The sequence below is a fragment of the Peromyscus eremicus genome, chromosome X (assembly GCF_949786415.1).
Source record: "Peromyscus eremicus chromosome X, PerEre_H2_v1, whole genome shotgun sequence".
NCBI lineage: Eukaryota > Metazoa > Chordata > Mammalia > Rodentia > Cricetidae > Peromyscus > Peromyscus eremicus.
In genome coordinates, this window is record NC_081439.1 from 113,495,757 (window position 1) to 113,567,845 (window position 72,089).

Here is a 72,089-nt window from a genome sequence, read left to right on the forward strand (position 1 = left end):
TCCTTTTCTCTTATACCACATCTCATACAGAGAAATTGCATGTCTGCTCACGGGGACATCTACAATATTTAACCCAGGCACTTTAAAGTTAAAAAATGAAGAAATGGCCGGGCGGTGGTGGTGCACGCCTTTAATCCCCGCACTCGGGAGGCAGAGGCAGGCGGATCTCTATGAGTTCGAGGCCAGCCTGGTCTCCAAAGCGAGTTCCAGGAAAGGCGCAAAGCTACACAGAGAAACCCTGTCTCGAAAAACAAACAAACAAAAAACAAAACAAGGGGCTGGAGAGATGGCTCAGAGGTTAAGAGCACTGCTTGTTCTTCCAAAGGTCCTGAGTTCAATTCCCAGCAACCACATGGTGGCTCACAACCATCTGTAATGAGATCTGGTGCCCTCTTCTGGCCTGCAGGGATATGTGCAGACAGAACACTGTATACATAATAAATAAATAAATTTAAAAAAAAAACAAAAAAAAAAAACAAAAAAAAATGAAGAAATGGCTGGGTAGTGGTGGTGCATGCCTTTAATCCCAGCACTCGGAGACAGAGGCAGGTGGATCTCTGTGAGTTCGAGGCCAGCCTGGTCTACAGAGGTAGTTCCAGGACAGCCAGGGCTACACAGAGAAACCCTGTCGTGAGAAAAATGAGAACTCTAGAAATGTTTGGTGTGAAACCACAACTAGATGGGAGGGGTGCAGCTTGGTGGGAGAACAAACAACCCCTGGCATCACAAAAATGCAAATACATGTTAGTTTTACCTCGAGTTTCAGTTTTATTTCAAGTTCTATTTAAATTAAACCTCAATAAAAGAGGTGACACTTCTGTCATGGGTGAAAGTTCACATTTCTTTATGTCCTCAATGTTGTCTCCCCCACTGCATCAGAATGTACCTTCCAAGTCCCCTTTCAATCTAACAAGTAGGAAGCAATTGGTGTGTCCGAACAAATGAGTGGTCCACCAGTGTCGATTACAGCCAGATGCACATAGGTACATAGACACATTTAGATTACAGTCAAAACATTATACCAATTCTCCTGAACGAAAAACGAAAGATTTCTTAACTGTGAGTTTCCTCCCTGTGAGCCTCAGCGGATGTAAGGCAGAAGCCCTGAGAAGTTTAAGGAGGCATGTATCTAGACCCACACTAGTAACATCCTGAGGAGATGGTACAAAACAAACACGCAAATAAAAACCACTGTATTTTTAGCAGGCTCCCAAGGTCTCATTTCCATGGCTTGAGAAGTGCTGGGCATGGAAGAGCAACAAGAGACCAGGACAGGATATGACTGTCTCGGGAAAATTCTGCCTGATGTCATAAAGTGAAAAGGCGGAAACCTTAGAAGAAGAAGCCAACGCAGCTGAGTGACAGACCTAGGGAACTGTTGTTTTGAGCTAAGGACGATGGAAGAAGATTCGGGGCTGGAGAGATGGCTCAGTGGTTATGAGCACGCGCTGCTCTTGCAGAGGCAAGTGTTCAGATCCCAGCCCCCAAAGGGGAGCTTACAACCACCTGTAAGTCCAGTTTCAGGGAGTCCAATAACCTTGTCTGGCATCTGTAGGCATCAAGCACACAGGTGCTGCACAATACATACAAATAGGCGAAAGACCCACACACATACAATAAAAATAAATGAATCTTTAAAAAAAATAACAAAAGATGGAAGTCTCAAGTCAAGTAGATGGCCCAAAGTGTACAATATCACCAATATGGAAAGAAAAAAGTCAAGAAATGGGGGAAAAGATGCATCATGGGCTTTGAGCATATTTTTAGTAAATGCATGACAACAGAATGCAGACTTTTATGGATGCTTGACCTGTCCTTGAAGATCCAGATCAAAGGAGTGCCTCTCGGGGATGTACTTCCTAGTTTTTCTGGGCAGAGTCCAAAAATCCTCGGGGTGTGTGATATGTTAGAGAAATTCACCTATTACACTGAAACCCAATGAGTGGACTAACTCCATCTTTTAGATTGAGAACCCCTTGAGGGCGGGATCTGTGTCTTTCTTTATTTTCATCTTTCATTCCCTCAGTTTTATTTAGAAATACCTAAAAATATTTTATATATTTGATTTTTATAACTTAGTGGGTTGGTGGAGTTTTTCTTTGATTTATTTTTTAAAATGTATTCATTTTTATTTAATGTATAGGAGTATTTAGCCTGCATGCTTATCTGTGCACCATGTGCATGCCTAGTACCTTTGGAGGTGAGAAGAGGGCACTGGATCCCCTGGAACTGGAGTTACAGGTGGTTGTGAGCCACCATGTTGGTGCTAGGAAGTGAACTCAGGTCCTCTGACAGAGCAGCAAGTGCTCTTAACCTCTGAGCCATCTCTCCAGTCACACGTTATTTATTTTTTGAGTCAGGGTCTTGCTGTGTAGCAAAAAGTTAGCGTGGAAATCTCAAGGTCCTCCCGCCTCGAAATCTGGAGAGCATAGGTTGCAGGTGAGCACCATCACACCCAGCCTCAGCTTGCTGTTTTAATTAGGAACTATGTCATGGTCCCTTTCAAAACTCTAGCATCTGCCATCCAACTTGCCGTTCAGAAGCGATCTGTGATGCCTGTTGAATAAATGAGGAGAGAGTAACGGGAGGCAAAGGGCAGTGAAAGTAGGTGAATCTCTTAAGAGAAAAGGCAAGCTAGAGTAAAGTCACTGGTGCTCCAGAGCAGAGCCAGTGAATCAGGGCTTCCAGAGCACGGGAGAGGTGGTGCAAAGCACAGCTCTGGTGGCTGGAATCAGGACAGACAGCTCTGTCAGTCTTTCTGGAAGTGTAAGAGGATGGCTATACCAGATCTTATAGCTCAGTCAGTCCTTTTAAAAGTAAGTCATGAAGCTGGGGCCTTTGCTGACTACGAAGAAGAAAAAAGAAGCAGTAACCAAGCCTGAAGAAGACCAGGAGAGTGTTGGCGAGAGTGCACTGGTGAATCAATATGAGATCAGGAGGGCCTATGCCATATCCCTGGGCACTAACGTGAACTAACAGGCTGCACCTGTCAGTCATGCTCATCAGGACTGGTTACCAGACCTGGTCCCGACAATAACTGAATCCACTGATAACTGCCTTTGGAACTCTGCATGCCCGTCTTGCTGTCTAAGATACTCACTGCTAACATCTTCTGTTGTAGCCATTTGTCTTTTCCTTCCTAGACTATAATCAGTGGGAAGGAAAAGCTGTGTCTTATTCATTATTGTGTTGTACCTTACCACAGTGCTTTGTACGCATCAAGTAGTGGATGTCTGCCTCAGGCATGCGCCTTTATCACACCGTACTGTATTGGTTTACTTGATGGTCTCAGTATTTTCACCCTGAACTCGATGGGCTTGCATTGGATTCATCTTCGTTTCCTCTCAGTTTGAAACTTAGTTTTGCAAGCTTTTATTGATTTAAACTTCGTTCAAATAAGTACATGAATGAAACAATGAATTAAAGGCAGTAAAATATGAGCTGGGGCGTCAAATAAAAAGACTACACATTGTTTAGCCACTGCATTTTCTCTTATATATTCATCTGTGTCATTGTGGCATCAATAAGCTTGTAAAACTTGGTGGAGGACCTATGATTTACATACAGTTTAAATGGAATACATATTGTGGATCTTCTTATGCAAAACTCTAGTCACTCCCTGGAGAGTAACTGGGGGCAAAGGGCAGTGGAAGTAGATGTATCTTTTAAGAGTGAAGGCAAGCTAGAGCAAAGCTACGGATGCCCTAGAGCAGAGGCAGTGAATCAGAGTTCCAGAGCACCGGAGGGATGTGATAAAAATCACAGCTCTAGTTGCCGAAATCAGGACAGACAGAAGGCTCGGAGCAGGAGCTAGAGAAAGGTTCCTTGAAGCTAAATGATTGATTTGTAGGACCTCCTTGGGTTCCATTTGAATGAATCAATTTTAGACCACTATGGTTACTGTTTTCTCGGGCGTTGAAATCTAAGGTTGACCTTGAAAGGGAAAAATTAAAAATTGATGAAACACTATGTAAAAAGCATTGGATCCAGAATGTAAATCCACTCCCATTGCAGGAAAAATAGCTACATGAAAGATTTCTTTAAAGGCTCCCTGGTTTGTTAGCGATATTTTCTTTTCTTTTTAAAAATGGTTTTCCCTCGAGGAGGCCAGCAGAAAATAACAAAAGTTGACCATCATAATAAGGTATACTATGTCCCCAGGCATTATTCTCTTGTGATTTGCATATGTTAACTCATTTCTCACAATCTTTTGAGAGGGATACCATTGTGGTCTCTATTTTAGAATTGACAAGTCTGAGGGACCAGAGGTGAGCAAGGTCATGAAGCTAGAAGTGAGGGAGCTGAGATTCAGTCCAGAATATGGCTCCAATATGCCTAAAAAGAGTGCTAGTTTAGGTATTTGGTTCATCTGTGTGGGTTATAAAGAAAATCACTCGTCTTTTTTGATTATGACAACCCCAGCATTTACAGAGAACCAGCTATAAATGCTTCAGCTGCATCCTTATTCTTCCTCACAATAAACTTGGGAGGTATTTCGTTCTCATTTCCAAGACCAAACAACGAGAAAAATTAAGGTTGAGCGATTGTAACGATTGGCCCGAGGATTGCCATGCAAACGGGCAAATTGCACTGGAAGCTCTGTCTTTGCTAGCAGTGAAATCAGGCAAAAGGAGGACCCCACAGGGATACCAGGAGAGTACAATGAAATAATGGATGTAAAAAGGCCTCGACGAACAAGTGCAAGGGCTAAGGCCTGTGCATTTGAGTCACTGGAAAACCGGTTCCCCAAGACCTGGTCTCAGCTTTCTGGCCCCAACCCAGCGCCTTCTCCTCCCAGTGCCCAGCTTTCTCTTCAAATCTCTTTCTCGGTCTCCTCTGATCCTGCCCCCAAAGCCTCAGCCGAGCGGCAGAACGGAGAATAGAAGGTACGCGCGCGAGCCGGAGGCGGGGCCGCCGCCCCGAGCTTTTTGAGGGGCTGGTCTGCGCGCTTGCGCCCTACTTCGGCGGCTTCAACCGCCCCGGCTCGGTGGCCAATCAGAGTGCCCGGCGCGCTCGAGACGTCTTAACGTCCTGTGGGTCGTGTGCGTACGGAGGGAGGTAACGTAAGGGCGCTCGGCGAGCCCGTCTCTCCTCGAATGAAAGGAAACAACCTCCGGCGACAGAGCCCCGCTCTTCGGCAGTGCCGGAGAACCGACGCCCGCCTTCCTCGTCTCCCCTCGTGGGCGCTGTTCTCCCGTCGCCCGCCCGTGGGCCACGCTGGTGAGTTCCCCGCGGGAGCTAAGGGCCCCCCATTCTCTGTCTGGCGGGAGAAGACGGGGAGGATGGCGGTGGCCAGGCCGCCGCCCCTGCCCGTTGTTACGGGGGGACTCGCGGTGGTCTCCTTCATTGTCAGGGACCCCCAGAGGCGCCGCGCATTGTTGGTGCTCGCCGCAGAGGCTGGCGACCTAGTGCCTCGGGTGCGCTGAGGGACACGCTAGGCGGCTGCCTGGACTTCGGGGGAGGGGGCTTCACATCAGAGGAGGGAAAAACTGGGATGGGGGGGTGTAAAAAAAACTCTATGCTGTTGCTTCGATCATTTTAGGGGTAAGGAGGGTGACTCCTAGTTTTGAAGTGTAAGAGAAAAAATGGTTAAGATGGCATGAGGGTGAGCCCTACGGAATGAGGGGGAGAAAAAGAAAAACTCCTGGGCAAGGGGAATCGGGTGAAAGTGATGGATAAAGAGATGCTTTGGAGTAAGATCCTTAGAGGACGAACTCCTAGGGGAGGGAGGAGTGGGAAGAAAGTGGTACGATGATATTTTCCTGAATTCCAGAAGCTTGGCCAAGGACAATCGGTGGGGGGACCCTCGACTTTCTGGCTGAAAAGAACCTGCCGAAGTGTTGGAAAGGAGGATAGTTTTTCGAGTTTATTCAGCGCCTTGGTTAGAGGGAGATCTAGGAGTCTAGTGTGTGATCGGGGAATAAATAACGGAGAGAGTCCGCTCTGTTTCGTATCTGGTCCTTTATTACATGAGCGAACAGCACGGCGTTCTCTTGCAATTTCTGTTCGTTTCGATATTCTGCGTGAAAGTGAAAAACAAATCTTTTGATCTTTGAAAAGCCTTTAATTTTCCTCTAGTTTCTACGTAATATCAGGTCTTATTCATACAGCTCAAATTTTTTCACTACCCTTTGGCTTGAAACAACTGGAAAATTCCTTTAGTTTCCTTTTGAATAACCGCAAAAAGCAGTGCGAAGCATGTAATGGTATCGTGCAACCAAATTCAGGTGCCCTTCCGGTACATCTCTTATTCATTTATATCTCTCCTCTGTAACTTTCCTGATAGAAAGGCTGTGTTATCTTTGGAGGATCACGCTTTCTATCTGTACATTTCAACTGGCTTGCATGCGGAAGGGTTTTCATCTTCCGGAACTGCAGTTTTTGTTTTGTTTTGTTTGTTTTTTTTCCTGTGGAAAACGTTCTTTTCAGATACCAGCCATTGAATGAGCTCTCCAGTTGGTTCTCGAATGCCCTCCTTGGTTGTTCAGGTGATTTTCTACCTCGGTGCTTCACTGTATCTTGAAAAATCAGAAATGCATTCATTGTTTCCGCTGTGTTTTTCAGACGTTTAAACAGTGTTTCCCATAAAGATGTTGTTGTCTCTGCTTTAGACATTATCTTTCTTTAAAGGGAAAGGTCTCATTGTCGGGGTAAAGTATTAAACTTCGAGCTTTGCCTGCTCTTGAAAATCTTTAAATTAAAATCAAAGTGCTAAATAGCTGTGGATGATTATGAACCCTATAGTAATGATGCCTGAATGTCCTTATTCTGCTTAACCCGGGACCACAAATGTGACAGCAATAGATAAAAATCTGTATTTTTATGATAGACAGTTTTGCTAGGCGTCATTGTTTCCATGATGGTCTCTGCCGCTGCATGTTTTATAAGGCAGATGTAAAAAATCAGCAAGCTATGCACACATGCATTATTTGAATTTTAGTGGAAAAATCCAATTAGTCATTACATAGCAGGGCAAAAATTTAATCGTTTGTTGCACATTCGTGTGTTTATGCTCACTTTACAAATAAAATATAAAGTAATTACCAGGAAATACATGAATATTTAAAAATGCAAAATTAAGTATTTTTTGTTCTCTTTTAGATTTTGGAATCTAATATCTAGAAAAGCAGGTTCTGAAAATTAAGATGAACAGTGTACCTGTTTATTAGTGAAAAGAGGCAATATTTAATAAGGATAGAATTTGGGGGGCTAACATTTCAGAATCAATTTTGGGAATAAAGAGTGATTTTTTTTTCCCTCTAGTAATTTTGCTTATCTTAAGTCAGTTTTTTTTTAAGCCAGTGCTAGGATTGTATAGAGACAGCACATTAAAGATGTCTATGAAGATTAGATTTATAATGTACCATCCTTTCAGCTGGCCTGGATGACCTGGAGAAATGCTGAATACATCATGGTGACTTCACAGTGCCTGTTATTCATTGCGTGATAGTGAAGGAAACTCATTTAGAACTCCAGTAGCATATCTGGGTGCTATTTATGAATCTTGGTGTTTTTGCATAGCTCTAAAAACTGGAGCAGCTATATTTTTCATAAAGCAACTGGACACATACTTGCCTGAGCAAATGCAAACACACTTCCCCTTTTGTTTCTTTTGTTTCTCTGTTGTCCTTTTTTTAATGCTAAAAGATTTGCTATTTTCAGTCAGTTTCATAGTTTCTAGCCAGTGTTCTGAAATCGGTATATTGAGAAGTACCCCGTGGCACTTGGGAGACTGAGGGATTTAAAATTATAGATAGCATTAAGAGTTCATTAAACCATCAAAGCAGAGACGGCAAGACCTTTGAAGTCTTGTTCAAAAGAGAATACTGGATATAAATTAATGAGAAGAAATGTTTTCTTTGTGGCTTCTCATTACATTACATCAAGATGATCCACATTGAATAGCTCTGAGTGGTTGTAGATCCTGCATCACCTTGCTGCTACTGCTGCTACTGGTGAACAGATGCTTCTCAGAGCTAACGACTGAGTTGTTAGTGAGCCAAGTCTCTAAACACAATGTCACGAAAATGTTCAAACCTATGTAAGTGGCAATTTAATAAGCGAATCTGGACAGAAGTTTGAGATTCTATTGATTGTGATGTATGTTATGCCAACCTGGGCCTGAGCTGCTTACTCCCATTAATTGGGTGAATTATACAAATCACAACACTGATTTGAAATTTGTTGAGTTGGTGGCATTGAATGATCTGTGTTGAGAACGATGATGCAAATCTGTAGACTTCTGTGTTACAGCTTTTCTTCCCTTTTTTGGTTTGACTGTACAACCTATAATTATAATTTGATCAAATGCAAGGCTCATTCAGAAGAATTTTCCTTCTACTGCACAGTATTGCTAACTTCTGTATAGGAGTTATTGCATGTAGAAGACCACTGTTGGTTTGGCTTTTAATAAGCAGACTTAGGATAATTCTCAGTCAAATAAAATGGTTTAGTAAATATTAGGGTCCTAATGGCTGCATTTTATGGTACAATTTTAGAAGCTTTATGATTTCATTACATGGAAAAGGAACAGGATAGCAATAATGTGAGGTCATAAACATGATTTTCTTAAATTTGAACTATTTCAAATTTTAAAAATAGTTGTTTCAAAGTTACACTTAATTTTATTTCTAATACTTAATCAGTATGTGAACTGGAAGAAATTAAGCAATTAAAGAATTCAGTTCTCTTAATAATCTATAGTTTTCTTTGTAGTTTTAAATTGTTTTTAGGTCTTTATCATTCTATTTCCTTGATGGCCATCTACTTATACTTGAAAAATATTTTTTACTATTAATTATTAGAGGATGCTTTAATTTTGTGATTTTGGTTTTCTGTATGCTTTTTGAGACAGGGTGTCACTTTGTAACCCAGAGGGGCCTCAGACTCACCTTGTGGCTCAGGCTGGACTCATGATCTTTTGCCTGAAACTCTTAAGTGCTGAGATTATAGCCATGCCCCACTGTATGTGGTAGCTATGTTATACATTCTTATCCACACAAAAGTCCTTTTATCCACATATCTCCTAATTTGAATTCATTTTGATTTCTCTCACTCTAGACTTGATTTCATTTTCTACTTCCCTCTCTTAATATGTATTATATCTGGAAGTTTTAGTATTTATCTATACTAATGTTTAAGTAACTCTATTAAAACCTAGGTCAGACATTAAACTACTTGCATGGAAATGTATAATTTTTAAATGAAATTAACCATTTTGTTGCCATTCTTCTTCTCTGTAGCATTTCTTGAGGCTTAAAGTGACATTCTATAAGCAGTTTAAAAATCATGTCAAGCTCAATTGAACAGAAAAAAGGGTCTACAAGACAGCGCAAATGTGGCTTTTGTAAGTCAAATAGAGACAAGGAGTGTGGACAGTTACTGATATCTGAAAACCAGAAGGTGGCAGCACACCATAAATGCATGGTGAGTATGCTGGCATCGATGGAGAGACCTCAAAACCATTCCTGAAAAGAGAATCTCAGTAACACATTAGTATTACTGAATATGAAGGCAAAAAAAATGCTGTTAAAATTTTAAGAAACGGTTTCACACTATGCAATGTCATTTTAATAGAAAATTCATTTTTAAGCTTAATGTCTTATTCATTGTCTTAATGTAGTTATGTATGAACCCTAATGATTTCAAATGTTATTTATAGCTTTTTTCGTCGGCCTTGGTGTCATCACATTCCGATAATGAGAGTCTTGGTGGATTTTCTATTGAAGATGTCCAAAAGGAAATTAAAAGGGGCACAAAGCTGGTAAGTTGGTATTTGTGCCTCTTGAACATAAAAATTATTTTAAACTCACAAAGAAGGAAATTACTTATTTTAAAGTGTATTACTTTGCAAATTTTATATAATTTTAAATTGTGGGTTCTTTTTTATTTTCTAACCAGTAAAATCCAAAGCTTGATTTGTTTACAACTCAAGAAAAAGGAGTGAATCAGTATCTGTACTATTGAAATACTTCTTCTCAAAAGGAAAATCTTAAAGGCTGTGATCACTTACAAAACAAATAATTTGCTTAATTTGCATGTATCATGTTTAGAATCTTCACTCAAATGTATTTTTCATAATTCTGGTATGTCTTCCCTTTTCATCATAAAATTGGTATGGGTCATCACAAACTAAGATGATAGTGCCTCCTCAGCAGGAAAATGATAACTCTTGCTAACAAAATATTGTTCTGTGGTTTGGCTCTATGACACGGCATTTATGACTTTGGATAACTTTTGGTGAATTTTCCAGGAGTTTTTCCGAAGCTGCTCTAGAGTTATGTTCCTGTAGTTATCTTCACCACCAATAACCAGATTGGCAAGATGTTATATTGCTCCTTGGGAAAAGTAGTGTCATCTCCATTGGTATTTACAACACATGACTTACCACGCAACATTTAATGGATAGATTTCTTTTCATTTGGTTATTTCTCTTGCTTGAGCTTTTTGTTGAAATTATATCCATTGTTGTAGTAAGATCTTAATTGTGAACATATGTTATCATTCCAGCCCTAAACTGTATGTAATAATAGAAAAGATCTTTTTTTAAAATGTGATTTTTTTCCTTTGGTGTTTTTACATTACTTCATAACTGTAGTGTACTGGGTTTTTTGTTGTTGTTGTTTTTGTTTTTTGAGACAGTGTTTCTCTGTGTAGTTTTGGTACCTGTCCTGGATCTCTGTAGACCAGGCTGGGCTCGAACTCACAGAGATCTACCTTCCTCTGCCTCCCGAGTGCTGGGATTAAAGGCATGCACCACCACCGCCTGGCTCAGATTTTTTTTTCTTTTGGTGTTTCGAGACAGGGTTTCTCTGAGTAGCTTTGCGCCTTTCCTGGAACTCACTCTGTAGACCACACTGGCCTCGAACTCACAGAGATCCGCCTGTCTCTGCCTCTGAGTGCTGGGATTAAAGGCGTGTGCCACCACCGCCCGGCCATGGCTCTGATTTTTTTTAAGAAACAGAACACCTGTGTTTTTATTTCCTGGTCCTTAAAACAAATTCAGATGCAACAAGAGAATGCTATTTACTTGAAAGTAGTGTTGTAAACCTTATTGCTTCGTTTTTTCCTTGTCATTATATGTAAAAACCCTTCCTGTTCTGGATGTGTTAGAGCTTGCACCACTTAACATGCCTCCTGTAGTCAGACCAGGTATGGTATTGGCCCCTGATAGTGAAATAGTATTACGAAACTCAATACCTTCTTTTTGCATGTTACATGAAGCAGAAGTACACATCTGTCAGTGCTGCTATAGTTAATCGAGATTCAGTGCATTTGAACCTGTTTGTAAATAAAATACCAGAATTTGATACAAGTTTTACTATTAGAATTTACTAATCTAATTTACTAATAGAATTACTATTACTATTTTGTTTTGAATGTTATAAAGTAGGGTGTTAATTTCCCCCCAGGTATAGTGTGCTATATATAACTCAACTTGCTCCTTGATCTAGTGAATGGAATAATATTGAGGGTTAAAAGCCCAGAAATAGTAATAGACTTGGGCTTGGATCTCAGCTCTGTCACTAACTGGGTGACCCTGAATATGTTATTTCCTTCCCTAGCCATGTATTCTTGTTCAAGGGATAATGAGCATACTTGCCCCGCACAGTTACTATTGGGATTGAAAGAGAATATACAGGACTAAGTATGGTGCTCAGCACATACTTAAGACTTGATAAACGGTAGCCACCTCTGTAGTTACTCCTTACAAATAAAAGTAAGATCCTGCTAATGTCATCGAAGACTTATGAAAGAAAGCATGCTAGGCAGAAAAGTCATGACATCAAATATGTTTTGGTGCTTGAGATTGAACCACGGCCTCAAAGATGCTAAACATATACTTTCCTTCAAAGCTACTCCTCCAGCCCTATGGCCTTTTTTTTCTGGATAATTACCACAGGCACATTAATGTTACCTTAGACAAGTCATTAACTTACTTGTCTTTTTGCCACCTATCAGTAGATACTGTTTTATCATCACATACTAAACATCAATGACAAAATTATTATAAAAGGTAGAAAGATTTCCCATAGGCCAGTGGGATGGGTCACTGATAGGAACACTTCTCAAGCTTGTACACTGTTGCCAAGCACAAACTCACTAAGAGCTAGGATTTGTTTGAAAAGTTACTTGACACCATGGGCATCTTGAATTGTGGAATAGTTACAAAAGAGGAGTGTACCATAGCTTAGACTGTTTTCTTCTTCATCCAAAATGTTAGAATTTAAATTACTTATACAGTGAATTGGAGAGCAGCATTTATGTTTCACTTTGGAATAACCTTTTAAAAATTAATTATTTTTGTTTTTATTTTGTGTGTATGAGTGTTTGCCTGCTTGTGTGTATGTATGTATGTGCACTGTATTCGTGCCTGGGGCCCATGGAGTCCAGAAGAGGCTGTCAGATTCCCCCAATATTGGAGCTGCCATGTAGGTACTGAGAATGTGGATCCTCTGAAAGAGCAACAAGTGCCCTTAACTACTAAGTCACCTTGATGGCCCCTTAAATTTTCCCCTAATACTTATTTTTAACTATGTGTATGTTTATATCTGTGTAGGGGTATGTGCATATGAATGCAGTTACCCATGGAGGCCAGAAGACGTTGGATTCCTTGGTGCAGGAATTATAGACTGTTATGATATGCATGCTGGGAGCAGAACTTGGGTCTTGTGCAAAAGCAGTGTATGCTCTTAACTGCTGAACTTTCTCTCTAGGCCCTGAAATAACTTTAGCTTTCAGTTTCCTTCTTTGCTTAAATTGTTTTCTTTTTAATGAGGTACTGCCAAGTAACTAAAATTCTTGATTTTAGTTTTCTTTACTTTTCCCGGTGTAGATTTGTCTAAACAATAAAAGGACCACAAGTCAAATAGGAAAGAATAAAAAATGAAGAGTTTTATATATCTAAACTACATATAAACCAAGTAACTGGTGTCCCTGGTCAGCTTTTTTTTTTTTTTTTTTTGGTTTTTCGAGACAGGGTTTCTCTGTGCAGCTTTGCGCCTTTCCTGGGACTCACTTGTTAGCCCAGGCTGGCCTCAAACTCACAGAGATCCACCTGGCTCTGCCTCCCGAGTGCTGGGATTAAAGGCGTGCGCCACCACCGCCCGGCCCTGGTCAGCTTTTTAATGCATTTGATCCTGTGAGCCTTTTTGCCCTGGCTTCAGTTCATGCGCATTTTGAGATGAAAAGGGTTGTGAATACCCACTGAAAACCATCAAAAGCAGGAGCCCAGGCTCCTGAGTGCATTCATGGCAGATTTCAGTCAGTACCTGATGTCGTTTCCAAAGGTGTTCATTTGCCCCACGGAAGAGGGGCAGACTCAAGACTTAAGGTGAACGGGTGCAGGTGGCTGGATGGGAGTCTTGCAAAGGTGGGAATGCTCTGGAGAGCAAGAGGTGCAGGGGTGTGATTCCTGGCAGCCGTAGGCAGTTAACTTTCACCACTTTCATATCAGCTTCGAGGATCAGAGGGAAAGCTATTTTGTATGAACATGTTCATCTCTTTTCCATTATCTTAAATATACAGTTAAGGCCCAGGATGTATGACGAGAAAAAGACAAAACTGTTTTTGTAGTTTAGTTATTTATTTTTCCACAATGACTTCCAGGTCTCATTGAAGACATACAAAGACACCACACCTGAACCCTGTGCCAGATATGTTTTTGTTGTTTTTGGGTCGGGGTCTCCTGTGTCCCAGGCAGACTTCAGACTACACTATGTAGTTGAGGATGAGCTTGATTCCTAATCCTCCTGACTCCTCTTCCCAGGTGTTGGGTTATTATAGGTATATGCTACACTCACCTGTAAAATTTATCCTTAATTGTCCAGCCATATAGAAAAAATATAATTTCCAAGTAAAGTTATTAGTTACCATTGCTTTTTTGAATTTCTCATGAGACATGTGAGCGTAGTATTTGAAGAATGTATTCTTTCTGAAGCTGCTTGGTAAGATCACTAAGATCTACACTGATAGTTACTTCTACTAATTAGTACCTGTGTCAGAGAGAGCACAGATAGCAAAAGAATCCAGGAGGTCATGTAGTTCACCTTCCTTACCCCTAGGCAAGATTACCTAAGTCACCCAAGATGCTGTGCTCCTCTGCTCTGTTCTGGTGTTAGGAAATTGTGATTCTACTCAGGTCACATGAAATAAAAACAGCAATATATTTGCGAATCTCATCCCTCTGTAATTCAAATGTATCTCTTAATTTCTCTTTCCATTAAAGAAGTATTTAGGTTTTTTCCCCTCCCTTTATTTAGAAAGAATCCTTCCTAGCCGGTGGTGGTGGTGGTGGTGGTGGTGGTGGTGGTGGTGGTGGTGGTGGTGGTGGTAGTAGTAGTAGTAGTGGTAGTGGTGCACACCTTTAATCCCAGCACTCGGGAGGCAGAGGCAGGTGGATCTCTGTGAGTTCAAGGCTAGCCTGGTCTACAGAGGGAGTTCCAGGACAGGCTCCAAAGCTACACAGAGAAACCCTGTCTCAAAAAACCAAAAAAAATAAATAAATAAAAAATAAAAAATAAAAGAATCCCCCCCTCCTATACATAATGACCATCCTCACATGATTCCCAAACTTGCCTATTTTCAAATGAGAATTTTCTGCCATATACCTTGTGAACTCCCCTGAACGTTTTATACTTTATCTAGTAGTAGAACTAGCTGACACTTACTCAGTGCTCAATATGTGTTAAGGACTAGGCAAAGTATTTTAAATACATGATCCTAATTAATCCTTAGAATCATGCTGCAAGAAAGGAAAGAAAGTATTCATCCTTGCTTTTTTATACAAAAGGAAACAGGCTCAGAGAAGTAAGTAACATGAGTGTCTAGGGTCATGTAGCTAGTATGTGGCAGACCTTAGATTTGAATCTAGGGCCAGCACTCGTAATCAGCAGGTTATCTAGCCGTTCTTTTAAGCTGCTTCACCTCAAATCACATTTTAATAAAGTGTGATAGTTTTGTAATAAAGATTGTTGATTTTATGGCACACTCAGACTCCTATTGCTTAATGTATTCCATCAGTAGCATTATCTTGCTTACTGTTAGGACAGAACCTTATACACATCTTGGGTTAAAATGGTCTATTTTTACATTGGAGATATTTTTTGTAGGCTCTGACCATAAGACAACTCATTCTCTAGTCTTTACTCAGTAGCAAGGGAGCACGTGGCACTGCAGAGGTAGGGTGTCTGTATTTAGGATCTAAATAGATGATAACTCCTAGTGTGTGTGTGCTTTCTTTTTGGGGAGGGCTGTTCCCTATTTAAAAGCTTAAGGCTTCTTTCTAGAGATAGTCAGGTGTAGGAATGAATGTAGGAAATGCTGTGAGCTTTACCGATTAGAGTTGAGTAAGAATGGTCATAGGGTTTTTTAAATATCAGACAAGAATTTCAACTCAAAACGAGGCAAGGCAAACAGGATTTTTCTGGAGACAAGTCATGCACAATAGGCACTGTGGAGAATGAAGTATAATGATTGCAATTTCCTTGCCTGTTCTATGTAGATGTCCTGCAGGCATTTGAAACTCAACCTTTCCAAACCAGTATTATAACCTTCCCCCCTGAAATCTGAGTCTCTCTCCGAATCCCTTGCCTTCAACCCTTCCTTCCACGTCTGTTAGGTGGATTCTGTTTCTGAGGAGACTTTGTCTTTTCTTTCCTACTGCTGCCCTCTATCAAGCTTTCATCTTCTCCTTTTCTAGTAACCATAGCACTGGTACTTGCTTAACTGCTTTTGACAGCTACTGCCAGGCATGTGACATGGTTCAGCTCTGGTAAAGGTGCTTGCCACCAAGTCTGACAACCTGAGTTTGATCCCCGGGAACCACAAGATAGAGGGGAGAAGCAATCATTCCTGCAAGATGTCCTCTGACACTGGCCTCTGTGTGTGTGTGTGTGCACTCACCAGACACACATTTAATTGTTAAAAACGCTCATGGTACTCTCCACACTACCCAGAGACCTGAGCATGACATTGAGCAGTCCTGTATTAATGTACCTTTCCCAGCCTCTTGACTCTCCTTTCTTGGGTTTTCAGACATCCCCTCTGTGCTTGCTTTCACTGCTACTTCACAAAAGTTCTTTTTATGTGGCCAGATCAAACTCCTGCTTGTCTCTGCAATATAGTACAGCCCGGCATGCTTTGCGGTCAGAACACATGGGCAAGCTTTTCTTCCATGGTGAACTGTGGGCTCCAACAGAGTTGAGACTATGTTCTCTTTGCCTAGCTGAGCATCACATGGGCATAACACATGGAAATATTTAGCATAGTGCTTTAAGTCTTCTTTGTGTTCTGTACTATTCCAATAAGTAAGTGGGCACTGATCAGTCCTTGCATCTCAAAAGAGGAAAGGGTTTGGATTGAAGAAAGTAGGAAGCCTTTAATAACAGGCTAGGTTTAGGGGGCTGGAGAGATGGCTCAGCGGTTAAGAGCACTGGCTGTTCTTCCAAAGGTCCAGAGTTCAATTCCCAGCAACCACACGGTGATCTGGCACCCTCTTCTGGCAGGCAGAACACTGTATACATAATAAGTAAATTTAAAAAAAAAAAAAAAAGAGCAAAAAAAGCCAGGGGCTGGAGAGATGGCTCAGCCGTTAAAGGCTAGGCTCACAACCAAAAACATAAAAAAAAAAAAAAAAAAAACAGGCTAGGTTTAAACTGGAAGTCCTGGCATAATATAAACTTCCTGATTTGGTTAATCAGTGTTGTTGTGTTGTTTGAGGCTTTGACAGATTGGAAGGGGAGTAGAAAAATTAGCCTGGTTATTTCTTCAGTGTGGTAGAGAACTATGTATATACCTCAAACATGATGATTTTCATCTCTTCAACTTTCACTCACCCAGTGTGGTGGTACTTCTGTTGTATTCTTGGGCATTATATTTGTCAGATAAACCTTAGATTTTATCTTTATATGTGTTTATCAAGTACTAAAGAACCTACTAAAAGCTAGATACTTTGGGTATAGACATGAAATAAATCACTCTTAGAAGTAAAGAATGGCACGGGAGAGCTGGGAAAGAAGACCACAGCTGATCTACCTGAGAAGTCAGAAGGCTGTGTGGAAAAAGACATTTGAGCCTGTATGGTGACCTGCATCTGTAAATCCAGCACTCAGGAAGCTGAGGCAGGAAGAGGATATGCGTTCCAGACAAGCTTGGACTACAGAGTAAAACCTTTTCCCACAAAATGGTGCTCTTTTGAAATGTGTTCCACCAGGAGAGCAATACCATGGAAGTCAAAGGTGGAAGGGAGCGTTTCAAGGAAGAAGTGTTCGAAATGATTAAATGAGTGCAGCATGCCAGTGCTGCTTAAGTAGTGTGTGTGGCTTGTTTAGTGTTCAGTAAGGGCTGAATGGGGGCAAGATGCCCCCACTTGGTTTTTGCATACAGAAGCAGAAGGTATTGGGTGACTGTTGATGCTACCTAAGCTCTTATAACAGCAATCCCTCACCAGCTTGAATAAATCGGAAAGGGGTGGTTTTCAGACAGGCACACTTTGGCTTTTATTTTATTTATGTTTTTATTTTTCGAGACAGGGTTTCTCTGGGTAGATTTGGTGCCTGTCTTGAATCAGGCTCTGTAGACCAGGCTGGCCTTGAACTCAGAGATCAGCCTGGCTCTGCCTCCCAAGTGCTGGGATTAAAGGCATGTGCCACCATCGCCTGGCACACTTTGGCTTTTATAAGATAGGATCTTACTATATAGTCCAGGCTGGCTTTGAACTTGCAGTTCTCTTGCCTCAACATCCTGAGTGCTAGGAGCACAGGTGTCTGCCACAAGACAAACTTTTTCTCTGAAAGACCAGATAATAAATTTGTGAAGCTTTTCCTCCAGCTATGTGGACTTAATTGTAATCAAAGACAATACTGAAAAAAAATGGTTATGACTGTACTCCAATTAAACTTCATTTACAAAATCCAGAAGTAGGCCATGTTGGGCTCACAGGACATCTGCCTATAGGGTATCTGAGGAGGAAAAGAGGTCAGTTTTCATCAAGGAGATTTTTCACTTCATCTCTGTAACTATATGTACATGCATTATGAATGTATTCATGCTAGTGGGAATTCTTTTAAAAAGCCAATTATAGCATGGAGGTTAATTTTAATGTCTGTAGATATTTTACCAGAAATTTATATTAAAGTGAACTTTGCATTTGGGGTGATTAAGTAAAATAAGCAGTGATGGAGAAAACTGTGTCTTTGGCTATTATGGAAATGCTTTTATTTAAATGCAGTCTTTTTCTTTGCCTTCATTTAGTATGTTTTATAATTGGGAACACTAGCTTTATGTCATAAAATTCTCATTTGTGTTTGCTAATGGAGGAGAACCAAAACCAATAATATAAAACCAGAGCTTGAGGAGGTGTGGCTCGGTGGTAGGTTGTTTGTGCAGCATATTCAAGGCCCTGGGTTCTATCCTCAGAACTGCAAAAACAACTGAGCAGTAATGTCAAATAATTTCTCTGTGTTTTAGGGGACTGTCTTGGTGCTTACTTGAGTGTGGCTATGTTTTTGGCATTCTTCACAGATTAAATATAGCAAGCAGCCTGGCAGTTCACAGGATTCTCAGCTGCAAAGACCCATAGCTGGGAAGAATCTAAATGAAAAGGTCTGCACTTACCAAATGTCTGAACTTTTCAGTTGAACAAAGGGAGAAAACAAACTTTAAATGCCCACATAAGAATCTGTTTTTCTTATCAGACATGATTCAGGTAATTGGATAGAGTTGGAATATGTGAGTACTCAGCGTAAGGTCAGAGGGTTAGGTTAGGCAAGAGCTTCACAGACTGAGTTTATTCTCCTCTGGTTTCCATTAGTCTGTCCTTGGGTCAAAACGGAACAAGAGGCACCTGGAATTTAAAGTCCAAATCTGTCTTGTAAGCAACTTGCCATTTTTCAAGGATTTGACAGTGTTCAGATTTTATTGATGGTTTTTAGCTTCTCTTTAGATCTTCTAAGCAAGTTTTATGTATGATCTTCAAAACCACTGGTTTTGAAACCAGGAGTATAGCTATAAGATCACATAGAAACAGTTTTGAGTTCACGCTGCACCCTCCCTGGCAGTGGCATTCTTTAAAAAAAAATTTTAACAAGTAATTTGGTCACTGTCAACTAACTAGGTAAGCCAGGGGATACTCTTGTCTGTGTTGGATATGTGAGGTGTTATTCTAAACTATGGTCCTGGAGATACACAACATTATTGAGGCATTTCTGACTATTTGCCCCAACTGTGCTTTTTGGTTTTTATGAGAGATGGTGGTTATTACAGCCACTGTAAGGTGAGCTTGTCTCTTGTGAAAGTATCCTAGCTAGGGTGTCCCTTTCTTTAGGTGCTTTTGACAATTTTTGTCCTTGCCTTACAGGCTCAGGAGCATGGCTTCTTTTCACATCTTGTTTTGCATTTTGTTATTCAAAGCAGTTTTCTGAAGCGAGTGTCTCCACCGCTGTTAACAGTATTGCTCTGTCTATGCCGGGGGTTCCTCTGCTACAGTTGAGCCCTATGGAGCTGTGCTCTAAGTGTTTCTGTGTAGCCGCTGGATTCTAGCTTTGCCACAGACACTTTCTTTTTGTGCCTGTCCATGAAGTTGGCAACCTCATTTTCATTTTCCTCCTCACAGCTACTGAGAAAACAGTATTTTTCCTTTTGATCCTTAAGACAAATTGTGGAGACCTCTTTCCTTCTCGGTCTTGTTCAGTTGACTGAAGCGCAGGTATGCTTGGCTGTCCAGTGAATCTTAGTCCTCTCAGTTCTTTGTGTGTCCTCTCGTGCATGGCTTGCTTCCTCTTTCATCTTCGGGTCAGCTCCTTGAGACTTGTTTCTGTGGTACAGCTTAACCTACGTTAGCATAGCAAAACCTCTGGCCGTTCATTCGCACGGCTTCTGACCATACTGTGGATGTGTGCAGTTACCTAGGATAGGACAGGACCTCATTTCTCAAGCTCTCCAACTTTGCACTTGGAGATTCATAATTGAGGTTTATCAGGTCTTCTAGGTAGGAGCAAGCTGAAAGGGGGGTGGGGTAAAAGAAAAGCAGTATTAGGGACAATGTGTTTGCCTTTTAAAAACAAGAACATGGAATAGGATACAAGCAGAGTAAGCTGAGAATTAACATCTAGACCTATACCTTCATTGGAGGAAAGAAAATTAGCTCTCAAGAGAATACTTGGTAGGTCAGCCCCTTTTTTGGCAGGGAAAGGACACCATTGTTCTTGAAAAACATGTTCCTGTCACATTAGTTTTCATTTCCCACATTTGAAGGTGCCAGGGATACAGTGAGGGCCTGATGAAAATGGCAGCTGACAGTCTTCTGGAGGACAAATCGAGGGAAAGACTGGCAGATTACAGAGCAAATGTCTTCTGTAAAGGCAGATACTGGGTACCAGGGCTAGGTCTGTCTGACATACCTTGCTGTGATGGTGACAGTGGTGAGGGCGGGGTCACTTGGTCTATGTTTTGAGACGGGGTCTCACTTTGTAGCCCTAGCTGGCTTGGAACTCACAGCTGCATGCGCCTGCTTCTACCTCCCTGGTGCTGAGATTAAAGGCATGTGCCACCATGCCCATCCCTTTTTTAAATTAATTTTTCTTTAGTCTTTGAACATTTTGTACATTTAGGAAATTTATTTGTATCATATCCAATGACCTCAACTCCTCTTAATGTCCCTCACCTTGTCACCCTGCTAACTTCATGTCTTTTTTCTTTTGTTATTACTAATCCCCTGGAGTCCTGTTATCACTGCCCGTATGAGCATGTGTGTGAGGCCAGCCGCCGGGCTATGGGGAAGCCTGTCAGCAGCCAAGTCCCCCCAAAAGACAGTAGCTCTCGCTTCCTTTCTAATTCTTTTTTTTTTTAAGAAAAGCCTTCCTTTTTTGTTTCTATTTGCCATTGCATTTCAGAAATGGTTTTACCTACCTATCTTTCCTAGCTTCTTTAATTATGATGTTTATCTCTAAGCTCTCATTCTTGTTTCTAGAAGGGCTATTCTGCTCCTCCCTACGTTCTGTGTTCTTTCAACTGAATTGTCCTCAATTTCACTTTTTCTAGTTCCGGATCATACAGTTTGTCAGTTGTGTGTGTGTGTGTGTGTGTGTGTGTGTGTGTGTGTGTGTTTAAGATATTCCAATCTTCAGTAACAAATTAACCCAATTAATAAAATCAACAAATTTATTGAGCACACTCTTAGTTTTCAGTGGGAGAGTGCTTGCCTACCATGGACAAAGGCCTAGCGTCCTTCTCAGTGTTACAAACAAATACTATAGAAGGTAAACTCTATTCATTTATTAAAAAATAGCCAAATAGGGAGCACAATTGTAAGAATTAAGATGAAGCTGCCATGTAGCCTGTCCCGTAGGAGTTGAGGGAGAAGAATTGTTGCAGGTGTTGGGCTATAGCATAGATGATTGGGATAACACAGTGAGAGGCATACGAGTGCATGCCTAAAATCCTGGCATTTGGGAAGCTGGCACAGGAGGGTTGCCAGATGAAGGCTAGACTGTGCTGCCTACCTTATCTCAAAAAGTAAAACAATGGATGGAGAGATGGCTCAGTAGTTAAGAACACTGCCTGCTCTTCCAGCTGACCCGGATTCAATTCCCAGCATCCACCTGGTGGCTCACAACTACGTGTAATTCTAGTTCCAAGGGATCCAATGCCTTTCCTCTTCTGGCCTCCATGGGCACACAAACACCCATACACATAAAAAATATGGAAAAAATATTTTTTTAAGTATTAAATAGATACCCTCTCCCCCAAAATCCAAAACCCCAAAGAAATTCTATTCTATTCCTTATTTTGACAAGTATTTTCTACCCTAAAATATTTTTGTTGATATTTTGTCACTATTCTTCATGAATAGAACGGACAACAAAATAGGCTTTTGGTTGCTTTAAAACCATGATCTTCCTATGTTGGTTATTTATGAAGTTGCTTTCTGTTGCCATAGCAGCTTACACTACTTACTTTGGACATACCTGAACTTATAGCCCCCCTCCCCAATACTGGCATATTTTGGTTTCCTTTGCATTTTCAGCTGAGAGACAAGCATTGAATGCATTGGGTACACTATTCCTGATACTTTTAAAAAATAACTTTTTGCACAACAAAATACTTTGAATACTATAGGAAAATCAGAAAATACAGAGAATTAAGAGCATTCCAAAATAGCAAACCAGCTTTTTGCTATGTTTACTTTTACCCTCCTTTTTTCTTTTTGTATTGTTTTCCCCACTCGAACGGATTTACTGAGTTCTCATCAACTGCAGCACCGCACTGGGAGATTATCTCAGAAAGATACAGCATACAAAACCAAATCTCCCAAACAGGCACGGCCGTCTGGCTGCCTTTGGGTCATTCGGTCCAGCTCGCGCCAGAACCCGTCGAAGCTTCTGCCGTGAGACCGCAGCCTGAAAAGCAAACCTCGAGGCGCGGCGCAGCGTTCCGCTGAGCACCGCCTATCTAGGGCAGTGCTTGTTTTTATCCCACGGCTCCTGGCTCCTGCTGCAAACTGGACGCCCCGCAGGCTCCCAGCAGCTAGCAGCCCGGTCAGCCATTTTCTGAGTCTCTCTGGTAACTCCGCCCTCTTTTTTGTATTTTTGAGACAGGGTTTCTTTGTATAGCTCTGGCTACCCTGGAACTTGTTATGTAGACCAGGCTGGCCTCAAACTCAGAGATCCGTCTGCCTCTGCCTCCCAAGTGCTAGGATTAAAGAAAGGCGTGTTCCATCACCGCCTGGCTTCTACCCATTTTCAAAGACTATATACTAGAAATATAATTGAGGTCGAAATTAACATATTTTCATATCCCGTATTAGTTTTTCACTAAACATCTATAGACCTATTACTTTGAAGCTAGATATGCTGGACATGCCTATCATTCCAGCATTTGGTAGTTTGAGGCTGCAGATCACAAATCTGAGTCCATCTTAGGCTACAACGTGAGATGCTCTCTGAAAAAAAAAAGCCTCCCAAGGAGCAGCAATAGAATATTCCTTCATATGGATGTAATGTAATTAATTTATTTATTTTATTATTTTTTTACATAGTGCTTTATTAACTTTAATTTTTTAAGTGCTAATGAGCGAAAAACAACAGCTGCTGAGACACGTAATTTATTTAAACATGTTTCGATTGTTGTTTTATAATTGAGACTATTCAAAACAATTCTGCAGTGAATGTGCTTGAACATAAATTGTTTATGCCTGATAGTATTTTCAGTAAATATGTACAAGTGCAGTTACTAGGACAGGGATATAAACTTTGTAAAGGCAGTATTTCTAATCCTTCATTTTGTGGTGCTGGAGGTGGAGGTTGAACCTAGGGCCTCACACATGCTAAGCAAGTGCTCTGTGATCTGGCTATACCCTCATTAGCACAATGTTTTTTTTTTATGGTAATTACTTGGTGTTTCGGTACTCATTTGAAGAAGTGGGTTATTTCTTGTGTATTAATAGTGGATAGTGGCCCTTGTGTTTTCTGGGAAGTACCTACATTGAGAGTATTTATTTTTGACTTACATGAGTATTTTCTAAAATGATAGCATGAATGAGTTTAAGTGTTTGATTTCCTTAGAGAAATGTGAGAAATTTTATTGGAATTTACCTCTTAGTACATCAGCATTGCTTAGGGACCAAGTAGTCCAAATGTTAGGATCATAAGTGTTGTTTGTTTGTTTGTTTTTTGCTTGATTGATCTTGGGTTTGGTTTTTGGAGACAGAGTCCCAGTAAATGTAGCCCAGGCTGGCCTGCAACTCCATCCTTGTGCCTTGGTCTTCTGAGTACTGAGATCAGAGTTAAGACCAAGGTATCTGGCAACCAGGAAACAAAGGTTTAGTTTTCCCCTTACTGTGATTCACTTTGATGTGGCATTTATAGCTTAGGAGATGGCACATTAAAAGTCCACTGGGTACAGTACACTGTGTTTTGTGAAACAGAACCATTAATAATGATTGTTATGTACTTCCAAAAAAGATTTGCTTTCTAAATATAGAGCATGAGCTAGTTAATTACTATCTAATAAGTTCAGAATGTAAGATATATTGAGTTGAAAGAATCTTTTCTTCTTTCTGTTGGCTTGAATTCATAATGCAGAAGGTAAGTAAGATTAAATTGAAGCAGGCAGGCCTATTTTCACAGTATAATCAATTAGTTATCACAAAATATCCTCAGCTCAAGGTATTAAAACTACTTTATAATTCTTTTATCCTTTCTACTGGCCTAACTTCCAATTGATTTTACCAGGTTCCCAAATAGTATAGGGGAGTTTTTCTCAAAGATTTTCATTTAAATATTTCTTAATCTTCATTAACTCTTCATTTAATTCTGATTTAAAAATTGGTTTTGGTGGTGGTACCCTAGTACTGGTGGTAGGTTTTGTGACTAGGGAAACAGTGTATCACTGAGCTATATCATTAGCTCTCTTGCTGATTTAAGTGGAAGTTTTAAGGAAAAAAATTCCCATGAGATACTTTTCCTAATTAACTGTATCCGGCAAGTTCTGGATTGCAAAAGAAGTCTATCTTTTTTATACTGATATTTTTATATAGCTCAGATTCATGATTTACAGTATTTCAGATGTTCTCTTGGCCATATAAAAATAACAGACATTTATAACACCCTATATTTTTTGTTAGTGAAAAAGTACCACCAGAATAATTTTATTTAAATTATTTTTAGGAGACAAAATAAGAAAAATAACATGAATTAGATTTTTTTTCAATAACCAGTTTGTTTTTCCTGACAGAAATTGGAATGCCCCTAACCTGTTTGTGACAGTATTAGCAGCTCACATTTGAATATTGTTTTGTTGTTTTTCTTTAGATGGTTCTTTGTGCCATTGTCCTGGAGCAACAATTGGCTGTGATGTGAAAACCTGCCACAGGACATACCACTACCACTGTGCATTGCATGATAAAGCTCAGATCCGAGAGAAACCCTTCACAAGGCATTTACATGTAACTGTTTCATTTTGCTTTGTTTTAAAGCAATCATACCTTCCTTCAGGCTTTTATAGTTTTTTCCTCATTCAAAGCATTTCATTGTCACTATAAAGGCTGTTTTGATATATAATAGTTAAATGATTTAGGAAGTGTAGCAGTTTATGAATGGGGTGGACTGTGCTGCTCATTTTTGTCATTTGAAAAATGAATTTAATTTAGTTCATAATTTTGTACTTTTCCCCCTCAGGGTTTATTGTCGAAAACACAAGAAAACTGCACATAACTCTGAAGGTATGTCTCATTAGCCAGTTTCATGTTTCAAGAAGAAATTTGAATAGAATGAGTGAATAATCTTCTATTAACGTTTTCCTTAAGATCAGTCTTACTATTAGGTATCTTTAAAATTTGGGAACTCATTAGAACAAACCAATGGAAATAAGAGCAATTTTTAAAAGAAAACTTTTACTCCAGAGGTCTTATAAATTATATATTTAAAACTTATGTCACATTAGGAAGAAACAATGGTAGGGGTGACATGTTTTTGTAAGGGTGGTAATTGGGATTCTTGCTTCTATTAGCTATTATAGACAATGTGAATTTAGGAATACTAAGGAATTTTGGACCAGCATACATTCTGGGAAAATTTCAACACATTCTGGTAGCCTTATTCATGATTTTGCTTTCCATGGTTTCAGTTACTTCTGGTTTGTCATGATCCAGAAATATTAAGTGGAAATTTCCAAAAATAAACAAGTTTTAAATTACTTTTGATTACAATATATTTATGCTTTATTTATAGTTATTGTTGTTAATGCCTTACTGTGTCCAGCTTATAAGTCAGACTTTATCATAAGTAGGTATGTATAAGGAAAAAAACACATTTAGAATTATTCATGATTTTGTGTATTGACTGGGATTTAAAAACACATCCCTCACTGAGAAATAAGTGGAGATGTACTATGCTTTTTTCCAGAAGAAAGTAGACATCTTTATAAGTAAATTTAAAAATAGAAGCTTATCATTTTGTTTCCACTTAAATTTACAAATCTAGTTTAGTCATGTTTATATATTGTTAGCCAATTTGCGTTTGGTCTTTAAAAGATATGGGGAAGTTCCCAAGTTGAATTCTGACTGGGGTCAAGCTTTTTTTTCTTTTTCTATTTTATTTTAAGTGTGTGGGTGTTTTGCCTGTAAGTATGTCTGTATACCATGAGCATGTCTGATGCCCATGGAGGTTAGAAGAGGGTATCAGATGTTCTGGAACTGAAGTTACAGACTCTTGTGAGCTGCCATATGGGTGCTAGGAATCAAACCTAGGTCCTCTGGAAGGGCAGCCAGTGATCTTAACTGTTGAGCCATCTCTCCAGCCCTTGGTCAGACCTTTTCAAACAGATGGTTTTGATACATTTACTAGCAGTATAAAATGGATTAGATTCAATCTCAGATTAACTCATGTTTTCATTTAGCTTGAACTCAATCTTTAAATTTTGTGTTAGCTCCTAAGACCGTTCTGTTCAAAATTAAAATGGATCAAATACTGATATTTTAGGAAGCTGTTCCTTTTGAGACAGGGTATCTGTTTTGTAGCCAGATCCGCCTGTCCATGCCTCCCCAAAGTGCTGGGATTAAAGGTGTGTGCCACCATGCTGGGCTTTGGAAGTTGATCTTTAAAGACTTAACTAGGGACTGGAGAGATATAAAGCCTTGTTGAAAAGGATCTGAGATGGATTCCCAACTGCCATGCTGGGCAGCTCCTAGGGTCTGATGCTTCTGGCCTCCATGTGCACCTGCACTCATGTACACCTAACCACACACATCTCACACACACACACACACACACACACACACACACACACACACACACACACTAATAATAAAAATAAGTCTTTAGAAAATCTACTTACCTAATTATTGGTAATAAATATTAAAACTGGTTGCCCTTTCTGATCTCTTATACTTTGCTTTCTTTTGGGGGGGGCGGGGGGCAGTGTTTGAGACAGTTTCTCTGTGTAGCTTTGGAGCCTGTCCTGGAACTTGCTCTGTAGCCCAGGCTGGCCTCGAATTCACAGAGATCCGCCTGCCTCTGCCTCCCAAGTGCTGGGATTAAAGGCATGCACCACCACTGTCCGGCTACTTTGCTTACATAGTAGAAAACCATACTGTTTTCACATCTGAAGTCCACATTAATACAAATACTTTAAATTGCTGATTAAAAATACAGTCATCACATACATGCATTGAAATATGCATCATGCTTAATGTTAATTAAAATTTTTGGAACAAATGATTTACTAGATATACATGCTAACTATGATTTGGTCATCACACATTGTATCCGTGTATTGAGTTATTATGGTATATTCTACAAATACATACAATTAAAATAGTAGTTAAATATAAATTCAGCATTGAATATAGATAAACAGGCACATACATATCCATAAATAAAAATAAATGAATTTTTAAAAAAACTTTCTATGCTTTTTCTTTTTTTAATGGAGAGTGTAGGGCTGGATAGATGGCTTGGAGGGTAAGAGCATTTGGTGCTATTCTGGAGGACTAAAGTTTGGTTTCTAGTATCCACATCAGGCACCTCACATCTGTCTGTGACTCCAACTCTGGGGGATCTAGTGCCCTCTTGTGGCCTCATTGGAAATAGAATGGATAAACAATAAGAACAAAATACTTTCCAGGTGATAGAGTGTGATTGAACATCCCATACAACTATTTTTCTAATTTTCTTCACTCAGTTCTAGAACTGAATCAAAAATCTTTTGTGAAGGGTTATAAGTAGGGACTGGCAGTGTAGCTCAGTAGTATGTGGCTTGCTTGGCATGCATAATGCTCTGGGTTTTATCCCAAACATTATATGAAAAAGGAAGAAGGAACCATCATAAGGAAGCTTTCCTATTATTCTGTTCCTTCAGATTTTAACAGTGTATTTATGCAGTTCCCTTTTATGATTAGAGTAGCTGTCTATGTTAAGAGCTGAGGATTAAGATTCACGATCTGATTAGTACAAGTATATGAATATATTGGGACAGGAAACTTGAGATACTTAAAGATGATTAATATATACTGATTAACATAGCTGGCTCCCATTTTATTTTCTGCCTACTAAAGCCAATAGTACCATCTAGTGGTAGAGAAAAGCCACTATAGTGCAGACTGTATAAAGAAGGGTAATTAAAAATTGGGTGTTTTTTTACATTTATTTAGTGCGAGCGTGTGTGTGTGTGTGTGTGTGTGTGTGTGTGTGTGTGTGACAGAAACCAACTTGTAGGAGTTGGTCTTTTCCTTCTGCCATTTGTAACCCAGGATTGAACTCATGTCTTTAGCCTTAGCAGCAAGTGCCCTTACTCCCAAAGACCTAACTAGAATGATTTTGAGTTCCTTTTGCTGAGTGAGAGTTTTTTTGGTTTTTGGTTTTTTCGAGACAGGGTTTTTGTGTGTGTGTGTGTGTGTGTGTGTGTGTGTGTGTGTGTGTGTGTAGCTTTGGAGCCTAGCCTGGAACTCGCTCTGTAGACCAGGCTGGCTTCGAACTCACAGAATTCTGCCTGCCTCTGCCTCCTGAGTGCTAGGATTAAAGGTGTGCACCACCACTGCCTGGCAAGAGTTTTGATTCTATTTCATACTTTGTGAACAACTTCAAATTGGCTTGAATTTTTGAGTTCATGGTATACTTCTATAGAATATCAGGCCTTTTTGTTTCCTTGTTATATAGTGTATGTTTATACTTACATTCTGGAACTTGAGCCATAATCTTATAGTCAGTGTTTTTTAGATGTATTTTTATTTTATGTGCCTGTGTGTATGTCTGTGCACTACATGCATGCCCAGCGTCCATGGAGAAGGCCAGAAGGCAGCTCTGGATCCCCTGGAACTGGAATTCTGGATTGTTGCAAGCCACTATACGGGTGCTGGGAAAGGAAACATGCAGCTGGAAGTTTTCTTGTGTCCCGCCCGGTCCGCAGCCGCTCAGACCCAAGTAAATGCACAGAGGCTTATATGAATTAAAACTGCTCAGCCTTTAGCTTAGGCTAACTACTGACTAGCTCTTACACTTAAACTCAGCCCATTTCTGTAGATTAATTTCTAAACAATCTTATTAAATAAGAAACACAGAGCCAAATACAGAGGTGCAAGCGGTAGAGATCAGAGCAATAACTGCCAACTAACCTTAGCTTCCCACCTCGCCTGTGCCTTTATTGCCTTCCTGTTCTGCCTTCTCATTGGCTCTAAGCCCAGCCACATCACTTCCTCATCACTGCCTGTCTATACAGACCTCCAGGTCTCTGTGGTTAGTACTGGGATTAAAGGCATGGGTCACCACGCTGGCTGTGTCCTTAACCACACAGAGACTCTGCCTGCCATGTGATCAAATTAAGATTAAGGGCGTGTGCTACCACTGCCTGACTTCTGTTTATGGCTATGACCTCTGATCTCCAGGCAAACTTTATTTATTAATATACAAATAAAATATCACATTTCAGCACAAAAAAAAATATCACCACACATTTCTGTTAATCTATATGTTGCCACATGTTCCGTGGTTTTACCTGTGTGCCATTATATGCTGCTCCCTGGACAGCAGGCTGGCATCTCCTCCTCAGCCTTCCTCTTCCCAGAATTCTCCTTGTCTGCTTATCCCACCTATACTTCCTGCCTGACTACTGGCCAATCAGTGTTTTATTAAACCAGTGTACAAAAGTATTATCCCACAGCACAAACATGTATTTCTCAAAGTTACATAAAGGAATTTCAGAGGTAGAAGCATTTTAGGTAATAATGATGTTTCTGGGTGTGACTATGTGAATTGGGTGCTTGATGGAGGACATCATTGAAGGTTAGGGAACTGAGTGGCTGGGTGTTTGTTGGCTTGCCCATATGGTCAGTTGAAATTAGCTAGAATGAAGACAGTGGAACAGAAAAGAGCTGTGTGCTGAAGAAAGCCTGCTGTGTGAGGTGACAAGATCAGGAGTTGGTAGTTGTTAGCCGCTGGGAGAGGAAGTGAGTGTCATAGATCCTTTCTACTCAGAGTGTAGTCTATAGATCAGCAGGATGAGCAACATCTAGGAGTTTATTACAAGTGTCTAATCTTAAACCTTACACTGACTTTCTAAAAAGGACTGTCTTTTAACAAGATCAAGCTCAAGAAGTTGTGGCTTAGCTAAGTGGTGCAGATGGAAAGGTACCCGGCTTTTTACAGAGCACTAGAGAGCCAATGACTGGATAACACTAGTAGAATTTTCCTTGATGTGCCTACTTTGTGTCATCTACTGTGGTAGCTGTGTATGGTATTGAATAGTGTTCTTAAACTCCTGTCATTCTTTTCTGCTCTTAGTGAGAAGTTTATGCCGTAAAACGTGGGCAAGAATGAACAGAATTAAGTCCTATGTAATTTGTCCAGTAGTGCTGTTTTGAAACAGGGTCTTATGATGTAGCCCGTGTTGGCCTCCGGCTCAAGATCATGCTGCTTTTAGCCTGAATGCTAAGACTATGGACATATGCCACCATGCTTAGCTAAGCACTACATCTTTACAAGTTTTTCCTGTGTGTGTCTGGATAGGAGCTATATTGTTTATTCCTTTAATTTTTTTATTTTTGATTTTTTTGAGACTGAGTTTCTCTGTAACAGCTCTGGATGTCCTGTAACTTGCTTGTAACCAGGCTGTCCTTGAACTCACAGAAATCCACCTGCCTTTGCTGGAATTAAAGACGTGCACCACCATCCAGCATCCTTTAAAAATTTTAAAGTATTTTATTTTTGTTCATTTGTACATTTCTTTATTTTTTTGTATGTGTTTGTGCATGCATGAGTATTTGTGTACATGCAGGGACTAAACTCAGATTGTCAGGCTTAGTGACAAGCAATTTTACCCACTGAGCCTGAGCCATCTCTTAAAAGCAGCATTTTAAAAACAATAAGTACAGAGCCAGAGAGATGGCCCAGCAATTCAGAGATCTAGATACTCTTACAGAGGACCTTGGTTTGGTTCCCAGCACCCACATGGCAACTAACAACAGTCTATAACTCCAATTCCAGAGGGCCTACACTTCTCCTAGCTTCTGCAGACACTGATGTACATTGTGCACAGACATATATATTCAGGCAAAACACCCATACACATACAATAAAAAGAGACACAACTTCAAAAACTTAAAATGAATAAATGTAGGACTGAAGAAAAGGATCAGTGGTTAAGAGCACTTGCTGCTCTTTAAGAGGACCAGAGTTCAGTCCCCAGTACTCACATGAGGTGGTTTCTCCTCTAACTCCAGCTCCTGTGGGTCCAACATTCTCTTCAGGCCTCTGCATAAAGCTGTAGATGAATTTCTAAACTGTCTTATTAATAAAAAACACAGAGCCAGAAATAGGGGTTAAAGCCTGAGAGAGATCAGAGGAATAGGAACAGTCACAGCTAACCTTACCTCACCAACTCTGCAGCTTCAGAATGCAAGTTACTTCCTGTCTACCTACGCTTGTATTCCTTGCTGTTCTGCCATCTGATTTGTTCTCTATCCAGCTACATCAGTTCCTCTTCCTGCCCAGCTCTGTCACACCTTGTCTGTCTGTACAGACCTCCATGGTTAACTAGTATTGGAATTTAAGGTGTGTGCCACCACACCTGGCTGTTTCCGGTGTGGCCTTGAACTCACAGAGATCCAGACAGATCTCTGCCTGCCAAGTGATAGGATTAAAGGTGTGTGCTACCATTCATGACTTTTGTGTTTACTTATAATGGCTTGGTTTTTCCTCTGATCTCCAGACAAGCTTTATTTATTAAAGTACAGATAAAATATCATCACATTTCAGCACAAATAAAATATCACCACAGAAAGCAGCATGAATGTGCACGTACACAAACACAAAAATAAATCTCTTTAAAAGGTGAGTATTGGTAACAGCAACTAGGTCTAACATATAACTATTGCTACTGGTCAGTGCTTGTAGAAGTACATTACTAGGACGGTTTATAATCCCTAAACATTTCATTATCTACAAGGAACTAGGATTATGGAAATTGGTTTAAGATCATTTTTAGGCAATGGATACAGTCACTCAAACCTATAATCCCAGCACTCAGGAGGTCAAGGTAGGAGGAATGCCATAAGTGCAAGGCCAGTCCAGACTACAGAGTAAAAACCTGTGTCAGAAAAATTTAAAGGGGGTTTGAAGAAATGCAGCTGTTGCAGAGAGACTGAGTTTTTTCCTAGCACCCACATGGTGGCTTATAACTGTTTATAACTCTAGTTCTGGGGGATCTGATGCTCTTTTCTGATGTCCTTGGTCACCAGGCACATAGGTAGTGAACATATTACATGCTGACAAAACATCCAAACACATAAAAATAAGCATCTTTTTTTAAAAAAGTAAAATAGAATAAAAATTGTGCTAGCTTATGTTCTCATCAGTGATGGAAAAACAATCCTCATTTTTATGATTAGAAAAGCAGCACATTACTTATTTAAAACACTAAATAGTACAAAGGTGCTATTAAAATTACTTGAAAAGTTTTGGCTACATTTGTGTGTGTGTGTGTGGTGTGTGTGTGTGTGTGTGTGTGTGTGTGTGTGTGTGTGTGTGTGTGTGTGTTTTGGGGGCCTTGTACATACCACAGTGTGCATTTGGAGGTCACAGGACAACTTGTGGGAGTCAGTTCTCTCCTTCCATCATGTGGATCCTAGGGATCAAACTCAGATCATCAGGCTTGGCACCAAGAACTTTAACCTGCTGAGCGACCATTTCTCAACCTAATGGTTTCAAAACTTCTCTCTCCTCACTCTCTGGGACTAATTGGTATAACTGGTTTATAATCTAATACTTGTATTATCCCTGAGTTTATGTGTACTCAGATATGCTAATTGAGTTCTCCTTCCCCGCCCCCATTATGGATGTATATCCTATGACATTGGATCTGAGAATAGGAGCTGATACAATTTCTCATTGAGAAATTAGTTTGTAGAATTACAATCAGTAACATGCTAATGGAAAACCAATGAATGTATTAGGAGGTTTTGTCTAAAACTTTTATAGTTTGGCCCCGAGGCAAATCAATATTTTGTTTTTATTGCCATTTTTAATAATAGCAAATACATTATCTTCTAAGTAGTTATACTAAAAAACGTTTGCTAAAACTATGTGTATATATGATGCATGTATGTGCCAGAGAGCAGATGCAGAGGACAACTTTGTGATTTTGTTTCTTTCCTTCCACCTTTATGTCAGTTCTGGGGATTGAACTTAGACTGCCAAGCTTGGGCAGCAAGCACCTTAACCCACCAAGCCATCTCAGAGGCCCATATAATGGGCCTTTAATAAATAAATATTTATAGTGAATAACTGAATGAAATCCTTTCTGTTAATTGTAGAATTCTTTTCTTATTTATGGGTAAAGTAGTAAAATTCCTAAGAGTTTAACGAAACTTTATGCAGCTAACTCACAAATGGCCTTTTAATGCTTGTTAGAGCTTCTTTCTGTACTTAGGGTATGTTTAATTACTCATCAATTAGTTCAGTCATGAGTGGCTTTCAAGTTGAAGTTGTTCATTCAGTTATCACAGTGGATGAACTATATACATCAGTGCTTTCCAGTAGAACTGCAGTGATGGAGGCTAAGGTCTCTGCTAACACTTGCCTCGTGCTCAGTGTGACTGAGGTTATTTTATCATAACTGTAATGATGCTTAAAAGCCACACAACCAGTATCACAACACTCATTTTTACAGAATTACAGAGTCAAAGGAAATAAGGTTACAGTGATTACGATCTCACTTTTTGTGTTCAATTATCTGAAACATTGGATTTTGCTCGTTTTAATATACCACAGACCAGGCCTCTTTGTTTCTAGGGGCCATTTCATGCTAATAAAAAGCATAGCGCCTGGAGACTCATGGAACTAGTGCTGGTTGTTAAGGTTGATCCATGTAAAGTTTTGGTTTCTTTTTGAGCAGCTGATTTAGAAGAAAGTTTTAATGAGCATGAACTGGAGCCTTCATCTCCAAAGACTAAGAAGAAAAGTCGTAAAGGAAGACCAAGGAAAACTAATTTTAAAGGGCTGCCGGAAGACACCAGATCTACATCCTCCCATGGAACAGACGAAATGGAAAGTAGTTCCTACGTAAGTAGAAAACTAGTGGATTCCTCCTGTGTGTTGGAACATGAGTAGTTTCCTTCAAACTGTCTACAGGTAAGTTTTATTTGTTTGAAGTATTAAATCCATTCTAAGTGTCTTTCCCCCCTTTTATATTTACAGCGAGATAGGTCTCCACACAGGAGCAGTCCTAATGACACCAGGCCTAAATGTGGATTTTGCCATGTAGGGGAGGAAGAAAATGAAGCAAGAGGGAAGTTGCATATATTTAATGCCAAGAAGGCAGCCGCACATTATAAGTGCATGGTAAGCGTGGTTCTTCTGTGTTTTTAAAAAATCGTTTAGCTGGTAATCTAATCGAGTACTTTCGTTTCAAACATTGTTTTAGAGCTTTGCAGAGTGAAGTATTAGTTACTTTCCTCATTGCTTTACAAAATACTTGACCAAAGCAACTTAAGAAAGGAAGAGCTTGGGCTGGGTGTAGCGGTGTATGTATGCCTTTAATTCCAGCAGTGGGAGACAGACCAGCGAGCTCCATAGTGAGAAAGGAAGAAAAGACAGGAAGAAGGAAAACAGAAAAAGAGGAAGGGTTTGTTCAGTTTGGATTCTACTTTAAGGGGAAGGTCCATTGTGGTGGGGAAGTAGTGGTATGGCAGGAGCTTCAGGCAGCTGCTCATCTTGTATCCACAGTCATGAGGCAGGGAACAGTGAATGTTTGTGCTCAGCTTGCTTCTCCTTTATTCAGTTTGGAACCCCAGCCCATGAAATGATGCCACCCACATTTAGGGTATGTCTCCCCACCTCAGCCTAATTAGAAATTCCCTCACAGACATGCCCAGAGATTTGTCTATAAGGTGATTATAGATTGTGTTAAGTTGACAATGAATATAAGACATCCCAAGTAATATGTTATGCTCCCAAATCTTTTAGTTTTTTGAGACAAGGTTTCAGTGTGGAGCCCTGGCTGTCCTAGAACCCACTCTGTAGACTAGGCTAGCCTCAAAGTCAGAGATCCACCTGCCTCTGACTCCTGAATGCTAGGATTAAAGGTGTGCACCACTACCACCTGCCCCCAAATTTTATTATACTTCAGATTTAAAAAAAAAAAAACAGGACTTGAAGTAATATTAATTATACTTACCATATTGAAATACTCTACAATTACTTTATGAATATAAGAATTTCATCTTTATAATAATCATAAAAACATTTATAATGTTTATAAATGTCTTGGGCTTCAACTTATAACCTAATAAATATCACTGTTATGGTACTTAGCACACTGTATTGCAGTTATTTATGAATGTATCTTTCCTAATAAACTGAAATTCCTTGTAGAGATTCTATCTTTACATCCTTATATCCTAGCCTGATTAATCTTTTAAGCTAGATTGTGTTGAATTACTCATCTCACTTAAGATTAATTTTTAAAAGTTATTTATATAAGAAGTTGTTACTAGCCGGGCGGTGGTGGCGCACTCCTTTAATCCCAGCACTCGGGAGGCAGAGCCAGGCGGATCTCTGTGAGTTCGAGGCCAGCCTGGTCTCCAAAGCGAGTTCCAGGAAAGGCGCAAAGCTACACAGAGAAACCTTGTCTCGAAAAACCAAAAAAAAAAAAAAAAAAAAAAAAGAAGTTGTTACTAGCCGGGCGGTGGTAGCACACACCTTTAATCCCAGCACTTGGGAGGCAGAGCCAGGTGGAACTCTGTGAGTTTGAGGCCAGCCTGGGCTACGGAGTGAGTTTCAGGACAGGCTCCAAAACTACACAGAGAAACCCTGTCTCGAAAAACCAAAAAAAAAAAAAAAAAAAAAGAAGAATAGGAAGAAGTTGTTACTAGATGTGAAGTCACAAGCCTGTGAACCCAGCACTAGGGAAGCTGAAACAGAAAGAGCATCTCAAGTTTGAGTTCAAGGCCAGCCTAGAACACATAGTGAGACACTGTCTCAAAATCTAAATAATTGGGCCTTTGAAATGGCTCCGCAGGTAAAGGCACTTGCTGCTTCCAAGACTTGTATAGCAGAAAGAGAGAACTGACTCCTGCAAGTTCTGTATGTGCAGTGGCACATACAGAAATATATAGCATAATAAAAAACTTAAGACAATACCGCCCCAGATAAACAGAAATCTGGACTAGAGTTCATACTGTATTTACCCAGAATTTTCTTTTTCAAAATGTGTGTCCTTCAAGGACTCCTATGGAGTAGATTTTAGACATACATGTTTTGAAAATAAAAGATAAGAAAGGATTCTAATCTGTATCGCTAATAGAAGTTTGCCAATTTAAACTAATTTTTAAAACTTTCTGGGAATATTAAATAGTTGGGCAAATAGGGTGGTGGTATTATTGAGATCTTTGTTATTTAAAGCAGGGTATTTAACCTTAGCTCCAATTAGCAATCTTAGTTGGGTTTTTAATTAGTTCCACCTTGGTTTCTGTTGTAATGAGACAGGAAAATATTTGAAGTACTTGAGTTGATAGTGATTCTTTAGGCAGTCTTTTGCTCTGGGAGTTATAGAAACAGAATACTTTGGTACTGCACTGTTCAAACTTTTCTCAGAAGAACTGTTAAGTGGTTATGTTCTGTGTTTTTCTTTTCCAGTTGTTCTCTTCTGGGACTGTTCAGCTCACAACAACATCAAGAGCAGAATTTGGAGATTTTGATATTAAAACTGTACTTCAGGAGATTAAGCGAGGAAAAAGGATGGTCTGTGATTATATTTGTGAATATATGTACCATAATATTCTTGATTCTGCTTTAAATTAGGGCGCATCCCCTATTTATCCAGTTATGCAGAAATTGAATAAAAAGTACTTCATAGTTTTAAATATAACCTGATCATCAGCATCAGTAGCTTTAAGAAGTGTAACCTTAGAGCTGATGAATGTGGAGGGCCAGTGGAATGCAAGCGTCTTTCAAGTTTTGTTGTGAAACATTTCATTCCAGCTAGTAGCAGATTCCTGTCTTCTCTCCTGAGTCATCATTCACAGATAATTTGTGGCACTTATTTCACCTGTGCTTTTCATTCTTACTGCGTGAAGTTTTTCACTTATTTTTGTGTGTGTGTGTGTGGGGGGGGGTGCATGTGTGTGTTTGGGTTACTCCCGCCTGTGTGAGTGCATCTGAAAACAAGAGTCAGATGTCATGTGTCCTACCCTGCTCCTCTCCTCCTTGTGCCTTTGAGATACAGTGTTTTTCTGACCCTGAAGCTAGACTGGTGGACAGCAAGCCCCAGTGGTGGTCTCCTATGAAATGTCACCTTTGGTTCTTTCCCTTTTGTAGATTTTCTCGTGTGTGTGTGTGTGTGTGTGTGTGTGTGTGTGTGTGTGTGTGTGTCTGTGTCTTTGTCTTTGTATATGTATATGTGTTTCTGCATGTTCCTGCAGAGGCCAAAAAAAGGGCATTAGATTCCCTGCAGCTGGAGTTACAGGAGGTTGTGAGCCACAGTGTGGATGCTAGAACCAAATCTGAATTCCCTGCAAGAGTGATATATTCTCAGCCATCTCTCGGGCCCCTACATTTGGTTCATATATGTATGTATGTATGTATATATATATATCTCCCTTACACATACAGGCCAGTACCTCCTCTTTCCAATCTCTGTCTCTTTTAATTTTATGTGTATAGGTGTCTTGTCTGCATGCATTCATGTGCATCGGTGCCCATGGAGGTCAGAAGGTGGCATTGGGTACTCGGGAACTGGATCTAAAGACAGTGGTGAGCCATCATGTTGTTGCTGGGAATCGAACCTGGTTCATCTGGAAGAGCAACTAGTGCTCTTAACTGCCTAGCCATCTCTCCAGCCCCCTCTATCTCACTTTCTCTGACTTGTTGATGGACACAAACTACATTTGTTTGCTTTTTAAACTTGTTTGTTCATCCTCCATATTTCTGTCTAAAGTGGGAATTACAGAGACTGGAGAGATGGCTCAAGGTTTAAGAGAATGTACTACTCGTTTAGAGGACCTGAGTTAGGTTCCCAGCACCCACATCACAACTCGCTGTAGCTCTAGCTCCAGGGGATCCAACACCCTCTTCTGATGTACATTTCCACACACAGATACACCATATATACACAATTGAAATAAATCTTGTGAAAAATTAAAGAAGGGGCTGGAGAGATGACTCAGTGGTTAAGAGCCCTTGCCGCTCTTCCAGAGAAACGAGGCTCAATTCTTAGCACCCACATGATGGTTTACAGTCATTTGTAACTACCATTCCAGGGGACTCCACCCTCTTCTGGCCTCCGCAGGCACTGCTAGCATGTGGTGGTGCATAGAAAGACATACAGACAAAACACCCATACACATCAAATAAAATAAAGGCCAGGCGGTGGTGGCACACGCCTTTAATCCCAGCACTCTGGAGGCAGAGGCAGACAGGTCTCTGTGAGTTCCAGGCCAGCCTGGTCTGTAGAGCAAGTTCCAGGATAGCCAGAGCTATACAGAGAAACCCTGTTTCAAAAACAAAATGAATAAATATTAAAAAGATTTAAAAATAAAGTAAGCCGGGCGGTGGTGGCACACGCCTTTAATCCCAGCACTCGGGAGGCAGAGCCAGGCGGATCTTTGTGAGTTCGAGGCCAGCCTGGTCTACAGAGTGAGATCCAGGAAAGGCGCAAAGCTACACAGAGAAACCCTGTCTCGAAAAACAAACAAACAAAGATTTAAAAATAAAGTAAATCTTTTGAAAAATTTAAATAAGGGCCTGGAGCATTGGCTCAGCAGTTAAGCGTACTGGCTGCTCCTACAGAGGACCCAGGTTCAATCCCCAGCACCCACATGGTACTCAGCTATTTGTAACTCCGGTTCCAAGGGATCTAGGCATTCGTGTGGTGCACATCCATATATACATACAGGCAAAACACTCAGAACACATAACTTTTTAGAAAGAAATGAACCAGGAATTACACTTAATAAGGGCATGAATAGATTCAGTTTTAACTCTTGTTGCCATACTAATATTACACAGGAAGGACTATATCATCCATGGTTTACCTATCAGGTACATCGTGGGTGGTTCTGGATGGGGTGGTCAGTCTGTTGTGAATCTGTCCTTCAGGCTTTCATGTGGTAGTTTCAGATATTTATGGTCCTTTTCCAACTCCACTAGAAATGACCTTTTCTTTGTGGAACTTCCTATTTTAAAATGTGACAATTATCTGTTCTTTAGATTCAGGTCATTTGGTTGTTAAATTTGATTACTTTGAAGCTGAAATCTTTAGTACTAAACATATAGGAAAATCATCTATCCTCTTACGCAACAGTGCTGTGTTGTTTAACAGAAGTCTAAATAAGTGAGTGGGACAAAAATTCAGTTCTCTTGATAAATTTATTGTACAGCTCTGTTAAAGGTTAGGGTAAATGCTAAGCTAGCAATCCCCTGTACATACTCTGATAGAAATTAGTCCATCATGATCCTCCCCCACCACTCCAAAAATAAAAGGCTAGCTGCAGTTGAATAAACTTGTAAGCTATTTACTATGCCCCCTCCCTGGAGAAGGGCTATGGAACATTCTGGAAAAGGGCAAACTGCCTGTTTTATGTTTGTCAGACTTACTGCAGTGTAAAATCTCTTTTGCAATGAGCACCTGTTAATCTCACAGCATTATTTAGGAGAAGCTGAGAAGTTTTGAAAGGATTTCAGCCCGATCAGTCTCCCTTTGCCATTCTGGAAACTTAGTCGTGAGCCTCCTAATGGAGGGATTGCTTTCCTGTTTTTCTCATTTTTTTTCCAATCATAATAGGAAAGGATCTGATTTCAGGAAGGAAAAGGAATCAAATCACTAAAATACATATATTATTCTTTTTGTACTTGGCAGAATTAAGGAGTATCGTCTGTATTTAGAGTCCAGCCATATATGGTGTCATAGCTTTGATTATATGCTATATAAGTTTGCTTTGTTGGTGTATTTTTTAGTAAAAAATAGCTGCTGTTTTCTTAATTTTTTAATACTTATTTTTGCCTGTGTATATGTGTGTGTGCCTGTATGCAGACATGTATGTGGGTGCCCATGGAAGCAAGGCATCAAGTACCTGGAGTTACAAGCAGTTGCAAGCTGCCTGTAACCTGTGAGTACCAGGTAGCTGGAGTTAAAGGTATTTGTGAGCTGTGCAACATGGTTGCTGGGAACTGGACTCTAGTTCTCTGCAAGAGCAGCAAGTACTTGTAACCACTGCATCATTTCCCCAACTCCTGGCTGCCGTGTCTGTATAAACTGAAGTAGTTGGCTAAAGTAGGCTTAAAACAGAGTAAATAAGATTGCCTAAACCTTAAAGTACTGCTTCTAATTATTCTTTCTTTCTTTCTTTCAACAGAAATGTACACTTTGCAGTCAGCCTGGTGCTACTATTGGATGTGAAATAAAAGCCTGTGTTAAAACCTACCATTACCACTGTGGAGTCCAAGACAAAGCAAAATACATTGAAAATATGTCACGAGGAATTTACAAGTAAGATAACAATTGTCTATTTTCTTTAACATGCCAGTAAGTTAGTGCCCTTAGAACGATAACACTAGTTTTCTTTTTTTTTTTTTTTTTTTTTTTGGTTTTTCGAGACAGGGTTTCTCTGTGTAGCTTTGCGCCTCTCCTGGAACTCACTTGGTAGCCCAGGCTGGCCTCGAACTCACAGAGATCCGCCTGGCTCTGCCTCCCGAGTGCTGGGATTAAAGGCGTGCGCCACCACCGCCCGGCAACACTAGTTTTCTTAATCTCTATTCTTTGACAGTGTTTCAGGAATGAGAACTACAGTTAGTATTTTTCTCTGACTGTATGTGTTGGTCATTCACTAGTGATCACTCAGGCACAAGACTGTCCTTAGGAAACTTACGGTTTGTTGGGCTCTCCCAACAACTCTATTGTTTAATTAAATGACCAGACAAGTCAGTGCTCAATGATGAATTATGTGAACATCTAGGAAGAGCTAACCTAACCTGTGGTAGGAAGTGTTTAAGAGTTTGCTAAAAACAGAAAACAAAACTGCTGGAGCTGAGATGTAAAAGACAGAGGTAAACATGGCACAGGTGTTCTGGGGTACACATGCCAAGTAAGCACTCCATCACTGAGATCAAATTCTAGGCTTGTTTTGGCCTCGACATCACACATACCTGCCTCCTTAGTGCTGGGATTAAAGGTGTGTACACCTTGTCTAGCCTTCCAGTCTTTTACTTTATCATCTTGCCAAGCCATCTTTTGGCTTCTGTCTTCACAACTACACCTAGTCTAACTTATCAACAGTTTCACCTGGTTAATCAGCAATAGTATCTTCATTCAGCTTGTCTCCTTTTTGCTTCTGCTCTGCCTGACATGCTGGGATTAAAATACTTGCTTGGTGTGTGTAAAGTTCTACTTTCAATACTTACAAGGGAGGGAGACAGAATATATTCTGAAATTTGGGATTGCACATCACTTTTTATAATGAGTCTTCCACTTACCAGAGTATCCATAGTAATTTCATTCCCTTCCTCACACGGAGAGTAAATTTGATAGGAATCCCTGAAGCTTGATTTGCCCTTGAGAGTTGTGAAATACTTCCATGGGCTTAATGTACAGTAAAACAGTAACTAATATGCAATAAACCAATTACTCCGAGGTCTCATGTTTGTGGAAAAATCAGTTGCACATTGAGTCATCAAGACCTTTGGGTACCCACATAACATGCTAATGCTAAAGCAACAGATAATGTGAATATCCTATAGAGATCTAACACATACTAAGAGATAGAAGACTTCCATTATTGTATAAGGCTTGCTTTACTGTAATAGCAACAAACTGCACCTGTCTCATTGTGTGTGTGTGTGTGTGTGTGTGTGTGTGTGTGTGTGTGTGTGTATAAAGTCACTGTAAACTATAAACATAAATGCAGCTCTGTAATCACGATGTTTAAAATTGGAAAATAAGTGTTCATTTGATCTATTATAAATAAAGAAAAATCATGTCACCACCTTCCAGGTAAATGATGAAAGGCCACTTTATAACTTTGAGTGTCAATTTCTGAATCTTAGAGTATGGTCTCAATGGCACCTTTGCTAAGTTAAGAGTCATAATAGGGTGTCCAGGAGAAAAGAACAAATAGTTTATTTAGTGTTGAGGGTTGGGCCTCCGAATCACCAGACTTAGACTGACTCTTTTGGGAAATGTCCATGTCTGTGACATACCGGAGATGTTTCAGTTCCGGAGGTCTGCACTGAGGATCAAACTGGAGGTGATTCTCATGCTCATTCCTAATGGAACAATTAGACTGAACATACTTGTTCATTCAGATTAGGAACAAGACAAAGGTGCCAACTACCGGCATCTCATTCAACTGCTCTGGAGGGTTAGCTCTTGCAACGAGAACAGAAAGAGGGGCTGGAGCATAGTGCAGTGGTAGACAGTTGACTCGAACATTCAAGAAGCCCCAAGTTTCATTCCCAGCACCACAAAAAAACCCACAAATGTATAATAAATATAATGATTAGTTCTTGTTACTGATGTTGTCTACCAAGCTAATGCAAAGGAATCAAGTCTAAACTCTGGAAAATTAATGAAAGCACAATAAGATTGCACAATATGAGATGCCTTTTAAAAGGCAATGCCAGAGCCAGGTGGTGGTGGCGCACCAGAGCCAGGTGGTGGTGGCGCACGCCTTTAATCCCAGCACTTGGGAGGCAGAGCCAGGCGGATCTCTGTGAGTTCGAGGCCAGCCTGGTCTACAGAGTGAGTTCCAGGAAAAGGCGCAAAGCTACACAGAGAAACCCTGTCTCGAAAAACCAAAAAAAAAAAAAAAAAAAAAGGCAATGCCAGTAATAACTAGTTCAAAAATGTGAAGGGAAGATGTTTCTCTCTGCTCATCAACTTTAACCAATTTTAGAAACAATTGCATTTGCTAAGCACTCAGGTGAAGTATTACATTTCTCAATAGAAGGATTTAGCATTAACAGATACCTAGTTACCATATTAATCGAGAAACCAATATAATGTTAAGCAAATCCAAAAATGTTAACAATTTTATCTTAGTAGTCTTAGTAGTAATCAGAGCATAATTTCTGTCAGGTAATTTGGTGTGCCCTGTGTAACAGGGAAAATGACAGCTTAAACAAGATCCGTTCTTCACCTACAAGGCGCACAGAGGGAAGATGTCAGATGGAGGAGGAGGAGGAGGAGGAGGCAGTTGTTACAATCTGTGTTCCATTTGTTGTATATGAGACACTTAACAATTCTACAGTGCTTTTAATGGTTGTGTGACTTTTCTATTGTATGGGTTAATAATTTTTATTGGTTCCTGTTTTAGACATTTAGATTAATTTTTTAGCTGTCAGAAAAATCGTATTCAGTGCTGGGTTGGCTTAGCTGGTGGAGACCTTGCCTAGAGTGTATGAAACCCTGAGTTTAATCCCTGTCATAGCATAAAAACAGGTGTGTGTACACCTTGGGATTGGAGGCAGGAGTTCAGCAGTTCAAGAGCATGCTCTGCTACATAGCACTTTCAAGGTCATATGAGGCTACACGAAAGCCTGTTGTCTCAAAAAGCAAAGGAAGAAAATCATGTTTCAGTGGCCACCTCTAAAAAATACTTGGCCATGATCATTTCAATTGTTTCCCGTTCTTTTCACAGTGAAATAGACTTCAATCCCTGCAGTGCCGGTTGTAGATAGACTGTTGGGTTCAAATGAGTGTCTTTGTGCACGTAGCTTACAGAGAGAAGGAGCCAAACAGGTGCAAATGCAGAGGCGGATTTCCGAATGAAGCGGCATCTGTACCACTGAAATATGGCTTCCTTCCTTCACAGCTGTTTTTGAGCCCTGGCTTTATAGTTTAAAAGGCAAGGGAAGCTGGACATGGTGGCGTGTGGCAGGGGGTGGGGAGCGAGGAGCACCCCAGTGAAGGGAAATTATAAAATGATTCTCCTGTAGAACAATGAACAGTAAGCGCAGTCCCCACCTGACTCCCCACCCCCACCCCCACTCGGATCTCTGCAAGCTCTCGTAAAAATCCCTAATTCTTCTGCTTGTCTGTTTACTGCCCTGAGTCTCATTACGTGTGTGTCCTCTTCCCTCTCCACGTTTCCTGTAAACTTAAGTTGGTTCAAAGGTTTAAGTCCGACGGAGGCTGTTTGAGGGAAGATAGTTAATGGGTGGTGGTACTGCCTAGAGTCCTCACTCTTGTTATCTGAACTCGTGGTTTAAAAGTAAAAGACATGCGCAGTGTTGGAAAAGGACAACAGGGAGGGAAGTAATGAACAAAACTAGACTGAAAAGCTGGGCAAGAGCGATGCATGCTCGTAACCCCAGCGCTCAGGATATGGAGGCTGGAAGCTTAGGAGTTCTAGGGCGGCCACAGCTACACTGAGTTTGAGGCCAGCTTGGCCTATATAAACCTGTCTCATTGAAACAGAACAAAAATATCCTAAATTGGCATCACTTGTACCATAAGTTTGAGGCTCAACTAGGCTACATATGAGTTTTAGGTCTGCCTCTAGGACTGCTTGTTCTCTTTTTTTTTTTTTTTTTTGGTTTTTTGAGACAGGGTTTCTCTGTGTAGCTTTGCGCCTTTCCTGGATCTCGCTCTGTAGACCAGGCTGGCCTCGAACTCACAAAGATCCGCCTGCCTCTGCCTCCCGAGTGCTGGGATTAAAGGCGTGCGCCACCACCGCCCGGCTTGACTGCTTGTTCTCATTGGCTACATAATGAGACCCTGTCTCAAAAAAAAAAAAATATACCACCCACATAGCTTGTATTCAGTTGCAGTACTCAAAGCCATCCTTACCTTCTGTTCTACACAGATGTTAGTTGTAAACCTTGTGAGAAATAAATAACCTACTGTTTAAGGACTTTTTATTGATTCTTTGTGGATTTCACATCATGCATCCTGATCCCATTCATCTCCCTGTTCCTTTGTATCCCACCTTCTGCCCCTGTAACTCCCCCAAACAAAATACAATTTTAAAAGGAAGGGAAAATCTCGTCATGGAAGCTGCAGCATGACCCAGCGTGTCACACAGTGTACCCCTCAATCCATACATCTTTACTTGGAAGTATTCACTGCAGTGAGTCATTGGTCTGGTTCCAGGCTTCTGCTGGGCCCTCCCTCTATCCACTACTGACCACAAGAGGGCACTGTTCCATCTTTTTCTGGCGTAAAAATGACCTAAAACCGGGTTTGATTCAGCCCACCACCATCATCTTCTCCCCCTTTCTTTCTTTCTTTCTTTCTTTCTTTCTTTCTTTCTTTCTTTCTTTCTTTCTTTCTTTCTTTCTCTCTCTCTCTCTCTCTCTCTCTCTCTCTCTCTCTCTCTCTTTCTTTCCTTTCTTTCCTTCCTTCCTTCCTTCCTTCCTTCCTTCCTTCCTTCCTTTCTTTCTGTTACTATATACTAACTGTTTAAAGGGGTTTTATTTGTTATAGCATGCATGTAACACACTTCAATCACACTCGGCCCTGTTACTTTCTTCTGTTTCCCTCTAATCCCTATCCTTAATAGTCTCCATTTTAGCTTCGTGGTCTTTCTAGCCCCTAGCTCCCACACACTTGTCTTTGTGGAGCTGATCTAAATTAACAGAATGATCTCCACTTCCATCCAGTTCCTGCACCAATGCCAGTGCATTCTTTCTGGCTAAGCCAAAGTGTATTGAGTGCATGTACCATATTTTCTTTAGATCACCTTTTCTGTGATTGTGTGTGTGTGTGTGTGTGTGTGTGTGTGTGTGTGTGTGTGTGTGTTTCTGGGGATTGAACATGTACATGCTAGGTAGTCCCTAGCTTTGTTTGTTTTTCTTTCTTTCTCTCTCTCTCTCCCTCTCTCCCTCTCTCTGCTCCTCCCTCCTCCCCCCCCTTTCTTTCTCTTTTTTGCCAAGGTCTCACTAGGTTGCCTAGTCAGGCCTTGAACTTGCATTTATCCTTCCACAGCTAATTATCAAAAGCCACCTACATTATTTCTCTTTAAAACTTCCATGAATTTCAAATATACAGTGTACCTGCCCAAATCAATATTTGCTGGAACAGCACGATGTTAAAAAAAATCACTCCTGCAACCACTTGCTTGTTTTTAAAGGGGAACCTACATATACAAGGACTATCTCTGCCTTGATCACTGCTGCCGTAATCATACGATTTAATTATAGCATCATTGATAGAGGGCAGTTGAAAATCACATGCCTCTAAAAGTGGACAGGATCCATTGTAGAGCATCCTGATTGATAGACTAAAGCTGGACCTAAAGCTGACCAAACTCAGATTTTTTTTTTTTTCCGAGACAGGGTTTCTCTGTATAGCTTTGCACCTTTCCTGGAACTCGCTTTGGAAACCAGGCTGGCCTCGAACTCACAAAGATCTGCCTGCCTCTGCCTCCCGAGTGCTGGGATTAAAGGCGTGTGCCACCACTGCCCGGCCAAACTCAGATTTTATTCCTGGTTTGTATGAAATGGAGTGAGAGATAACCAAATAAAATGGTACTAGACAAATCCAGTTTGGTGCAGCTGAGAAGCTGTCTGTTCCAATCCCAACTTAAAAAGGTCAGTGTTAGGAAATGAAAAGAAATCTGAAAGGCTCTTGTAGATAAGGAGACACCGTCAAGTACAGTGCAGGGAAAAGAGCTGCTAAAGATAATCTGCGGAAGGCAAGGAAGCTCAGGATGCAAAGGCACTTGATGAGCTTGAGGAAGGCTGTGTCATAGAATTCAAGCAGAAAGTAACAGGGTATAGAGAATAGATCTCTCCCTCCTCCCCCGTGTGTGCGTGTGTGGTTATTTGTACTCTTTACCATGTGGGTCCTGGGGATTAAACACAGGCTATCGGAGTTCGTAGCAAGCACCTTTAATACATTCTCTGACCAGAGAGATGGCTCAGTGGTTAAGAGCACTTTTTGCTCTTTGAGGGAAGGGATCCAGTGTCCTTTTCTGGATTCTGGATGTACATATACACAAAGAAAAATACAAAGTAAATATTTTTTAAAGCTATATTTCTTAAAACGTGATTGTAAATTATGTGACTCAAATAAATCTGTAGCATTTGGTTAGTTCATTTGTTTACATGAAAGTTGATTTTTGGATTTTGTTTAGGATTGTTTTAAGACAGGGTGTTACTCTGGAGCCCATGTTGGCCTCGAACTCAAATAGCCCTCCTGTCTATAAAACCTTGTTTTTTAAAGAAATTTGTTCCATTTGTTTTACTTGTTTGTTGGAGGCACATGTGTGGCATGGTGTACATGTGGAGATCTGAGGACAACTTTTGGGAGGCCACTGTCTCCTTCCGCCATGTGGGCTTATCCTCGGGTGCCTTTTACCTGATGATGTATCTCATGGTACTAAGTGGGAATGAGGAAACCTATATATTATAAGGGAACCAACCTCGGCTAATGATGATTTAATTATATTCTCATCCACATTAGACAAAGGATTTTGAGATATTTGTCTTTGATCATTGTAGACTGTATTGTAAAAACCATAGTGGAAATGATGAGCGAGATGAAGAAGATGAGGAACGAGAGAGTAAAAGCCGGGGAAGAATAGCGATTGATCAGCAGCTAACCCAGCAGCAGCTCAATGGGAACTAGGTATGGAAGTTGATTTAATGAGCCGTGTTGTCTGAATACCACATACACTGAAACAGAAAGATGACGTGCAGCACGCATTTTAATTCTATGGTATTGAATTATGAGGGTGGTGCCAGAATGCTGAGGATTGTATAAGCCTGCACACTTGTTTGTTCTTTTCTTTAGTTGGTCAGTTTTAGAACCATGAAAACAAGCTGTCCACTTTATCAGTAAATATAGTCAGAATGTGGAATCAATAAGATACCCCTATTTCTCAATAATGTTATGTTGATTATATTGCCTTAAACATCATGTTTTACATGTTTTCTCATCTTTTAAACAGGTTCGTGGGACAGAGAGAGTTAGAAAACTGAGAATAAGACATCTATAACTCCTATGCTTTTTTTTCACTCTTTTCTAAAATAAAAAGGGTTTGTAACTTTTTACTGCCCAACTCTTAGATCCTTCATTGAACTGCCTAAAAACACCTTGTTTGTTCTCTGAGCCTTCACTAGATGGCCGAATTTGACATATTGATATTACGTAGCTGTAGTTTGCAGTTTCTGGGAAGCAATCAAAACACTATTAACCCTGTGTATACTGTCAGCAATTAAAGCAGACACTGAATGGCGTAAACTGTATTTCTGAACTGAACAAAATTCTACTCTTTAGAGTGTTTTAAGTTTGTAGTGGATCCATGCTCAAAAGAACCCGGAAGAAAGTTCACCATGCAAACATATCTTTGGTGGCAACACCTGGTAATTTGTGAACTTTTTTTCATACTCAAGCAATGGAAACTACAAATGAAAAGAACCTTCTTTTTATCTTGGCTTCGACAGCACATGTTAAATGTTTGTTTCTTCCGAGAATCGTGCTGCAGCCTTCCTATGGTCCTTTTTAAAGTTCTTCTCACTGACCAGCATGGACTCTGGGCAACTGGTGATGGTAAGCTCTGAGCTCCAGTGCGTCTGCCAAAATTCTCTTGACAGTACACCTTTCTGTGCTGTACAGAGAGCTTCTGGCAAAATAATGGGATCCTATCAAGATCAAAATAAAGCTTGGCAGCAGCAGATTAAACCTCTTTGAGATTAAAGAGGTTACCAACGCACTAAGGACGTTGGACACTATATCTGAAACCAGTTCCTCTCAAGTGCCCTGTGGTGTGGAACACTTCACATATTGGCCCAAAGTATATCAGAGGTCTTATGTGCTAACAGAGAAAAAAAAAAAAAAGAAAAAAAAAAGAAAAAAGAAAAGAAAAAAAAAGAAAGAAAGAAAAAAGAAAAAAAAAAGCCTTTGAGTAAAACAGTATTTATTTTTGATTTTGTGACCACTATTTTAGAAACTTTATTTAATGCTTTCAGTCATTGGTTTGCTTATGTATTGAATAGGCTTTTGTGCCCTGCTTTCTTCTAGGGCTCGGAAGTGTTTTCTTAATCACCAGATTTTTAGAAAGGATTTCCACTGGCGACTCTCGCTAGTGGCACTCTTCCACTTACCTGCTGAAGCACATTTATATATTTCTTTATGGCAAAACCAAAAAAATTAGTTATGGTCTGCCTAATATTACCGTAGCACCTCAGTATGAAAGGTAGGGATTCTGAGTTCTGAATTATTAATTAACCTACCACAATGAATCAGATTTGCAAATAAGAAACAACATACTAACTTGACTGTACATTGATCTCTTCTGCAGCTGGTTAAACAGCATTTTTAAATGTAACAGGTGGAAAATTACACTGTGCTTATTGACTGAATTTTTAAACTGCTAGTCCCTTAAGATCATGTTTGTTAAAGTGTGTATTTACACATTCACTTAAATCAAGGGACTCAATGCTTGCTTTATTTTAACCATCTTTTACTGTTATTTTAGAAGGAAACTAGCTTTAGTAGTGGATTGCCTTGTACGTCTTCTTTCGCTCTTAATATGCCATGATGTGTATGTGATTAATTTTCAAGGTTCATCATGACTTGAAGTGCAAGGACAGATCTCAGTTTGTTTACCAAGCGATGTGACTTTTTCCAAAGGATCTGTACTTTATTTCCTTATAACAGCTTGAAAACATTATTTTTTAAATCTTTAAATCACTGTGTCTAGGTAATTTTTACATTGTGTGCCATAGAACTTACCCATGGAGAAATAGAGCTCCTTCATTTTTGGACAACTACTGTAATGATTTTTTTAAGAAAAATGGAAGGTGCCAGGGGTAATTCTGGCCAGTCAATAATTATATAAAGAACTTCAAATACTATAGCTGTCAGTTGATGGATTTGCTGTTTAGTAAATGTATGACTTTGTATGGGTTTCTTCAGCCCTTTCTCTGCCACTAGCAACCAGAAAAGCACTTTACCTTTTGGTTGCTTAGATAAATGGTTGACTACCTGTTTTTCTCACTGTGGTGTGATTGGCTAAATAACCTTCATTTAAAACTGAAGTCACATTAAAAACTCATGTTTGGGTGTAAACTTCCAATATTTTGATTCTTTGTTCTGTTCGCATTCTATGCTGAGTAAAAGTGCCTTACAATGTAAAAATTGTACAGTACTTATGTTCCCAAGTAGCATCTTCATCACCTGGCTAGTAATTACATTGTGGTATTAATATTTAGATAAATGGACCTCAGCAGTGTATTAACTGTACATCTCTTAAGTCCTTAACTGTAGTTTTAATAAGCATGACATTATTTGGTAAATATATGGCATTTACATCATTTCCAAAAATACTGCCATTGCTGTCTAATGCGTATTTTAGCCTGCAAATTTGATGCGTCTTTTTTCTTGTTTTTCTTTCTTTGTTTTATTCTTTTTTGTCATTATTAATATTAAAACGTGTAACCTTTGCAAGCGTATATTGAAGATTATTCTGGAGCATTTATTGCCTTACCAGAAGCGTTAGTAGGAGATGTTCTTTAGAGTAGAAGGGTAGACTTGAGTTTCTCTACTTTAACGAGTTCCTGGGGTGGGAGGGGGGGTTACTTTCATCTCATTGCTTAAAACCCACACCCGAAGTCAATTTCATTTCAAGGATCAGCAGTTTCAAACTTGAGGTGGTACTTGTGCAGTATACACTACTCAAGATACTAACAGAGTAATGTGACCTATGGATCTGCTATTGAATTGAATCTGTGTACTTGAACAAATGTGTGAATCTCAAATCTTTCAAAGCAAAAGTGTTGTAGAATGTTGTTGCTTTTTGAAAAAGCACTGAAGTTAGACCAAGGCACAGTTTTGTTTTAACAGACATTTAAGTTAATTGTAAAGATAAGGAATGCATCATGGGTCAAAAATCAAACATTCCTCACATGTTATGTATATTTTGTTCCTGTTATTGGTTTTGTTTTCAGAATTGTAGTTTGTAGTATTAGTTTCCTTTTATTGGTATTCTTGCATATACTATTCGTTCAATAAATGAGTTCTGAATTTCAGTTCTGCGTGTCTTTTTGTAAAAGCGTGTATCCAGGGTTGCTTGGTAACAGCAGTAGTGCTGTGTTCCTCGCACTCTCGCTTTACTTCAGGGTGAAGTACAAATATCTCGTATGTTCAATAGCTTGAAGATAAGCAAATGTGGAAGGAGGGCTAGAGAGGTAGTTCAGTGCTAGGAGCTGACCAGCACACACTCGGCCCTGCGTTCACTCCCCTGGTAGGACAAAACAAAGTACATACCTCAAAAAGCAGTGGGACTGGATGAGTGTGGTTAAACAAAAATGAAAGTGGTCAGTCCAGAGTTTCACAATATAAAGATGTCATCCTGCAGAGGAGCAGCAACCTTTTAAAGACAGTAGAGATGCATTGTGTCTTGCTCTTCTAACACATAGTTCAGATCCCCAATGCTTAAATCAAGTCTACTGCCACCAAGTCAGTGTGTAATTCTGCAAATGAACACATCAAAATGCCTAGTTAGAGATTATCTGACAGGTAACAGGTCATTCAGCTATTCCACCTGCGTGCTGCTGGAACTTTCTTTGCTCGTGTGTTGAACTTGATACTACCCAGGTCAGAAATCAAAGTTTCAATTCATGGACTATATGTTTCTCATACATCGTTTCTAACTCTACATTCTTATGGATGAGTGGCTGGAACATACAATAGTATGCTTTCCTACAAATGCTACCTACTGGTGCTTGGCACATATGTGTATATATGTATTTAAAATCCATGATTAAGTCCCATCTGAATGATTATAATAAAATATGGAAATGAAGAGTTACATGTTTTTTTTTGCTAATTACAACTGTTGACAGCTGCCTTATTGTTTCCATCTGCAGTCCCTAGTAATTTAGCATTACTACAGATCAGACCAAAGCCCTACCACTATTTCCCAGGAAAATTAAATGAACGTGCCATCTATGTAATTATTGAGAGAGAAGGTATCATACAGCACAAGCTATATTGTTAAGGATGACCCTGATCTCCTGATTCTTCTGCCTCCACCTCCCAAGTACACAGCCATGCCTAGTTTACCTACCAGGTCCATCTTTTTGAAAAAGGATTTTGTGTGTGTGTGTGTGTGTGTGTGTGTGTGTGTGTGTGTGTGTGTGTGTGTGTGTTCGTTCCAGTTCTCAAGAAGGCCAGAAGAGGTGGTCAGATCCCCTGGAGCTGGTGTTACAGATATGAGCCATCTGACATATGTGCTGGGGACCAAACTTGTCCTCTGCAAACGCAACAAACTAACCCACTGAGCCCCAGGCCTACCTTTGAAAGATATCAAAACAAAACCTCCGATGTGTATGCTGTCTTCAGTTGTGAAGGCAAAGTGCCAGTTTCTCTGTCAACTAACTTCGCCTTGTTTGGATGAGGATTCCAGTGGATGTTCACGGTACACAACAAAATTTATGATTGACTATATTTAGAAGATGAAAACTATCAAGTAACCATTACTTGGAAAGTTACATTTGAAAATGTTACTATGGAAGACATGATGTCCATGTGGTCCGTGTGGTGAAGCCAATCAGACCTGACTTTTTGTGAAAAGACAGCCAGGCATGGTGGCGCATGCTTTTAATCTCAGTAATTGGGAGGCAGAGACAGGTGGACCTCTGAGTTCAAGGCCAGCCTGGTCTACAGAGCTACATAGTGAGATATAACCTCCTATAGAGAGGGAGAGATAGGGACAAAGTGGCTCATAACCATAACCCCAGCACTCAGGAGGCAGAGGCAGGAGGATCACACATTTTAGAGCCCACTTGAACTACTGGTTGAGACTCAGTCTCAAAAATAAACAATGGTGTACAGCTGTAATTCCAGCACTTGGGGGACTAGGAGTTTAAGACCACCCTCATCTACCTAGCAAGTTCAAAACTAGCCTGGGCTACACAAAACTTTGTCTCGGAAAAGAGAACAGATCACAAACTTCCCAATTATGCCTTTGCCTGTATCTGTGCTGTGTTTCTTTTATGATGCTAGTGGGGAGATAGGGAAAATAAAAGCCAGATGGCCAAGGCCCTAACTAGGTGTATTGTATGAGTGATAATACTTGAATAAAGTGATATGAAAATGAAAGGACTGTTAGGGAAGCCCATTGGAACCTGTCTTGAGAGAAAGAAAAAGAGAACTGGAGTGTGGGGGCTAATCTTGGAAACAAGACCTTTTACAAGATACTAAGAGTGGTAGGAATATTGAGGCAGGAAGCGTACCATGGATGCTGGGTTTCAGGATGTTCTCTCTGGGACTCTATAAAGTGATTTGTACAGAAGCGGGAAGTGCTTCTGCATGTTTTAGAAATCAGAACCACTTAAGGATTTTATTATTATTATTTATAAAAGTAATCAAAGGCTGGAAAGATGGCTCAGCAGTTGAATTTATACATCACGCAGATAACACACCTCTATTTCTAGTTCTGGGGGGTCCAACACCTTCTGGGCTCCTTGGGCACCTGCACTCATGCAAACATACCCATATACAGATGCACACATATATGCACACACAGATGCATATAATTAAAAGTAGAAATTAATCTTTTTTGTTGGTTTGTTTTTCCAGACAGGATTCCTCTGTGTAACTGGCCTGGCTGTCTTGCAACTTGATTTGTAGACCAGACTGGCCTCGAACTCACAGAAGTCTGCCTGCCTCTGCCTCCTGAGTGCACCACCACTATCCGGAAGAAATAAATCTTTTATAAAGTTATCTGTAGGAGCTGGAGAGATGCCTCAGGAATTAATGTTTGCTGCCCTTGCAGAGGACTCAAGTTCAGTTTCCAGCACCCATGTTAGGCAGCTGACAACCACCTGTTAAGTCCAGCTCCAAGGAATTCTACCCCTCTTCTGGACTTAAAATACACTTGCTGTTGTATTTTAAAAACTGCGGGAAGAAGTCACACCATACAACATGGCCCATGTAGGCCATTTATTGAGGGAAGGGGAGAGAAGGGGCAGAAAGGGGGGCAGAGACCAGTCCCTGGGGATGAGAGCAAAGGAAGAGAAAGAGAGATGGGAGGTGTACAAGGCCCACCTTTTATAAGGAAACATGAATCACACAAGGGGTGCTCTTAGTGGCTGCAGCTGAGGTATATCCTGTCAGGACCCTAAGGGCAGGCCAGTACAGATGCCTAAATGTGCTAACGCTTGTATCCACACATGCACATACCCACACACAGACACAATTTTTAAAAAGTAATCTAGGGTCTGGAGAGATGGCTTGCAGAGGGGCTGGGATCAGTTCCAAGAACCCACATCATATGGCTCACAACCTGTAAATCCACCTCCAGGGGATCTGATGGCCTCTGCAGGCACCCACAAACACATGCACACATGTACACACACATAATTAAAAACAGAAAGCAGTAATCTGTAGCCTTAAAATGGAGCAAGTTCTTGATATATGTTTAGTGGTGATGAACCATGAAAGCATGCTAAAAGAAGCCAGACACAAATGGGCTGTGGTGGAACACACCTTTAATCCCAGCACTCGAGAGGCAGAGGCAGTAGGATTTCTTTCTTTTCTTTTCTTTTTTTTCTTTCTTTTTTTTTTTTCCTGAGACAGGGTTTCTCTGTGTAGTTTTTGGTGCTTGTCCTGGATCTCGCTCTGTAGCCCAGGCTGTCCTCGAACTCACAGAGATCCACCTGGCTCTGCCTCCGAGTGCTGGGATTAAAGGCGTGCGCCACCGCTGCCGCCAACACTGCCACCACCACCTGGCCATAAGGCAAGTGGATTTCTGTGAGTTCAAGGCCAGCCTGGTCTACAGAGTGAGTTTCAGGACAGTCAGGGACACACAGAGAAATCTTGTGTCAAAAAGGGAGAAGCTAAATACAATAACAAGGTAACAAGTGGTATGACTCTATTTCTCTCAAGTTCTCAGAAAGACAAAGGTAAAAGGCAGATTATTTATTGGTTGCCAGTGGCTACAGAGATGGGGCAGTGAGGGACTGTTAATAGGTGTAGGGTTATCTTTTGGCAGTGAAGAGTATCTGAAATAAGATAATGGTTGGTGGTTGTATGACCTTACAAATATACTGAAGTTATGAATTACACTTACGTTTTTAATTTTTTTTTAGATTATAATAATTACATCATTTCCCCCTTCCCTTTCCTACCTATATAACCCCTCCTTGCTCCCTTTCAAATTCCTCTTTTTCATTAATTGTTGCCTCTTTTTTCATTAATTGTTGTTACATGCATATGAGTGTAGACATATATACTCCTAAACATAACCTGCTTGGTCTGTATGACATTACCCGTATGTATGTTTTCAGGCTGACCACTTGGTATTGGATACCAGGTGGTGTGCTCTTCCCTGGGGAAGACGATTTCTCCTGCTCTCAGCTTTGTTCAGTTGCCTATGGTTCTTTATGTAGAGTTGAGGCATCATGAGCTTTTCCCCATCCAAGTTAACATGTCTGTTGTTGCTGTCCTTGTTCAGCTCACGTTTCATGTTGATGAGACTGAGTATAGATTCTGACATTACTAGAAGACCCACTCGAATAGCAAACTCCCTGATCCTCTGGCTCTTAGAATCTTCCCACCCGCTCTTCTGAAATGATCTCTGAACCTTAGCTTTGAGTGAATTAACACACTTAAAAATTTTTTTATGCTGTCTGAGTTTTACCTCAGCATTTTATAAAACTAAAGCTGAGAATGGTGTCACATGAGTATAATCCCTAGCACTTGCCTGCAGGCCCAGTACCCAGGAGATTGAAGGAGGATGATAGGATTTCAGGAGTATCCTCAGCTATCTATTGTGCTTGAGAACAATGTGGGCTACATGAGACCCCCGCCTCTCTCCCCATGAGACCACCTCTCTCTCTTTCCATGAGACCACCTTTCTCTCCATGAGACCCTCTCTTTTTCACACCTACTACCACCACCGCCACCACCACTACCACCAACACCACCACCACCACCACCACCACCACCACCACCACCACCACCACCAACAACAACAAAACCAAACCTAGTATGTGGTCATTATACAGATTTAAAATACAAAAAGGTATGTATATGAAGCATAATGTGAAATCTCCCCTTTCTCCTCAACCTAGTCTCCAAAATTATTGCATACCTTGTACATGTTTTTATACATATACAAGTCTCTCTCTCTCTCTCTCTCTCTCTCTCTCTCTCTCTCTCTCTCTCTCTCTCTCTCTCTGAGTTTCTGTTACTGTGAAGAGACACCATGACTGCCAACTCTTACAAAGGAAAAACATTTAATTGTGGCTGGCTTACATTTTCAGAAGTTTAGTCCATTATCATCATGGTGGGACATGATGATGTGCAGGCAGACGTGGTGCTGGAGAAGGAACTGAGATTCCTACATCTTGATTCACAGGTAACAGGAAGCAATCCATGATGCTGGGAGACCTCAAAGCCCATCTCCACAGTGACACACTTCCTCCAACAAGACCACACCTCCTAATAGTGCCACTCCCTTTGAGGGCCATTTTCTTTCAAATGATCCCTCCCTCCCTCCTTCCGTGTGTGTGTGTGTGTGTGTGTGTGTGTGTGTGTGTGTGTGTGTGTGTGTGTGTCTAAAGACCTGTAAGTGCATGTGCACATGTGTGAAGGTGCATGCGAAGGCCAGAGATCATTATCAAGTATATTGATGTTATCAATTGTTACCCACCTTATTTTTTTTTTTGAGATAGGATGTTCCACTGAACTTGGAGTTCACCAATTCAGCGGCTCTGGCTGGCCACAGAGCTCCAGGGATCTGCCTGTCTGCCTCCTCATGCTGGGATTACAGTTGTACACCATCCCTGCCATTTTGTATGTGTTTGAGGGATCTGAATTCTGGTCCTCGTGTGTGCACACAACAAGTGTTTTACCAACTGAGCCATCTCCCCAGCCTCGGTTTTCTTTTAACATTAATAGGATCACGGTATTAATGTTAAAATGCTACTCAATTCTATACCTGGTCTTTTTCACTTCAACACATTATAAATGTCTCACATCTTTCTTCACAGCCCTAAGTATTTGAGTGTATAGATGAACTAGAATTTTTCTACCTAGTCTCACATGCATCATTACATTTTTAGACAAGTAATGTCTTAAGCTAAATTTCCAAAAGTGGACTTATGTATGTTTAATGTTGTGATAAGAATTGCCATCCAAAAATTCCATGCCATTTATAAGATTAAGTTTGCCTGTTTCTCCACTTTAGAAGGATACAGGCAGCTGTGATGGCTCAAACTATAATCCCATCCTGGTATTGGAAGGATGAGACAGGCGGATTGTCATCAGTTTGAGGCTAGCCTGGGTTACCTAGTGAGTTCTAGCCAGCCATGACTATAATGTGAGACCCTGTCTCAAAAAAGGGGGAATGCTAAAATTAGTGGGTGAAAAAGCATACTATAGTTCTTTTTTCAAAAATATATTATGTGGGTTTTGGATTTTGCTGTATAGCCCAAAGAGACTATAGCTCGGTGATACATCAATTGTCTTTAGAAAACAGGCACTGTGTTTCATTTACAAAAGAATTGAAAGGTTTTATTCTGCCTGGGCATGGTGACTCACCCCAGAAATTCTAGCATTTGGGAGGCTGAAGCAAGGAGAATCAGGAGTTCAAGGTCATCCTCAGTTAAAAAGCTTGTTCAAGGCCAGCCTGGGCTACTGTGAGTCCTTGTCCCCACTTCCCCCAACACACACTGTTTCATTATATATGTTTTACTAACTATGGTGGTCGGTCATTTCTCTTTCTCTTGATTTTTGAAGAGTAACAGATTTTGCATCACTGTCTAGGGTTTCCAGACAGGCCTGTTTCTCCACTCAGGGTCATATTGCCTCAGTTCCATGGACCTGGCAAGGCCATACTAGTTTATTGAAGAACTCCCATAGCCTTTTTTCTGTTTGATGGCTCTTATCCTCACAGTTAGGACTGTGTCTAACAGCTGGTCAATTTTGTGAAAAAGGAAAGCATCATTTGAACTTCTAACTTTTCAGCTGCTCGTTTGGGCTTTGCATAAATACAGTCTAAGACTAGCCAGGAAATGAGCTTTTTTTCATTTGCTAAAAATGTTTTTTCATGTAGCAGTTTCAAGAAATTTCAATTTAGCAACGTCTGCATGTCTGAAAAGAAATTATTAGTTCAAAAGACTCAAACAAACAGGGACCCATTATGCTGGCTAGTCAGCGTGAAAGTATCTAAATGAATACAGCCAAGAGTGAATCAACACAGAATTTTTTCTGATTCCCCAAATTACATTTTATGCTAATTGATACTATAACATTAGTGAAACATTTAAAAAATTTTTCAAATGTCAAAACATTACAAAAATAAGGTTTGATATTTTACTAGTAACCCAGCCTTTGATTATGTTCCTATTTAGTTGATCTTTACCAGTTTATTAAATAATTAAGTAGGGGGCAACAAAATAAAGTGACTTAATGAGAGTACTTTTTGTAACTTAGAACTTAAGTAGTTGGGCCTGCAGCCTTTTAGAGGTATGCTAGACAATTGAATACAAAGGCTTATTTTCAAATGTTCCTGATCCTTAAGCCCCAATAGGCTTATGTTCTATATTTAATGTTGTCTTAGTAGCATCTGGAAGCAATGATTCATTGGAACCTGGTTTCATGTGTTTTTGAATACAAAGCAAGCACACAAGGGAGATACATGGTTTAGAAAATTACTAATCAGAGAGAGAGTGTATGTGTGTGCACATATGCTTTCCAAATGTAGCACGGATTGTTAGAAGGTCTTATTAATAAAAACAAACCCGGGACCCAGATATTGGGGTGAACGCTGAAAGGTCAGAGAAACAGAACAGGCCACAGCTAACCTCACCTCACCAACTTCTCAGCTGACCTGGTTTCCTCAAACTGGAAGCCTCTGAGTCCTCAACCAAATGGATCTCAGCTGAACTGCTGCTCAAAAGCCTAAAAGCTTAACCAGGCCTAGTTCCTGGTCCTCAATGCCTTATATACCTTTCTGCTTCCTGCCATCACTTCCTGGGATTAAAGGCGTGTGCCACCATGCCTGGCTGTTTCCCGTGTGGCTTTGGACTCATAGAGATCCGATGGATCTCTGCCTCTGGAATGCTACGATTAAAGGCGTGTGTGCCACCATTTTCTGTCCTCTATATCTAGCGGCTGTTCTGTCCTCTGACCCCAGATAAGTTTATTAGGGTGCACAGTATAGTGGAGGACACAATATATCACCACATCCCAGACAACATATATGGGTGTCAGAGGACAACCCTGGGTGTCAGTCCTCACCTTGCACCTTCTTTGCTGTTGCATACACCCCCATAGCTGGCCTGTGAGCATCCACAGGGTCTCCTGTCTGTACTTCAGATCTCATCACTGGAACACTTGAATTGCAGGTATGTATTCCTGGCTTTATATAGGTTCCTGGGATTTAAACTTTGGTTCTTGTGCTTGCATGCAAGTGATTTATCCACTGAGCCATCTCCCCAGGCCCCCAAAGCTGGAATTTTTTTTTTTTTTCTTTTTTTTGGTTTTTCGAGACAGGGTTTCTCTGTGTAGCTTTGCGCCTTTCCTGGAACTCACTTGGTAGTCCAGGCTGGCCTCGAACTCACAGAGATCCGCCTGGCTCTGCCTCCCGAGTGCTGGGATTAAAGGCGTGCGCCACCACCGCCCGGCCCAAAGCTGGAATTTTAACATTCTTTTTTTTTTGAGACAGAGTTTCACTATGTAGTCCTGGTTGTCTGGAATTTGCTATGTGGACCAGGCTGGCCTCAAACTCACAGGGATCTGCCTGCCTTTGCCTCCCAAGTGCTGAGACTAAAGGTGTGTATCCCTACACCAGACTTAATGTTATTTTTAAGTACAATATTCTTTGAAGGCATGTCTTATAAGAATTGTTGTTAAGCATTTCAACCTATCCTATGTATCTTAATGACTCAGGAGAACTAGTCAGAATGTTGGACGGGTAAGGAGAAAATGCTGAACAAAACAGTTTGTGCTTAAAGCTAGTGATAAAGCTCAGTTGGTAGGGTGCTTGCCTAGCATGCATGAAGTCTCAGCTTTCATTTCCAGCACTTCGTAAACCAAGGCATGGTACTGTGTGCCTATAATCCCAGCACTGAGGAGGTGCATGCAGGAGGATCAGGAGTTCAAGATTATCCTCTGCTCCAGTTCAGTGACTGTGATGGAGATGGCAAGTTGCCACAAAAGGAGTTTCATTTTTTGTTGTTTTTGTTTTTTGTTTTGTTTTACTTATTTATTAGTTTTTTGAGACAGGGTTTCCCAGTTTAGCCCTGGCTGTCGTGGAACTTAAATAGTTTTTTAAACAAAGCACATTGCTGGGGGCTGGAGAGATGACTGAGCGGTTAAAAAGCACTTGGTGCTCTTACAGAGGACCGGGTTTCAGTTCCAAAAGCCACACCAGGCAACTCAGAACCACCTGGAACTCTACTGATGACTGGGCACCTGCACACACATGCTGCACATACAGACAAGCAGGCATATGCACACATAAAATAAAAAGAAATCTTACTTTAAAAGCATGTTGCTTAGGAAGAAGGCTCAGGAGATTTCCTTTCTCTCTTGGGAAGAGGCAGGTAGGAGAATGAGTCTGCAGACCACCTGTTCTGTGGACTTTGGAACACTTCAATGAGGGTCATTCCAGTCCATGAATTGGGAATGTAACCAAGAGCTCATAGGCCACCTCCTAGAAAGATCAACACAAAACCTGAACTCGTCACATCTTTCTTCATTCATGCGAGTCCTTCCTGGAAACTCTCACTTTGATTTTCACTCCTTCAAAACCACTGCACCCCTTTTCTGACCTTTTTCCTTACCCCTAACCTAATGTCCCCTGGTTGTTGAGTCTTCTGCCACTAGAAGACGCTACTTAGCTTGAAATCTTAGCATTTGCCAGTGTTGGAAGGTAGATGGAAGAGAATCGGGAGTTAGAGGTCATCCCCAGCTACATAGTGAGTTGGAGGCCAACCTGGGCTATATAACCCTTTATCTAAAGAAATGAAAGGGGTGAAGGAGGGAGTCTGTGGAGAGCAGTGGGTAAAGTGCCTGATATGTAAGAAAAAGGACTAAAGTTTGTATCCGCCAGCATGCATGGAAAAGGTAGGCATAGAAGTGCATGCATATGATCCTAATGCTGGGGAATGGAGACAGGATCCCTGGGTTTGCTGGCCAGCCAGTTTAGCTGAAACGAGAGCTGCATACTCAGTCAGCAACCCTGTCTCAAATAAGGTGGAAAGCACTGAGTGAAGATGCTGGACACTGATTGATCTCTAGACTCATTGTACATATTCATGGGTGAGTATACACACAAATACCTACACAAACACACCATGTAAACACACACACACACACACACACACACACACACACGCACGCACACACACGCACACACGCGCACACACACACACACACACACACACACACACACACACAAGAAAGAAAAAGGAGGGCCTTGGAAGATGGCTCAGTTGGTTAAGTGCTGCTTGTTTAAGCATGAGGACCTGATTTTTTTCTTGGCACCCACATAAAAAGCTAGCTGTGGTTGGCATGTGCTTGGAAGCTCAGCTCTAGGGAAGCAAGCTAGGAGAATCTCTAAGGCTTGCTGGCCAGGCAGTCTGGTTGACTTGGTAAGCTCCAGGTTCAGTGAGAGACCCTGGTTCAAGAAACAAGCTGGAGAATGATAGAGGAAGACATCCAACATTGACCTCTGACATCCACAAGCACAAGCACACACATGAACATGTATGTGTGCATGCAAGTACTCTTCCCCCCAACACACACAAAGAAAAAGGAGTTATTTGTGCTCTCAAATTTGGAAGTTCCAGGGCAAGATAAGTGGCACATTCCTTAGGGTCTCTAGTGAGGCCTTCCATGACAGGAGCACATAAAACTGCTCCTCTCATCCAGGAACCAATACAGACAAGACCAGCACCCCACAATCTCATACACTGACACGCTCCAATAAACTCTAGGCCACACCTCCCAAAGCACTACCTGGTGAACAAACTTCAACTAGGCTTCTGGGCCAGCAAAGCCCTAGAGATTCTCCTCCCTTGGTTCCCTGGAGCTGAGATTACAAAGGCATGCCAACCTACCTAGTGTTTGTGTGTGCCTCTGGGAGACACTGGCTTAGACTATAGCATTGAGGTTCCAGTCTCTGCCATATCCTGTTCTTACCATCACCTGTATATTCCACGGGGATATCCATTACTCACTGAAGCTCCATGCTCTCAGCTCCTCTCATGGACATTTCTAGCCAAGGTGATGTCTCCTCAAGCGTGAATCCCAAACTAAATGTTCCTGACCTGAGTTCTAGCTATCTGCTAGCTATTTGCTTTCATCTCTACCCTGACCTACTCCTCAGTTTCTCAGAATCTCCCTCTGGCTTTTAGATCCGTCCTCTCTTCTTTTTTATATCCATCCATCCATCCATCCAATCTATTTATTTATTACATGTGTGTTAATGTGTGGGCATGCATGTGCCATCTGTCTGTCTGTCGTCTGCCTGCATGTATGTATGTATGTATGTATGTATGTATGTATGTATCTATCTATCTATCTATCTATCTATCTATCTATATCTAATCTATTAACTACATGTGTGTTAATGTGTGGGCATGCATATGCCATGGCATGTGTACAGAGGTCAAAGGACAACTTGCAGGAGTCTGTTCTCCTCTTCTTCGAACTCAGGGCACTGGGAATGGAATGCAGTTCATCAGCTTGGTGGCAAACACCTTGACTGGCTGGGCCACCTCTCCAGCTGCATTCTCTGTTCTCACTGCTGACACCTACTGTCCATTCCACTTTATTAACATGCACAGAGTTTCCTCCCTTCTACTCTGTCCCTGTTGATTAGATGTTAGTCCTTTTCCTCTTTTAGGGGCAGTTCTTGGCCTTCCTCTGACAACTCGATGTGAAGTTACTCCTTCAGTTACTCCTGTATACCACATGTCCACTTACTCCTGTGTACCACATGTCCACTTACTCCTGTGTACCACATGTCCACTTACTCCTGTGTACCACATGTCCACTTACTCCTGTATAGCACATGTCCACTTACTCCTGTATACCACATGTCCACTTACTCCTGTATAACACATGTCCACTTACTCCTGTGTACCACATGTCCACTTACTCCTGTATACCACATGTCCAGTTACTCCTGTATACCACATGTCCACTTACTCCTGTGTACCACATGTCCACTTACTCCTGTGTACCACATGTCCACTTACTCCTGTGTACCACATGTCCACTTACTCCTGTGTACCACATGTACAGTTACTCCTGTATAGCACATGTCCACTTACTCCTGTGTACCACATGTCCACTTACTCCTGTGTACCACATGTCCACTTACTCCTGTGTACCACATGTCCACTTACTCCTGTGTACCACATGTCCACTTACTCCTGTGTACCACATGTACAGTTACTCCTGTATAGCACATGTCCACTTACTCCTGTGTACCACATGTCCACTTACTCCTGTGTACCACATGTCCACTTACTCCTGTATACCACATGTCCACTTACTCCTGTATACCACATGTCCACTTACTCCTGTGTACCAAATGTCCACTTACTCCTGTGTACCACATGTCCACTTACTCCTGTGTACCACATGTCCACTTACTCCTGTGTACCACATGTACAGTTACTCCTGTGTACCACATGTCCACTTACTCCTGTGTACCACATGTCCACTTACTCCTGTGTACCACATGTCCACTTACTCCTGTGTACCACATGTACACTTACTCCTGTGTACCACATGTCCACTTACTCCTGTATAGCACATGTCCACTTACTCCTGTGTACCACATGTCCACTTACTCCTGTGTACCACATGTCCACTTACTCCTGTGTACCACATGTCCACTTACTCCTGTGTACCACATGTCCACTTACTCCTGTGTACCACATGTCCACTTACTCCTGTGTACCACATGTCCACTTACTCCTGTGTACCACATGTACAGTTACTCCTGTATAGCACATGTCCACTTACTCCTGTGTACCACATGTCCACTTACTCCTGTGTACCACATGTCCACTTACTCCTGTGTACCACATGTCCACTTACTCCTGTGTACCACATGTCCACTTACTCCTGTGCACCACATGTACAGTTACTCCTGTATAGCACATGTCCACTTACTCCTGTGTACCACATGTCCACTTACTCCTGTGTACCACATGTCCACTTACTCCTGTGTACCACATGTCCACTTACTCCTGTGTACCACATGTCCACTTACTCCTGTGTACCACATGTCCACTTACTCCTGTATAGCACATGTCCACTTACTCCTGTGTACCACATGTCCACTTACTCCTGTGTACCACATGTCCACTTACTCCTGTGTACCACATGTCCACTTACTCCTGTGTACCACATGTCCACTTACTCCTGTGTACCACATGTACAGTTACTCCTGTGTAGCACATGTCCACTTACTCCTGTGTACCACATGTCCACTTACTCCTGTGTACCACATGTCCACTTACTCCTGTATACCACATGTCCACTTACTCCTGTGTACCACATGTCCACTTACTCCTGTGTACCACATGTCCACTTACTCCTGTGTACCACATGTCCACTTACTTCTGTGTACCACATGTCCACTTACTCCTGTGTACCACATGTACAGTTACTCCTGTGTACCACATGTCCACTTACTCCTGTGTACCACATGTCCACTTACTCCTGTGTACCACATGTCCACTTACTCCTGTGTACCACATGTCCACTTACTCCTGTGTACCACATGTCCACTTACTCCTGTGTACCACATGTCCACTTACTCCTGTGTACCACATGTCCACTTACTCCTGTGTACCACATGTCCACTTACTCCTGTGTACCACATGTCCACTTACTCCTGTGTACCACATGTACAGTTACTCCTGTATAGCACATGTCCACTTACTCCTGTGTACCACATGAACACTTACTCCTGTATACCACATGTCCACTTACTCCTGTATAGCACATGTCCACTTACTCCTGTGTACCACATGTCCACTTACTCCTGTGTACCACATGTCCACTTACTCCTGTGTACCACATGTCCACTTACTCCTGTATAGCACATGTCCACTTACTCCTGTGTACCACATGTCCACTTACTCCTGTGTACCACATGTCCACTTACTCCTGTGTACCACATGTCCACTTACTCCTGTGTACCACATGTCCACTTACTCCTGTGTACCACATGTCCACTTACTCCTGTGTACCACATGTCCACTTACTCCTGTGTACCACATGTCCACTTACTCCTGTATACCACATGTCCACTTACCCCTGTGTAACACATGTCCACTTACCCCTGTGTACCACATGTCCACTTACTCCTGTGTACCACATGTCCACTTACTCCTGTGTACCACATGTCCACTTACTCCTGTGTACCACATGTCCACTTACTCCTGTGTACCACATGTCCACTTACTCCTGTGTACCACATGTCCACTTACTCCTGTATACCACATGTCCACTTACTCCTGTGTACCACATGTCCACTTACTCCTGTGTACCACATGTCCACTTACTCCTGTGTACCACATGTCCACTTACTCCTGTGTACCACATGTCCACTTACTCCTGTGTACCACATGTACAGTTACTCCTGTATAGCACATGTCCACTTACTCCTGTGTACCACATGTACAGTTACTCCTGTATAGCACATGTACAGTTTTTACTCCTGTGTACCACATGTCCACTTACTCCTGTGTACCACATGTCCACTTACTCCTGTGTACCACATGTCCACTTACTCCTGTGTACCACATGTCCACTTACTCCTGTGTACCACATGTACAGTTACTCCTGTATAGCACATGTCCACTTACTCCTGTGTACCACATGTACAGTTACTCCTGTATAGCACATGTACAGTTACTCCTGTGTACCACATGTCCACTTACTCCTGTGTACCACATGTCCACTTACTCCTGTGTACCACATGTCCACTTACTCCTGTGTACCACATGTCCACTTACTCCTGTGTACCACATGTACAGTTACTCCTGTATAGCACATGTCCACTTACTCCTGTGTACCACATGTCCACTTACTCCTGTGTACCACATGTCCACTTACTCCTGTGTACCACATGTACAGTTACTCCTGTATAGCACATGTCCACTTACTCCTGTGTACCACATGTCCACTTACTCCTGTATAGCACATGTCCACTTACTCCTGTGTACCACATGTCCACTTACTCCTGTGTACCACATGTCCACTTACTCCTGTGTACCACATGTCCACTTACTCCTGTGTACCACATGTCCACTTACTCCTGTGTACCACATGTCCACTTACTCCTGTGTACCACATGTCCACTTACTCCTGTGTACCACATGTACAGTTACTCGTGTATAGCACATGTCCACTTACTCCTGTGTACCACATGTCCACTTACTCCTGTGTACCACATGTCCACTTACTCCTGTATACCACATGTCCACTTACTCCTGTATACCACATGTCCACTTACTCCTGTGTACCAAATGTCCACTTACTCCTGTGTACCACATGTCCACTTACTCCTGTGTACCACATGTCCACTTACTCCTGTGTACCACATGTACAGTTACTCCTGTGTACCACATGTCCACTTACTCCTGTGTACCACATGTCCACTTACTCCTGTGTACCACATGTCCACTTACTCCTGTGTACCACATGTCCACTTACTCCTGTGTACCACATGTCCACTTACTCCTGTGTACCACATGTCCACTTACTCCTGTGTACCACATGTCCACTTACTCCTGTGTACCACATGTCCACTTACTCCTGTGTACCACATGTCCACTTACTCCTGTGTACCACATGTCCACTTACTCCTGTGTACCACATGTACAGTTACTCCTGTATAGCACATGTCCACTTACTCCTGTGTACCACATGTCCACTTACTCCTGTATACCACATGTCCACTTACTCCTGTATAGCACATGTCCACTTACTCCTGTGTACCACATGTCCACTTACTCCTGTGTACCACATGTCCACTTACTCCTGTGTACCACATGTCCACTTACTCCTGTATAGCACATGTCCACTTACTCCTGTGTACCACATGTCCACTTACTCCTGTGTACCACATGTCCACTTACTCCTGTGTACCACATGTCCACTTACTCCTGTGTACCACATGTCCACTTACTCCTGTGTACCACATGTCCACTTACTCCTGTGTACCACATGTCCACTTACTCCTGTGTACCACATGTCCACTTACTCCTGTATACCACATGTCCACTTACCCCTGTGTAACACATGTCCACTTACCCCTGTGTACCACATGTCCACTTACTCCTGTGTACCACATGTCCACTTACTCCTGTGTACCACATGTCCACTTACTCCTGTGTACCACATGTCCACTTACTCCTGTGTACCACATGTCCACTTACTCCTGTGTACCACATGTCCACTTACTCCTGTATACCACATGTCCACTTACTCCTGTGTACCACATGTCCACTTACTCCTGTGTACCACATGTCCACTTACTCCTGTGTACCACATGTCCACTTACTCCTGTGTACCACATGTCCACTTACTCCTGTGTACCACATGTACAGTTACTCCTGTATAGCACATGTCCACTTACTCCTGTGTACCACATGTACAGTTACTCCTGTATAGCACATGTACAGTTTTTACTCCTGTGTACCACATGTCCACTTACTCCTGTGTACCACATGTCCACTTACTCCTGTGTACCACATGTCCACTTACTCCTGTGTACCACATGTCCACTTACTCCTGTGTACCACATGTACAGTTACTCCTGTATAGCACATGTCCACTTACTCCTGTGTACCACATGTACAGTTACTCCTGTATAGCACATGTACAGTTACTCCTGTGTACCACATGTCCACTTACTCCTGTGTACCACATGTCCACTTACTCCTGTGTACCACATGTCCACTTACTCCTGTGTACCACATGTCCACTTACTCCTGTGTACCACATGTACAGTTACTCCTGTATAGCACATGTCCACTTACTCCTGTGTACCACATGTCCACTTACTCCTGTGTACCACATGTCCACTTACTCCTGTGTACCACATGTACAGTTACTCCTGTATAGCACATGTCCACTTACTCCTGTGTACCACATGTCCACTTACTCCTGTATAGCACATGTCCACTTACTCCTGTGTACCACATGTCCACTTACTCCTGTGTACCACATGTCCACTTACTCCTGTGTACCACATGTCCACTTACTCCTGTGTACCACATGTCCACTTACTCCTGTGTACCACATGTCCACTTACTCCTGTGTACCACATGTCCACTTACTCCTGTGTACCACATGTCCACTTACTCCTGTATACCACATGTCCACTTACTCCTGTGTACCACATGTACAGTTATTCCTGTATACCACATGTCCACTTACTCCTGTATACCACATGTCCACTTACTCCTGTGTACCACATGTCCACTTACTCCTGTGTACCACATGTCCACTTACTCCTGTGTACCACATGTCCACTTACTCCTGTGTACCACATGTCCACTTACTCCTGTGTACCACATGTACAGTTACTCCTGTATAGCACATGTCCACTTACTCCTGTGTACCACATGTACAGTTACTCCTGTATAGCACATGTACAGTTACTCCTGTGTACCACATGTCCACTTACTCCTGTGTACCACATGTCCACTTACTCCTGTGTACCACATGTCCACTTACTCCTGTGTACCACATGTCCACTTACTCCTGTGTACCACATGTACAGTTACTCCTGTATAGCACATGTCCACTTACTCCTGTGTACCACATGTCCACTTACTCCTGTGTACCACATGTCCACTTACTCCTGTGTACCACATGTACAGTTACTCCTGTATAGCACATGTCCACTTACTCCTGTGTACCACATGTCCACTTACTCCTGTATAGCACATGTCCACTTACTCCTGTGTACCACATGTCCACTTACTCCTGTGTACCACATGTCCACTTACTCCTGTGTACCACATGTCCACTTACTCCTGTGTACCACATGTCCACTTACTCCTGTGTACCACATGTCCACTTACTCCTGTGTACCACATGTCCACTTACTCCTGTGTACCACATGTCCACTTACTCCTGTATACCACATGTCCACTTACTCCTGTGTACCACATGTACAGTTATTCCTGTATACCACATGTCCACTTACTCCTGTATACCACATGTCCACTTACTCCTGTGTACCACATGTCCACTTACTCCTGTGTACCACATGTCCACTTACTCCTGTGTACCACATGTCCACTTACTCCTGTGTACCACATGTCCACTTACTCCTGTGTACCACATGTCCACTTACTCCTGTGTACCACATGTCCACTTACTCCTGTGTACCACATGTCCACTTACTCCTGTGTACCACATGTCCACTTACTCCTGTGTACCACATGTACAGTTACTCCTGTGTACCACATGTCCACTTACTCCTGTGTACCACATGTCCACTTACTGCTGTGTACCACATGTACAGTTACTCCTGTGTACCACATGTCCACTTACTCCTGTGTACCACATGTACAGTTACTCCTGTATACCACATGTCCACTTACTCCTGTGTACCACATGTCCACTTACTCCTGTGTACCACATGTCCACTTACTCCTGTGTACCACATGTCCACTTACTCCTGTGTACCACATGTCCACTTACTCCTGTGTACCACATGTCCACTTACTCCTGTGTACCACATGTCCACTTACTCCTGTGTACCACATGTCCACTTACTCCTGTATAACACATGTCCACTTACTCCTGTGTACCACATGTCCACTTACTCCTGTGTACCACATGTACAGTTACTCCTGTATACCACATGTCCACTTACTCCTGTGTACCACATGTCCACTTACTCCTGTGTACCACATGTACAGTTACTCCTGTGTACCACATGTCCACTTACTCCTGTGTACCACATGTCCACTTACTCCTGTGTACCACATGTCCACTTACTCCTGTATACCACATGTCCACTTACTCCTGTGTACCACATGTCCACTTACTCCTGTATAGCACATGTCCACTTACTCCTGTGTACCACATGTCCACTTACTCCTGTATACCACATGTCCACTTACTCCTGTATACCACATGTCCACTTACTCCTGTATAGCACATGTCCACTTACTCCTGTGTACCACATGTTCACTTACTCCTGTGTACCACATGTCCACTTACTCCTGTGTACCACATGTCCACTTACTCCTGTGTACCACATGTCCACTTACTCCTGTGTACCACATGTCCACTTACTCCTGTGTACCACATGTACACTTACTCCTGTATACCACATGTCCACTTACTCCTGTATACCACATGTCCACTTACTCCTGTATAGCACATGTACACTTACTCCTGTGTACCACATGTCCACTTACTCCTGTGTACCACATGTACAGTTACTCCTGTATACCACATGTACAGTTACTCCTGTATACCACATGTACAGTTACTCCTGTATACCACATGTACAGTTACTCCTGTATACCACATGTACAGGTACTCCTGTATACCACATGTACAGTTACTCCTGTATACCACATGTACAGTTACTCCTGTATACCACATGTACAGTTACTCCGGTATACCACACGTCCAATCACTTCTGTATACTGCATGTCCAATCACTTCTGTATACTGCATGTCCGATTGTACCTTTTACTCCATCTCTGCTTGTGTAGTTTTCTCTAAAGCTCACACCTTCATTTTCTTCTTTTTCCTCTTACCCACTCCAGCAAAGTTTGCAGTGCCTGTCGCAGAAACCAGTGGCCCTTTCCAGTTCTTAACTTACTTATTGCCTCTGAATTATATTCCCAATAGTTCAAACACTGCCACTTGTCCCTCAGCTAATCTGCTTTTACAAATGACCCCCAAATAGTCTGTTAGATGGTAGAACCAAGATTGGAAATGCTGAGACTCCACACACTCTCGCTTGCTGGCAGAGATTTAATAGGAATCTACCCCAAAGCTGGTAGTTCACTGGCAAAGGCAAGGCAACTGTGCCCAGATATGAGGGTGGGCAAACAGTAGGCACTGAGGCGATAAGGGGGCAGGAGAGAAGTGAGAGCAACCGGGTTTGAAGCGCTCGGTGTCAGAAGACATGGAGTTGTTTTAACTGACTTAATTATGAAATGCTGCACAGTAAAGACAGTTTAAAACATGAATCACATGCCAGGTGGCTCCTAGCCACAATCCCAACATTTAGGAGGCTGAGAAAGGACTGTCGTGAGTTTGAGGCTAGCCTGGGATACATAGTGCATTCCAGCCTATTCTGGGCTGGAATGTGAAACCCTGACTCAAAAGCAAGCAACAACCAAAATTGCAGCCCTTGTGAGGTAGGCAAGCATAGGGTTGGCTTATCAATCTGGGGCTCAACTTGCCTTGGCCTACACATGCACCCTTCCTTTAACAATGCACCCGGCTACCTAAGATGCCCACCTGCATCAGGCTGCAGGTCCACCAGACTCCAAACAGTAGAATAAGTTTCTCTTCCCCTATCTTCAAAAACACCCCTTTTGTGGTCAGTTTCTACTCAAGCATGATCCCAGATTTATGTGAGATTGACAGGCAGGGGGCTGTTCTGAACTATTTTTGAGGAACATGCACAGTTAGGTAAACTGTCCTAGAGTGAACTTTTAGGGAAAATTTCTTTCTACCAGCCGGTACCTATGCATAATTGAGTGTGCATATGATTAAAATCAGATGCATCATGGGAACAGACGTACTTGGAGCAAAGGATTACATAATCTAAGCCAGTCAATCAAAACAGAGAACTGCTGGTGTTACACCCCTTAGCAACAAAACACCACCTCCTCTTCTTCCTCCATCCCACAAAGGAAGAACCCAGACAATAACCTGGTAAAGAACAATAACAGTAGGGATTTTTTTAAAAAGGGTTTTACGATCCAAAAAGCCTGGGACTAAATTTGAATGTTGCCAGTTAGAACTGGGCAGTATTATGTTTCCCCTGCTCTCAACCTCCTCGATCTCTGTGAGTTTGAGGCCAGCCTGGTCTACATAGTGAGTTACAGGCCAGCTAAGGCTACAACTTTTATACAAATGGTCTCTTATACCTATTAAATATTTTTACTTAGAAATCACAAATATTTTCCTAGGTC

The 72,089-nt window shown here is 41.3% G+C and overlaps 1 protein-coding gene across 1 annotated transcript; it reads left to right on the forward strand.

Annotated features, from left to right (window-relative positions):
• Positions 1 to 5,018: 5,018 nt before the first annotated feature.
• Positions 5,019 to 47,983, forward strand: Phf6 (PHD finger protein 6). Its single transcript, XM_059250508.1, is given in 12 exon segments — positions 5,019 to 5,220; positions 9,243 to 9,426; positions 9,662 to 9,767; positions 24,810 to 24,922; positions 24,924 to 24,943; positions 25,176 to 25,219; positions 33,883 to 34,049; positions 34,185 to 34,328; positions 36,624 to 36,728; positions 40,340 to 40,473; positions 47,424 to 47,550; positions 47,873 to 47,983. Coding segments are annotated over 10 exon segments (1,098 nt in total). The 5' UTR covers positions 5,019 to 5,220; positions 9,243 to 9,288; the 3' UTR covers positions 47,873 to 47,983.
• The last annotated feature ends 24,106 nt before the right edge of the window (positions 47,984 to 72,089 follow it).